This window comes from Gossypium hirsutum, chromosome D08 (genome assembly GCF_007990345.1).
Source record: "Gossypium hirsutum isolate 1008001.06 chromosome D08, Gossypium_hirsutum_v2.1, whole genome shotgun sequence".
In the NCBI taxonomy this organism is placed as follows: domain Eukaryota; kingdom Viridiplantae; phylum Streptophyta; class Magnoliopsida; order Malvales; family Malvaceae; genus Gossypium; species Gossypium hirsutum.
The window spans coordinates 4470035-4542123 of NC_053444.1; the positions used below are offsets into that span (position 1 = coordinate 4470035).

A 72089-nucleotide genomic window follows, 5' to 3' on the forward strand; every position below is an offset into this window, starting at 1 on the left:
CTAATACTAAAATTATTCAACATTAACAATACTTAAAAACTTAATAATTGCTAAAATTTTAACGAGTCGAGTAACCCTAAGTACCAGGATTTCAAAAATATAAAAAGTACAAGAAAATAAACTAAATTAACTTGAACTTTGAACCTAGAAGTCCCTAGGTTGCCATGGGTCTCTTTCCTTTCTTTTAATTTTGGTATGAATTTCTTTCTTCTTCTTCTTCTTTTTAGTATATTTTAATTTATTATATAATATATATACATTTACTTAATTATTAAGATTCTTAATATTGTAATATATTTTAATTTAACTATTATAATATAGGTATAATTACTACATTGACCCTTTAATTAATTTTTAATCTATAATTCAACTTTCACCCTATACGCAATTTAGTCATTATACCTAATTACTTTTAATTCAAGTAAATTCACTTAACCGAAACCTAATTAACTATACAACTAGCTTCGTAAATATTTTTAATAAATATTTACGGGAACGGAGTCTTGAGAATGCACTTTCCGACATCTTTGACTATCAGGTCGTTACACCCTTTCTTGTGAGCAACTCTTTCATCTTTATAAGTCACGGTTTCTGATGTGATGTACTAAGAGATAATTAGGTGTCATGTATGTGACACGTTCCCCCTTTAGACTCGACACGTACCCTCAGACGTGTCTCCTTGATAGAATGTATGGCTTGCCAGGTGTACAACTCCCATGTGGCTTGCGAGATGGGTTGGGCTCCAAGGTCACTGAAACAGGACGGATTCCAACTGTATGAAGTATTCTATAACAAAAGTAAATTAATTTTATATAAAAATTGGATTCAAAATTCATAGATAATATGGATGATATTGCCTTTATTGGAGGAAAATGAAACTCAAAATTTTTATTATTAGAATATGTCATTTCGTATTTAAAATAAATTATATTATTTAGAGTATTTAATTTTTATTTAAAAAATCATAAAAATATGGTATAGGATAGGATTTGAACGTATGACAATTGTAATTGCTAAAATTTAGACTCTACATTTTAATATTATTTATACATTTTTATTTTAATATGCACAATTTATTATCTTTATCAGTCGTATATATTGATAATGTTGTTGATTGAGTTAGTGTCACAAGTTAACTCGACACCAACTCAAGATTGATGACAACACCAAGATAAATAATGGTACTCATTCAGTATTTTTAATCTGATGTATTTATGTGTTTAAATCTCATTTTACTTATAATTTAATTTATTTTTTCCAGTTTAACATCGTACATATTTCATGTGCTATTATTAATTAGTTTCAAACCATATGATTCATTATTTATTGTATGTTATTTTCAAACACATCTCTATTTCTAAACATGTAGTATGCGTATGATAGGATTTCTAATGTTAAATAATAAAATTAAAATACATAAATACTCTTATATTATTAATTGATTTAAAAATATTTGCTTTTTTATTAATACTTTAATAAAATTCATCATGATAATATTGATCTTTATAATATATAGCCTTCTAAATAATTGCATCATTCATCTATCTCTTTAGTGAAAAGTTAAATGCTAAACTATTAAAAGAGCCCTTAAACTAGTTTTTTTTATCAATAAGCCCCTGCACTTTTGTTATTCTCAAATAAATCCATACACTTTGATCTATATTTAAAATTACTCTTATTTCAAATTCATTTATACTGAGAGTTTTTTATTTAGGTACAAGTTGAAATTTAATGGCTTATTTGGATGCAAACTAAATATTAAGTGCTTATTCGGGTACCAATTAAAGCTTAAGGGCTTACTTGCATGCAGATTTAAATTTAAGGGCTTATTAGGTGTTATATAAATATAAATATATATATATGAGAAAGGATTGTTTGAAAATAGTGACGCTACGTCATCTGTATCCTTTTTCAATAGTTTAATGCCACATCAACATTTTCATACTAAAAAAAATCAAATCCAAATAAAAATCCTGAAATTCAAGATGAAATTGCTGATATGGAATTAAACTATTAGACATGGATAGTATCTATATTTCGTAAAATACTTTCTCTATGTGTATATATATATATATATATAAAAGAAAGCGATTCACTGTTAGATTTATTCATGGGCCTAACAACGTGTGCAGCTTAGCAGGCCTTGTTTGGGCCTGCCACTGGACAAGGTGTGTTCTAATTTAGGTGAAGTTAGCTTGGCCTAAATTATTATTTTACTTTAATTACAAAATTATACAAATATTAATTACTAGTAATACAAATAGTAAAACAACGTACCATTCTAGCTTGGGACTAACCTGATTTGGGGTTGGGCAACAACTTCACCATTTTTCTAGTCGCACCTAGTCCATTAACAAAATTTAGGTTTTTATGTAAAAACAAAAGTACTTAAAGGAAATGCTAACAAAATAATTAAACCCCTATATTAAATTTGTATTCAATTAAGTCTTTGTTGTTAATTAAAATAATCAATTAAGTCCTTTTGTTAATAGTTTTCGTCATTTACCACATTGATCGTTAAAATAAATTGATAGATCAATCATATGATAACACGTGGCAACTTTTGGATTAATCTAATATTTATTTCCATAAAAATATTTAAAAAATCTAAAAAGTCAGGAAAATTATTAAAATTGATATAAATTTTTTATATATGTAATCATATATTGATTTTCAATTTTCTATATGTGATCATGTGTATTTATATCAGTGGTTGAAATTAGTTCTAAAAAAGTCAAAGCAATATGGGATAAGAGATTGACAGAAGTATTCTGCGATTTTTGTATTAAAGAGATATTAAAAGACAATAAACCTGATACTCATTTAACAAAAGAGTGATGACCGAAAATAATGGCCAACTTCGAGAATGAAACATTTAAGGTTTATTCACAAATACAATTTAAAAATAGGTGGGATGCATTGAAAAAATAATGAAAGGCTTGGAAAAAGCTTAAAGGCGAAGATACTGGCTTAGGGTGAAATTTAATAAAAAGGATTGTTGATGCATCCGATGATTTGTGGGAGAGTGGGCTAAAGGTACATTAATAATTCTTATTATTATTTTTTTTATTGTTTACGAGGTTATTGATGACTTCTTATTAAATTATCAATTTATATGTAGGTTGTGCCTGAAGCTTAAAAATTTAGTACTTCGAGCATTGATCCTGAATTCGAAAGGAAGTTGGACCAAATATTTATGGGGATAGTTGTCATTGGTGATAAAAGTACGGGCACCTTCTTTGGGTATACTCCCTAGTGAATTTTTTGAGGATATTGACAGTAACATGCTTGAAGAGAATGAGGAAGAAACTGTGATAAATGATGTTCACATTGATGGAAACAATCAAAAAAGAAAAACACCTGAGGCAGAAACTTCACATTTTAAAACTAGAATGAAGAAATCCTTAAAGCAAATTGGAGGGGCTATAAGATTGTCCAAACAAATTGAAAAATTATGCAATGCAACTAAAAATAAAGTATAAGTTCTTTAATTGATAATTTTAAAAAATAAACAACCCTTAAATTAATTGTTTATCATATTATGACATGGAAGGAATTATTATATTGTTGATTCTAGATATCCTCAAATAAAAGTTATCTTGGACTATATAGAGGATAGCGATATTATTTACCTGACATTTGTAAAGGTAAACTTATATCTGGTAAAGAAGAGATATTTTATCATTCTCGTTCATCATTATGTAGTGTGATTGAACAAACTTTTGGTGTTTTGAAAAAAAATTGGGTCATTTTAAGGGATATGTTAAGTTATAATTTTGAAAAGCAAACGATGATCGTTGTTGTTACAATGGCGATACACAATTTTATCCAAAAACATGTCAGTCGAAATGATGCAGATTTTATAGACTACGAAAATATTGACAAGGCATATGGAAATTGTAACAGCCCGTTTTTAGTGAAATCGGAACAGTGGTTTCGGGACCACAAATTCGAGGTCGGAATAAAATTAATTTTAATATTATTTTATGGTCTATAACATGATAAAAATACCATATGAAAAATTCATTAAGAAATTTTACTGTTTACATGTCTAATTCGTTCAAAAGGACCAAATTGTATAAAGTGAAAAAGTTGAATTCTAGTAGCTAGAGGTATCAATTAGCTATGGAATTCAAATTTGGAGGTCCTTATATGGCAAATAGACCATTTAATGGAGTTAGTAGATAAGAATGATTATTCATCATTGGAATTTAGTAAATTATTAAGGGTTAAATTGGAAAGATGATAAATGAATTAAATAATAAAAAATATCATCATTTTCACCATCTTTCCTAAAAATTAAAAACTTGGAAACCCTAGTTATGAGAACTTGAAGTAAGCAAGCTTATTTAGCTTAATTGGGTAAGTATCTTTGTCCCGTTTTTAATAATTTTTATGTTTCCAATATCGTAATAGCTTAATATAGCTATCTTGGGGATTAATTTGTAAAACTATCTAAGAATTAGGGTTTTTCCATGGATGAGTATAGTTGAATTATGAAGTTTTATGGTACAAAATGAAACGTTGTTGATAGATAAACAACTTTTGTAAAGAGAATTTTGATAAAATTGTGATTTAGGGACTAAATGAAAAAGATGGAAAATTCATGGAAAAATTCTAAATTTTATGAAATACATGGGCTGCTATTGTTATATATGAAAATCGACAAGGCTTGGAAAAAGGATTAAATTGTGTGAATTTCATTTTCTGAGCTTAGAGACAAAATCGTAATTAATTAAAAGTATAGAGGCAAAATAGTAATTTTGCCAAAGATGTGTATTGGACTGAATTGAATATGAATTGTTTTAAATTGAGTTAAATTCATTCGTATAGATCCAGATAGACACAATATGGAGTTAGATCGAGGAAAAGAGAAAGTATCGGATTAGTAGCTTTTGTGTACACGAACACTTATCGAGGTAAGTTCGTGTACCCAAATTGTGTATTTAAATGTTTTAAATTGAACATTGTTGTGTGTGAAATGTACAAAATTGCCATGAATAATTATGATCACATATTCGAAAATATCTGAAAAGTATCAAGTCCCGTTTGAACCTAAGAAATTCGATAGATACAAATGACATTGTCATTAAGTGTTCCCGATTGGATGTGGTCTTGCATGTGTTACGGACACACCACAACTTTTATGAACGTCAGAATAATAGGCTCTCACGAGCTTCCCATTATTTATCTCTTATGAGCTTCCCGATACTTTGCTTTTATGAGCTTCCTGATTAATGGCTCGTAGGAGCTTCCCGATATTTGGCTCGTAAGAGCTTCCTATTACATGGCTCACATGAGCTTCCCATTATATGGCTCGAAAGAGCTTTTCGATTACATACTCACATGGGCATACCTGTATATGAGTTGACAGATTACAGATTGTACACTTTGTATTTACTACCCGTGTATCCAATGATATTTAAATGGTTCAATAGGCAATGTTCTGTTATAAGAAAATGTGAATCCGATACGAACTGTTATGAGTGTATACATAAAATTACATGGAAATGATATTACATGAAATGTTGAAATATGATAAGGATGATACATGTATGGAACTTGCTTGGTGACTATTTTCAACCATGTTTATGGGTTATTATATGTGTATACATGGCTAACATAATGAGGATATGTGTTTAGGCTTTTTAGCCAAGTTGATTTGGATATTTCTTGTATACTTGTAAGTTAATTTTTCCATCTTTATATGAACTTACTAAGTATTAAATGCTTACTCTATTTTATTTCCCCTGTTTTATAGTAACTCGGAAGCTCATTAGGGTTGAAAGCTGGTCGAAGCTACATCACACTATCCATCGACCCATTTTGGTACATATAGAAAACTAATTTTGGTTATAATAGCATGTATAGGGTAATTTGGCCAATGTTGGCATAAAAGTATTTTGTTGTAAATAGCCATTCAAATGGCTTGAATTTGACATATTTTGATGTGTATATATGTGTGGCCTTATCATGTTTGTTATGCGTTTGATATGGTTGAGTGATGGATAATTTATAGGTATGTTGATAATTGGGTTGAGCTAGTATGTATGATATAAATAAGCATACATGTGATTTTGATCAATTTGGTAAGTTGGATAATAAGGAATAAGTAGAGATATGTTATGAATAAAACTTGACTTTGGCTTGATTTGGAAGCCTTATTATGGTATATTGATGTTTAAAAATGTTTGATTAGTTGATGACAAATTTGGGGTGAGAAATATGGCTTGGAAATGACCTATTTTTGTCCACATGGGCAGGGACACAGGCGTGCGTCTCAGCTGTGTGTGACACGATCGTGTGTCCCCTGTATTTTTGAATTAGAGCAAAACAGAATGCTCACACGGCCTAGCACACGGGCGTGTAGCCTGGCCGTGTGACCCCTACACCTTATTTATGCAAGTCAGTATGGTCACACGGCCTAACACACGGGTGTGTGGCTTGGCCGTGTGACCTAAGTCAGAGAGCTCCCAAGTTTAGACATGAGCTGGGACACGACCGTGTATCCCTAATTCGAATGCCCACACGGCTTGAGACACGGATGTGTCTCTTGATCGTGTGAGCCATACGGCTTGACCACACGAGTGTGTGTCCTCTGCACTTTTGAAAATTTTTTATATTTTCTGAAAAGTTTTCTGAGCACCCGATTTAGTCCCGACTTGTTTCTAATGTGTATGGTCTCAAGGGCTCATATAAGGGACATTATGATTGATTTATGATATAAATGCTATATGATATGAATTATCTGTTTATTTGATCTGTAAATTTCGGTAATACTCCGTAACCTTGTTCCGACGACAGATAGATACGGGTTAGGGGTGTTACAGGAATATTATTGATCCAAAATATGTACATGATGGAGAAAGTGACGATGATAGGGAATCAAACAGTTCAAGTGATTATGAAATGAAATTAACTAGAGATGTCATAGCTTATAGTTTAATGAATTCACTTTAAATTGCAAATGCTAATATAAAATTTTTAATATTTATATTGGGTATACAATTATTACCCTTTTTTGAAACTTAATTCAAATACATAAAATGTTTTAATTTGTTAGGTTTATATTTTCTATGTTATGTTAATATCTAATATGGGTTATATATTCAAATTGCAATTTATTTATTTAAAAACACTTTTTCACATCAATGCTGAACACTCAATTTTTAAACCAAACTTTTCAAAATCACTTTTGATAAACATTTTTGCACAACACCTTTTGAAAGCACTTATTAACAACAATGCTAAACTAAGGTGGGGTTTGGATGGGTGGTTGGATGCGATGTAGTGCAGTGCGATGCATTTAGTTTGTTTTTTGTCTCATGCTACATTATCTCTATAGTATCTAATCTCACTGCTACCGCTATTTTTATACTAATTGCAACTAAACGCACCGCCCATCCAAACTAAGCCTAAGCCTAAGCCTAAAAGTTCAATACTGTAATAATAAACCCTATTGCCTTACATTTTTTTTGAAAGGTAAATTCATTAATTTATTCAATGAATGGAACCATACAATCTAGGGAAAAAAAATAACAAACACTCATCGTATATGGTAAATGACAAACTCCATCAACATAATAAAGGCTTTAGCCTCAGCATCAATAGAACTTTATAACACGTTGACAATTGGCTTTGTCAAAACTCTAGCATGACATATCTAGAGTGATTGCAAGCATTTATCATGATAAGGAAATCAGCCTCAAATGGTCTAAAGAGGCAAGCAAAAATAGGCAAAAAAATCAAGCATTCACCAAACTATAAAGGACGACAACAAAACCATCCCTAAAATCACTTGTAAAATTAAATTTACATGCATAAAGAAGACTAAAAACCGTACTACAAGAGCAGACAAAAACTTCTAAAATTGAAGACTTATTAAACAATGGAAAAAACATATAAAACTTAAGAGAACATGAGTTTAAATTGATTCCTGAAATCACTACTGATGGCCAATGGAGTTTTAGTGAACGACAAACATTGTTATCTGTCAATCACAACTTGTGAAGATAACAAAGATATCTACAAAATAGATATGCAAACTCAAAAAGAGAGAAGACACGTGGAGTGAATGAGAAGAAAAAAAAAGAAAGAAAGAGTTAGAGGGAGAGAGAAAAAAGTGGAGATAGCCAACCCGAAGGCTGGCACCGCCGCTGGGCAAAACAAAAGATAAGATGCAAATGGTTTAGAGAATTTTTTTTTTAAGGTTCTGAACCATGAACCAACTAATTTATACATGAGCACAGACCAGAAAAAATAAATTTATTTTTTTATTTTTAATAATTTATTGGGAAAAATATTGCCTTGCCTTTTTTTTTTTACTTAACTCATATTTGGGATTAAATTATAAACTATATATATTTTTACATAAAACAAAGTGTAATTTGGTAAAAGATAAAAGAAATATTTGCGACGAATAGTCCGTAGTAATGATTTATCGTCCGTCGCAATAATTTGGGGAACCCTAAAAACACAGCATTTTTCTCTTTTCATTTTATATTTTTATTCCCTCATTTTCTCTCTCCGTCGTCGCTTACCCCTCGACCTCGGTGTTGCAATCCTAAAATTATACTCTCTCGCCGTCATCAGGCAGCACCTCTATCCTTTCTTCCGCCGTTTCTGCTATTCCTACTTTCCACCTTTGTGGTCTTCCTTCTTTCTTCCGTCATTTCCTTTTCCTTTATTTGTACCCTAAATGAAAACTTGAAAAGCTGCTCATAAGGGATGACCCACTGCTGTCAGCCCTAGAATCAGCCGTCTCACTTCATTTGCTTCACCCTTCTTTCTCCATTCAAATCCCGAAATTCAAAGGTTAGTTTTTTTTTTTGGTTTAGAAAATTTAAAATTGCGAATATCATTTTGCTTTGATTTGCAGGAAATTGTATTGAATTCATATCTTACTAGGGTAGCTTTTGACTTCACTAGGAAATTGTATTGAATTCATATCTTACTAGGGTAGCTTTTGACTTCACTGTGTTCTAGTTTTTATGTTTTATATAATTTTCATTTATTGGCATGATTAATTTTGGCTCTTCTTCAAGGAATTAGTGAGAAGGGAAATGAAGTAATGAATCAAAGGAATTTCTGGCATCGTCGTGTGGTCTCCCACCGTTGGCTTTTGATGCTTGGTTAAGCATTTTAGAATCAGAAAAATGGAGCTGCAGATGAAGGTGGCGCAGGCAGTCCATGTGCTGAATCACGACACTGAATCTTCTAACCGCGTTGCAGCCAATCAGTGGTTGGTTCAATTCCAGCAGACTGAGGCAGCCTGGGAGGTCGCCACCTCCATTCTTACCTCCGATCATCAACCTTTTCCCTCTGATTTTGAAGTGGAATTTTTTGCGGCTCAGATTCTCAAACGGAAGGTATCCTCACTTTTTGGAGAATTTTTATATCTTTGAAGGAGTTCGTTAATAGCACCAGGCTTGTTTTCTCTCTATACATACTTATTTTTTCTCAAAGTGTTCAAGTTGTTTTTACTAGTATTGAGATTTTGGGATTAGATAAAAATACTCTTTTATTTCCCAAATATTTTGTTGCAGATCCAGAATGAAGGGTATTATTTGCAGTTAGGAGTTAAAGATGCTTTGCTTAATGCCCTTCTTGTGGCTGCTAAAAGGTTAAGTTCGGGACCTCCACAGGTGCTGCTTTTTTATTTTTTGTCTGAAGACTTTCTCTGTTTAAACCATATTATTTTATTTTATTTTTCTGTAGAAAGAAAAAGATCCTGTCCTTGCTAAGCTTATTTTCTTCTCTTGATAACAGCTTTTAACCCAAATCTGCCTTGCACTATCTGCTCTTATACTTCGTTCTGTTGAGCATGGGAAACCTATTGAGCAGCTGTTTTATAGTCTACAAAATCTGCGGACCCAGAATGATGGGATTGTTGCTGTACTTGAGATGCTCACTGTTCTACCGGAAGAAATTGTTGACACCCAAAATACTGAAATAAGTGCATCCCACAGAAACCAGTATGGCCAAGAGGTCTACTATTTTCCATTTTGTGCTTGCCACCCTCTCTAGTTTTGTGTTTAATTTTACTCTCCTTGGCTGCTGGGTTTTTATTGAACACTTATCATCATTGCTATTTTCTATGTAAAGCAGCTTCTTTCTCATACTCCCATGGTTGTAGAATTCCTACTCCAACAATCTGAAAATAAGTTTCAAGGTGGCCTGCAACCAAATGAAAGGAACAGAAAAGTTCTCCGATGCTTACTCAGTTGGGTAAGATGGTTAATCAAAATTATGGCAGTCCTAACACAATAGCATTTTTTATTGCTACATCTGCCTGAGTTCACATGTTTTTATTTACAACACATACTCACAAAACAAGAAAGAAGAACCTGTTACACAACTGATTATATGGCTCTTATTATCCAATTACTCTTATTTATTTAGGTTCGAGCTGGGTGCTTCTCTGAGACTCCTGAAGGTTCATTTCCAACACATCCACTGCTTAATTTTGTATTCAATTCACTGCAGGTAAACTTTCACTATCAATATAATGACTTTTGAGCTCAAGTAGTTATAATATACTTATATTTGCTCTGGTGGTTGTAGGTATCCTCTTCATTTGACTTGGCCATCGAAGTTCTTGTTGAACTAGTGAGTCGTCATGAGGTATTGTTCTGCCAAATTTTTTGAAGTCTAAGGATGCAGTTTGATGTGACTAACTATTTATTTAACTCATTTTTTCCTGTGCAATAGTCTGCTTTCGGGCCTTTGTTCTTTGCTTTACTTGTTTGTAAATTTGTTTGTTACATGTGTTTATCTAGTTTCTGTTATGCTTGCTTTCATAGGGGCTTCCTCAAGTTTTGCTATGTAGAGTACCTTTTCTTAAAGAAATGCTTCTTTTACCTGCGCTTACTGGGGGAGATGTGAAGGTGATTGCTGGCCTTGCATGTTTGATGTCTGAAATTGGGCAGGCTGTAAGTATTTTGTTTGGTCTCATGGGCGTTAATAATAATATTTTTATTAGGCCACTCTTTAGATTTATTATCAGACACATATTTAATTTTGTCATATACATACATATCTGTTGCGTATTGCTTCACTCAGGTGAGTGCCATTTGTTTTGCACCGCGTGCCTTGGGCAATATATGGGTTTTGGTGCCTTGCTTGCACCTTGCTTTCTTGTAAACACTGGTTTCACATATACACGGACAATTTTATGTAGGGCATCTCATTGCTTATTAACCTTTCCCATTTTTTCTATCTATAGGCACCATCGTTGATTGTAGAGGCAAGTGCTGAGGCACGTGCACTGACAGATGCTCTGTTGAGGTGATGTTTTGATCTATACACTTTCAATTCACCATCACAACTGCATTCTGATATTGCTGTGAAGGCTGTTGAACATGTTTTTCCCATATTCATCCTTTGCCTTGCTCTGTCAAAATCCAATTGTGGTAAAATGAACAGATAACCATTTGCTTTGAGAGGTTTATGGTAACTAAATTGAGAATCTGTGTGTCAAAGATCTATTAAACATGTAATAGATCCAGCATAAGTATGATATGAATCATAATATGCAAAAGGGATGACAATTTGAGAAGGGCCCATGATGGGATGCATTCTCCTCAATAATTTGCTGTATTTTTGTATTAGTTTTGTTATCATGGGCTTTTTGTTCATAAACCTTTTCCTTGCATTCTTTTAACCACAAATTTAGTATATAACCTGTAATTTCTGCTTTCAGCTGTGTGGCTTTTCCCTGTGAAGACTGGGATATTGCAGACTCAACTTTGCAATTTTGGTAATTCCCAAAACATTTGTGGAAAGAAATCTTGTTTTGCAGTATAATTTTTTCCTATTTTATTGAATTTAGTTATTTGGAGGATCTCAATCTTCTTTCATTTCCAGGTCTAGTCTTGCAAGCTATATACTTGGCCCTGATGTTGATGGTACCAATAAAAAAAATGTCGAAGGCATGTTTTTTTCTGTATTCTCAGCTTTACTTGATGCTCTTTTGCTACGTGCTCAGGTTATTTCCTAATCCTTTACTTGCCCTCTGCTATCTTTTCTATTCTCTCTATGAAAAAGGAAAATTTTCATAGGTGTAACCAAGATTTGTAATTATCATGTTTGCTCTGGCACTCAATTTAGTCATTTGCGGAAATTAGATTTTTTGTCCTGCGAACGAAAAAAAAAAGAAAAAGAAAACCGAAAAAGCTAAAAGTAATAGCTGCAAGTAAGTGGTGATATTGCAACCAATGGGAGCCAACTTATGGATGTCTCAACTAGTTTGGCTAAATTCTATTTTCAGTTTTTCCGGTTAATTGTACTAGCATCTTGATCAAAACAGCAGATTTTTTGGTTGAAGCAAAAGGACAGAGGAAACTGAATTATTTGAACATAAATGATAGGTCGTGTCATTTTGGGGTCTAAGCTTAAATCTGAGCTGCATAGTGCATTCTTTTATTTATTGTCTTGAGTTGCTGCATTCTGTTGTAATGCTGAACCATCCTTTAATTTGCAGTGGAGGTCCAATTGTACACCTTTTGCGCTTGTGTTTGGATGAATGCGTTTGGAAACCTCAATAGAACTCTGCAACTCTTGTAGCCTAGTGATGTAATTGGTCTTTATTTGAATGCTTCTTGGACATGAAAGCCTTTTTAGAACTATACTATCTGAACACATTTTCAGTGGATATCAGATCTGTTCTTCATTTTCATGCTTTTTATTATTAATACATGCTGATAGGTGAGAAAAGGGGTCTAAATGATTAATCGCTAGTCCTACTGCTCACCCTTAGGGGATTAATTGGGCTGATGGCCCCAAATTTGCTCATCTATGATATACTTTTAGTAACTTAGCAATTGGCATGAATGCTTACTTTAATGGTTGTCTCAAAGGCTGAATCATTGCTGCAACTTAATGTAACTATCTGTTCAATATCACTTAGCATTTTTGTGTCATGTGTGACGTGTGCGTGTGCTGGTGGATGTTTGGTTATACCATTAATATTTTAAAATAAGGACTAATATGTTGAAATTGTCTTTTGTAGCTGGATGAATCTACATTTAGCGATGAGAGTAGAACTTTCGACTTGCCTGATGGTCTTGTCCAATTTAGGATGAATCTCATTGAACTTTTGGTGGATATATGTCAGCTACTACAACCTGCTACATTTGTACAGAAGGTGCTGATACTGTATAATAATCCAAGTTTATATGGTTTTCCTGGTTTAATATTTGTTCTGGTTGATGATATCTCTTGCGTAAAGATGAAGATCATATTTGTTGGTTTAATTCTTTTTGATGCCTCTTCAAGTGTTTGTTTTCCATATTGGCCAAGTTTAGTATACCATCATGATCACTGAAGTTTAGGAACCAACATGGCTTCACCTTCATTTCACTATTACATATTTGGAGAACCCTAACTCAGTTAATTTTGCTTGCTTACCTATTTGCGAGGAATGTTAATCGGCATATATAATACACCAATAATTCTAGCATGTTTTTATTTGTATTTTTTATGGATTTTTCCCCATAGTTGCTTCCATTGTAAAATATGGTGTTCTTTCAATCTTGTATAATTTTATTCCTGTTTCAATTTGCAGCTTTTCTTCAGTGGTTGGTTTTCCACAAACGTGGCAATACCTTGGCAAGAGGTTGAAATCAAATTGTTTGCCCTCAATGTGGTAAGGACAATGTACACCTTTGTACTGGTTTTTGTTTCTTCTGAATTCTTGGTGAATTTATTCATTTTCCATATTCCTAAGCTTACTAAAAGTCTTGCACAGTATGAGTTATTTGCTGACTGATCCTGACAATTGGTGTTCGATGGGATGCCACTTTGTGTACCTTTTAATTTTTATGATGAACTCCTACCAACTCCAATTTACTGTTTTTACCTCTTGAGCTAATGGTCAATGAGGTTGTATGCATTAAATCTATACATGTGCAAATGTAACATACGTATGTCCATATTTTGCATTTAATTGGCAAGTCCTTTTGTCTTATACCTCTCTTGAAGGTTTTTGTGTTCCATCTATTTTATGTTTAAGTCACACTTGTCACAGTTCACTGTTTTGATGTTCGAAAAGCTCTAGCTTTTCCAAGCAGCTGTTAATGTGGCATCAACCTAATGGTATATCCTTGTGCAACTCCTCAATAGGTTTTGTAATATGTTTCATAAGAGATATGACTGGAGGAATCCTTCTTGACTCTTGACAAGTGTATAATTTCTCATATTTTCTTGTAACATTAATAATGCGGGAATCCTGCAATTACAGGTTTCTGATGTAGTTCTGCAAGGAGGCCAAACTTTTGATTTCTCAGTGGTTATGCAGTTGGTTACAGTGCTGTCTTCCTGGCCTTCTGATGACCTCAAGGGATTCATGTGCATTGTATGTCAGTTTGTTATTGGTTAATTTGCAATGAATATTATTTCTTAATGTATGTTTGTTAAAAAATGATTTTGCTCAGGAGGAATTTTCTCTTAACTAGGTTTACAGATCAGTGGCAGATGTTATTGGTTCCTATTCCAAGTTGATATCTACCCTGGAAACTAATGCTAGACCTTTACTGTAAGGATGCCCATTTCCTATTGTTTAGCAATGATGTGCTCCCTTTCTACTAGATTTATGTTTTTGATTCTTTACAGAAATAATTGTCTGTTATGATAGGGAAGTGTTTTATGGAAGGAGAGAAAAAAAGATTTGTTGTGCAACATCTATCATTAATTTTTCTGTGAAGCACCGTTTCATTGTTTCACTAATTTGCTACTTCCAGATTATTTCTTGCTGCAGGGATTTCAGAACCTCTCTCCTCAAATGCTTGTGCCTCTGCCCTCCGTAAACTTTGTGAAGATGCTTCTTCTGTGATGTATGAGCCATCAAATTTGGATATCTTTATGTGGATAGGAGAGGTAACTATTCTTCGTGTTCTTTTTATACGTTTAAAGTGGAAATACTTAATACTTCATCTAATTGTGGTTAAGCTTTCTGGATTTATTTGAGATACATGTATACTCTCCAAGCCTTGTCATTTTTCATGCTTACTGTTTGCATAAGCATAACTTCAGAATAACTCATTAGATATAACTGATCATCAAACAGGTTATCGACATTTGGTTGCCAACATGTTCCTGATTATCATTTTTTTTTGGTTTTATTTAATTTGTTTTCTTGTTATCGTGTTCTTTTTCCTCTCTACCTCTTCTACTGCTGTAGTATATCTCATTGAAATAGGTAGTTGCTAATTATATTGTTCATTATCCTGTTTTCTGATTTCTTTATCATTTCTTCCTACAGGCTTTGGAGAAGAAGTGTCTTCCTTTGGAAGATGAAGAAGAAGTTGTTACTGCAATCAGCCAAGTCCTTGGTTATGTTTCCAACAAAGAGCTGCAGAACAACTTGTTGTCTAAATTGCTATCATCTAGCTATGATGCTATTGGGAAACTTGTCAGTTTCTTTTTACAGTACTTGGTCTATTATTATGGTTCTGTTCTTATTTTCCCTTTTGGTGTTGTTGCTAGTAGCTGTATTAACTGGGTTGTACAAAATTCTTCCATGATTCACCAAAGCAAGTTGTTAGCTTTAAAAAGTCTAAATCAAGAAATTGGTTGTAAAGGAGCTAACAAAAAAAGTTGTGATTTCTTTTAATGGATGTTGCTCTTTCTGCCTGCTATTGTGACAATTACCATGAGGTATTGCAATTTGAGATAGTAACTTTGCATGATGATGCTGGAGTGAAGAGCGATTGGAACTGTTTTGCTGTAGAGTAAAACTGGTCTGATATGATAACTACAACTGTTGAGATATGTATAACATAGCAGATACTTCTACTCAGGTATAGCTTAGACATAAACCAGTAGTTAGATGGGTACTAAGGCAAAATATAAGGTTTTTAGATTCTTTCAGATTTGTACTTTGTAATGAAATTGGATCAACTATGTAGGATATCTTTATTTTGCTTTCAGTCTAATCTTACGACTTCGTACCAGATAATGTTCTGCTATGTATTACTTTCTTGACATCAAGTCACATGGTATCTTCAATTTTCTATTGTGTTAAAATGTTTCATCAGCATGCCATTTGTTATGCTAGTCTTTTTTCACCAGACTACTTTTGTTTTAAGCATTTTAACTGTGCAACTCTTATTTGTTGAAATATATGGGAATTAGAAAACATAATGAGAGTATTATGAATAAAAATGAGACAAACTTGCAGTCATTGGATATATAAGAATGTATACCTTTATATTCTCCTTAGCACACTTGCTGCTATTTTGTATGTGAGATTTTAGTGTTCTTTGAGGAGTAAAACTTTTGTCTACAATATGAGCATTCCTTTTGACATGCTTCAGTGTAATATAGTAATGGTTCAGTGTGAAGATTGCTTACTGTCTGAAAAAACTGGGCGAGCTTAGAGAATCAACAGTAATTGTCCTTTGAATAAAAAGACTAGGTGGTTTCTTCATGTAGGTTTTTGAATGTTTTCTACTCCAGCCATTACTCCATAATCTTAAATTCTGTCTGTCCTCTTAGATTGGTATAGGGTGTGGTGTTGTTCTATGGTGGTTGATAATAAGTTCACAAGGACAGTTTAGTCATATTATAAGCTGAATGATACTGAGAGGGGTGCTGTGGTGTTAGATACACATCTGATTAGAAAGAGAGATTTGTAGTAGACATTGGAGGGAGCAGTTGTCTGATGAGAATGAATAAATATTTCTAGATTTTATTTGCTTAGTTCTTGATGTCACTGTCAATTCACCACTCAGCTCTTTTTGAGTTTTATCGTGGAAGCATCTTCTTTGTATTCCTTTTGATGTTAACTTTGGCAGACTTTGTTATTTTACATTCTTAAGTTTTGGATTTAAACTAACTGCCTATTTTTCTTTCAGATTGAGGATGATAATAACCATTCTTTAAGACAGAATCCAGCTGCTTATACACAAATTTTGGGCCTTGCAACGAGAGGGCTGCACAGGTATTCTATTCAGAGTAATGAATTGGATATCACTCTTTACTTGATGCAGTTTTTGCAGTTGTACTCTATCCTTGGTGGAGCTTCAGATGGGATATGTGGCTATTTGAGTTGAGGTGTAATCTTTGGTTGTCTGGTTTTTCAGGATGGGAGTTGTCTTCAGTCATCTAGAATTGCCTCTGCTGTCCGAGGCTTCTGCTGATAATCCCATCATTGCTGTAATTAGGGTTTTTTGGCCTATGCTGGAGAAGCTTTTTAGATCAGAACATATGGAGAACAGTAGTTTATCTACTGCAGCTTGTCGTGCTCTTTCGCTGGCAATTCAATCGTCAGGTGCTGGACAATGTTTCACCTTTTTTCTTTCCTTTTCTAGGATCAACTATTGGGGTTTTACTTGGGGGCATGGAGTCTTTTGATTGCATGATGCTACAATGCTGGATGTTGCTTAATTATGCAGGGGAGCACTTTGAAATGCTTCTGCCCAAGATATTAGATTGCTTGTCTACAAACTTTTTGTCATTTCAAGGTCACGAATGCTACATCAGAACTGGTAAGTACACAGGCTCTAGTTCTGAAGCAATTGGTGCAATTAGGTATCATGGTATTTTTTTCCAGTAATCCTGTAATAAATACAAAGTCTACTTTGTATTTGACGTAATAGTGCTCAATAGCCCTTCTGAATTATCATTATTATCTTTCCTCATGATTGAAGAATTATCTAAAGTACAGTTGGGGTTGCTTAAGATGGTTTGTATAGTGCATTTTTCTTATATAGCCAATTTTTATCCTCTAGTTCTGAACCAAAATATGGAGTAATAATCTTCTTGTTTATCACTGATGTTTTTGGCCGGTGTTTTCTGATGTGGTAGTATAATGTGGATGCTATTTTTTTCTTTTCCCAAGAAGTAAATATGGCACATGGCATGCTGTAGTCACATCTCAAATGCTCACATGCATATACTTATTTAATTTATATTGTAGTAGATAGCAGCATTCAACGAGCTTTCTTTTACAAGATATTTACTCCTTCTCAGCTTCTCTTGTTATCGAAGAGTTTGGTCTCAAAGAGGGGTATGGTCCTTTGTTCATTAGCACATTTGAACGATTTACTCGAGCATCTTCAGTAAGGGCCCTAAATTCTTCGTATGTATGTGACCAAGAGCCTGACCTAGTAGAGGCGTACACAAATTTTGCATCGACATTTGTTCGTAGTTCTCGTAAGGTGTAGTATACATCTTATTTCACTGTTTATCCTTTTCTTTGTATTGTTTTTTTTTGTCTTTCAGTGGAAATATAATCCTGGAAGTGTACTTTATACACATTTTATTAAGACTAGCCTTCTAGAAGGAAATAATTCGAATGTTCTTTTTTGCTGTTCAATAAAAATCTCAGGAAGTGTTGGCTGCATCTGGTGCTCTTCTAGAAATTTCTTTTCAAAAGGCAGCTATATGCTGCACTGCTATGCATCGCGGGGCAGCACTTGCAGCTATGTCATACTTATCTTGTAAGCACTTTATGTTAACTGCTACTTGCTTCCCTGTACTTGTGAGATCGAAGATAAGAGACACTAGTTGTTATACTCTAATGGGATCTGTCATCCTAACAATCACAATTAGAATGGCGTTATTTAAGGAAGCAATCAATTGATGTCTACAGTTTCAATTTTGTCTTTGGAAATTACCCTATGTATCAATTTAAACCAACCAACTCCTTGTCCTTTTCTCTAATATGGATACACATATATATTCCTTGACTTGTAGTATTTGAGCTTCACTTGGCGTGGATGTTAGTAGGAAGTAATGTTCACTCTGGTATCATGTATGATCACTCTGTTTTATCCCTGCAATAGCATTTGGCAACACACAACATTGCTTCAGCAGTTCCAGTTTATTTATGATATATCTATTTCTGTTATTAGATTTCTTTAAGGTTCTTTGGCATTGGCAAATACAGAATATCAGATGAAGCCACGACATAGGCACACATATATATGGAGTCTGTTCATAACATATTACACGATTGGATTACTGAATTGTGACCCGTGTTAGTGATTATAATTGCTTGTATTTGTTCTTTAGGTGTGCTTCAATGATCTTGATGAATTTTGTTTTATCCTTTTTGGGGGTTTACATTCTGTTCTAGTTATCGTCTGGTAAAGGATATTTTAGTGACTTGTCTGAGCCTTCTAGGTTTCTTGGAAGTTGGTCTGGCGTCTTTGTTGGAATCAATGACCTTTTCTCCTGAAGGATCATTTGGGGCCACATCAATTCAGGTTATTTCCCATAGTGGGGAGGGACTTGTATCAAATATAGTATATGCTTTACTTGGTGTCTCAGCAATGTCACGGGTAAATTCAGTATTCTTGAATCTTAAATAGATTATTGACTGCATTTCATTTGAAAATTCATTCCTTGTTTTGGTATAAATTCTTGATGTCATATGATGTATTTGTTATTACATTTAAAATTTAATTACAGGGCATTAACTGATATTTCATTGTGAACTTGGAAATTTTAAATGTTTAGGTCTTACTTAACATCTGTTGAAGTATTGAGATGATAATGAGAGAATATTTGGTGCAGAATTGAAGTTTAAATCTTGCATTTTTTTACAAATACTATAATTGTTGAGGTTGGGTTCAAGAATACATCAACTTGGTAGGTGATGATTTGACAATTAGTTTTACTTACTGACAGAAGTTATGGAATAAGGTATGATAAAGGAAAATGAGGAGTTTATAGAGGGCCTCAAGATAGCGGGCTACAATTTCCATGTCACTCTGATTATGTAATAAAATTTCTACTCTAGGTGATCATGTACTGAAGTAGCTGCATAAATTGGAGCAAATGGAAAATCAGTAAAAAAGAAAAAACTGTTTTATGGTTGATTAGTTGTGCATCTATGAACATTTTGTTGTGCCAGTGGCATTGACATTAGAAAATATTCTATTAACTAGAAGATATGGAAACAATATTTTGTAGTATAATGGTAATGGTCTCATAAATAAGCCTGCTAAAATGCATATTTTATGAAAATTAATGCTGCTAGCTTCAGATCTTGGTTTGTTATAACTTTATGTATATGTTTAATCCAGTGTAAAGGCAATGAAGCCACTCACCTTCCATGATATATCAAAGCATGTCATGCATAAATGAATGCACATGCACATGCACATGTATATATGTACTCAACAGAGCTCAGAAATCATTCTTCTTCTTTTCCTTTTAACTTAATAGGTCCACAAGTGTGCGACAATATTGCAGCAATTGGCTGCATTTTGCTGTTTGAGTGAGAGAACAACCTGGAAGACCGTTCTTTCTTGGGAATTCTTGCATTCATGGTTACAAGCAGCGGTCTGTTCTCGCTTTCCTTCTCCTTTAAGATGCATATGAATATCTTTGCTAACTGTGTGCGTTCAAATCTTAGTGCTTTACCAATGTGAATAAAGCAAATATATGCAGCTGATTTGATTTTCCTTTTGACTTATATCCTGTTATGTCAATTTCTATTTTGGCTTCTCCTATATGCATGTCATGGAGATGCCAAAATGAATGTAGGGTTGACAAGACCACTCATTGGATATGCTGTGTTTAAGTAGGACATTATTTTTGTGAGTTCAACGCACGACGGCCATGTCACCATTGAACAATCTTACCATTGTGCCAATGCTGAATTGACTTTGCTAGGCTTTTCTTCTTAAATAGATATGCCAAATGTCAGCTTTCGTGGCTAGTAGTCTAAGACAATGGCAGTCACTCAAAAATAGGCCTAGCTATCTGAGGCAGTTGTATATGTTGAGGGAATAGTAAATACCAGTAGATCAGGCATCCTACTGTTCCGTGTATGCTATATATAAATGGTATTATCTTTCTGTGGGGGAGAGAGGCCATCTAATTTGAGCTGCTGTGTTGGTTCAATCTGTCGTATTTGTTAAATTTCTTCTGTTTCACCAGGTGCAGGCTCTTCCTGCCGATTATCTGAAGCAGGGAGAAGCTGAAACGCTAGTGCCGGTTTGGTTGAAGGCCCTTGCCGGTGCTGCCTCAGATTATCTCGAGAGCAAGAGCTCCAATGGAAGGACAAGCGATTACGGTTACATGCAAGGGAAAGGAGGGAGAATGCTGAAACGAGTGATCCGAGAGTTTGCAGATAGTCACCGCAATATCCCGAATTTCACTTGACTGCAACCCATAGATAAAAAGCATGTGTTGCCTGCAGCTTTCGACATTATTTGCTCGAAGCATTTGTTACTGCCATAAAAAGGGAATGTAATTATCTGGTTATTGAAGCTCAGTCAATTCTGGGACTGGGAGTTACCATTGAAAAGTAAAGGCTACTTCTTGTACAGCTTATTGGCCCCTGCCCCCAATTTTGTTAGACCAATTATAAAGTGAGATTAGGACATTGGGCGAGAGCATTTGAAAATGGGAATTATTACTGCCCTACTTTTCTCTCTTTTATTTGCGCCAGAGAAATACATTGTACTTAAAAAGGGATGTAACGTAACCATTGATTTCAATTTTCTTGACTCGAAAACATTGTCAGATTAATAATACAAATTATAATTATTCATTTACACTACCATTAGTTTATATATTTTTTAATATTTTCAATTAAAATTTTCTTACTGCCAAATTCGGACCAATCATCCTCTGTAGAATATACTGCAAGTGAATGTCCTGTGCATCAGTGATAATGGTGTTCCTTGCAGCAAGGTTATCCACTGCCTACTTCAAGGCTTCCTGCAAAGCCGTTATCTCTGCTATTGTAGGCGAACAGAAGCCCGTAGAAAACATAGATGTCGCACGAACGCTCTCCATTGTATTGTCGTGTTATAATAACTGAACCTCATTTGCATTCTCTTTATCCTGCACGATACTCCTCAACCACTGCCACACCATGACTGCCATCAGTTACAAGCTGAACAAGAGGCCGAAACCCAGGACAAAACCATTGAGCAAGGTACATCCGATCCATTCCGCCAGCAAATCATACAAAACTCTTCCATGGCCTCTTGCGGAGATTGTCGAACAAGACCTTGAAACAATCAGTACAGGTACCCATCCGACCCCAAAGATTCTAACAGTACAACGCTTTTTAAGACAGAAAATCAAGACATGTGAGATGTCCTTATCACCGATTACAACTCTTGCAACTCAAATTCATATTGTCACATTTCCCTCGTAACTGTATTTTGAAAGGAAAAATATTTTCTAATGAGTATCACATGCATTCCTTTACCTTACGATTTCACTTTGTATCATTCTTTTTTATTTTATTTTATCAAAATGCCAAGTCAATCTATCCCTTACCCCATACAAACTATCGAAATTTGAGCAATAGTCGAACTCCAAATGTCTCTATTCGAAAACAAAACTTGCAACTTCTCATACTTGCCTATTCGTCTCCATATTAAAACACGAACTCTAAAAATTCAACCAATTTGGTTCCCACTATCATCAACATAAAAGCCATGGTCCCTCGGCAACCAAGGATCTTCACGGACCATAATGTTATCCCCTGAACCAACATGCTACCATAAACCCAACCTTAGCAACTTTTAGCATTAAGTAGAGCTCGGGTTAGAGCTCTAAGAAAATATTTATCTCTCAGAACTTTCAACAACAAAGTACTTGGGTTAGATAATAATCGTCTCCCTTGTTTTGCTAATATTGCCCGGTTAAAACCTAATTTATATAAGAATTTAGTTACTTATTTAGTGATTCTAATGAATGATTCTTATTAAAACTATTGATACAATACTTATGTCAATTTCAGTAAGAAATTTAGAAATTTATATAATTTTTCGTGGTTGATTGGTCATTTTAAGTTTTTTTCTAACTTTTCAGAGTGGAATGGTTAAAAAGAATACCAATAGTTGGAGGACTTTCGAAAGTAACATGACTTTAAAAAGGTTAAAATCTGTTATTTGTCTTCGTACTTTGATAAAATTTGAAATTTAATCCCTGTACTTAAAAATTAAAATATAAGGTATCTTTGTTTTTTATTTAAAAATCTCAACCAATCAATTAACATTGTTAGTCTTTTTAAGATGTTGATTACACTGCCTTCATATAACATTATACATGATTGATAAAAAATAAACATGTTAAGAGGACCAATTTTGACAGATAATGATTAGATTATAATTTTTAAATTAAAAAAAAATAGATGTAAAAGTATAGGAACTAAATCTCAATTTCTAGATAAGTACAGGGACTAACAGCACATTTTAACCCCTTAAAGAAAAGTTTAAATACTCAGTTGTCTGGCTAGGCAAAAAACCCACCTTAAAACTGAATTCTGCGGAAAGGGTTACATATTGCCAAATCGTGAGAAGGGCGATCAAGCGAAGGTGTTTGATTGGTTTTCTCATTGAATTCGGTTTGATTCAATCATACCGCAGGTTAGGCAGGTAAACGAGTCGGATGCAGATTGTGGAGTTTGACCTATGTTCATAAGGGGAAACGTCGATTATATTAGGTTAGCTTAAATTAAATTTCCCTGATTTAGTTCAATCAATCAACCAATCCAATATGGAAGATGGAAAGAGGGTTTCGAAGGCCAAGTCCAAAGTCGTGGCAATTGTGTTTCATGCTTCTTCGTAATGGCATAACCGTCTCTGTTTCTTTTTGTTGTTGTTGTGGATTACATTACAGGGAATTGAAAAAAAAAGGGTTTTTAGACAATTTCTTCTACGCCCCCAACCGAAACACTTTTGTAGGGAGAAAATGGATCATGCTCCTGCTCGCTACCCTCTTCAGCGAGGATCGGATAATAACAGCGTAATTGCGGTTTCCTCCTTTATAAAATGGGATCATTATCTCATCCCTTATACCAATATGAAACAAAGCCCTGCGGCGTTCTGGATATGGACTCTCCATTTGCCTAATTCATATTTCTTCCTCGCACTGACATAGCTTCTCTCTTGAATCCACAGGCTCTTGAGGGATTTTCTGCTGTTCCTGTACCCAATTACCGGTGAGTGCTTCCCACTGCTTATTATGGTCTCCATTCATTTACTCCCAATGGCTGTAACGCTTGATGGTTAGAAATTCTGTACCAGTCTTTTTTGTCCTTCGCAAAATTATGTGATGGCAAGGCGTAATTTTGTGTTTTTCTTTTGCTTTCTTGTTGCCATGCCAATTTTGATTTCATTCACTGTTGAAATACTTGTTTACACAAACATTTGGATTCCTTGTATCCCATTTTTATCTTCACTCCCACTCTTTAATACTGTGGCAGGGTCCGTGGTTCTTATGATGAGAGGAGATTTCTAGATGAAAGATACTCCAGTGCTAGTTTTTATCCAAGAAGTGCCTACCACCATTATTTTCCAGAGAAGGATAATCATTCCCCTCCTGCTGCTGCTGGTGTCTGGTCTCAATCAAGGGGGAGAAGTTATGAGGAAGAATATCCCCGTGATGAGGATTCTAGGCATCATCAGAAGCTTTATGTGTATTCATATAGGGACATGGATACATATTGTGATCATGAGATCGCTTTTCAAGATTTTGATAAGTTTCGGGATGGCTATCGTTGTGTTGACAACATCTGTGATCATGAATTTGGCAGGCCCTCTAGGTATGGGGGGCAAGATTGGGAAGACTACTCATATGATTATTATGATTATAGGCCTCACATTTCCCATCAGAGCAGGGACAACAGCCGTGAGAGGAATTATGAATATAGTCGAAATAGTTATGATTCTTATCATAAAAGAGGCAGTTGCAGAGATGGTAGTTGGAGGAAGCGTGAATCACGTGATCGAGATTCTTTCAGTAGAGAAAGAGATCAGAGTCCACATAAAAGGCATGAGAGGTCTTGGTCACGTTCCCGTGGATGTGATGATCGTCCAAGATCAAGGTCACCTCGAGTTTGGAGCCATGGGCGAAGCCATAGAGAGGACAGATATGATGATTATCAAAATGAGAAAACTCAGAAGCAAAGGGACCGAGAAGAGAAATATCAGCTGGAGCAATATTCTGTGGTGTGCTTCATTTTTCCATGTTCTTACCGTTGCATTTGTTTTAAACTTTGAATTTGGGTGAAGATTATGTTTTCTTGCAGGCACCATCTGCAACTATTGTTGTAAAGGGTCTATCGCACAAAACGACAGAGGAAGATCTTTGCCAGATTCTTGTAATATTTTTTTGTTGTATTTTTGGGGGTTGTATATTATTATTCTGTCACTTGTTATACATAAATAACAGTTTTTATATGACCATAAGGCTGAATGGGGCCCACTTCGTCATGTTCGTGTGATCAAGGAGCGAACCTCTGGCATTTCTCGTGGATTTGCTTTTATTGATTTTCCTTCAGTGGTACCTATCACATCTTACTAGTCAATGCTTTGTGTTTGATGTTATTGAATGTTATATGAGGGAAACTGCTTCTGAAACAGGGGGCAGCACGCTCAATGATGGACAAGATTGGTGATGATGGTCTTGTTGTGGATGGTAGGAAGCTTTTCTTTGATTACAGGTAAATTCTCCCTACAATCATGATTGCAGTTTTTACATGGCACAGTTCTTATGTTGCTCTGTGATGCTAGGTTTTACAGAATACTTTTATCAATTGGTTCGATTCCTTTGCAGGTTTGATAGTAGAAAATGAGTTTATAAGGTTTTAACAAAATAAAATCTGATTAATTTCAACTTGAGAGTATAATTGGCTGGAAATTAAAGAGAATAATGCCATATCTACGCAAAGAAGAAAACAGGGAACACAAGAACCTTGTATATTTGCCAAAGAGTGCTTATTTAATTGCCGAAATGATTCTGTTTAGCTGTAAATCTTAAAATGACAACTGAAGTACAGAACTGCTTTAAACATAAAATCATACTCTCCCTTTGTGTTCTTAAGTTATGAGGTGCCATGCAATGGAAATCTTACAATTACCTCTTCATCAACCTTAAATGTCTGAGGTATATTATATGCACATTGTTCAAACCTGGATCATTGGGTTACTCCATGCTTGTTGATTGATTTTAATATTATCTAAAGCTTCTGTACATTGAGGAATGAATATGGTTGAAATCAGTACCACATTTTAAAGTTGATGAAAAAACTCACTTATTTCCCCTTTCTTTTAAATGATAAAAAGAAAAAAGAATGTTCTCATTTAATGTTTTTCCTACAATGTGTTTGCGTACAAAACTATTTCCATGTTGAAATCTATTCTGTTACAGTAGTAAGCCAACTGGGGGCACTGGTGGACCTTCTGCTCATAATAATGCTGTGAAATTGGGTCACTCAAATCATAAGAGCACCACATTACCGTCTGATTGGATGTGCACAATTTGTGGATGTGTCAATTTTGCACGTCGAACTGCATGTTTTCAGGTCAGCTTTTATTTCCCATTCTATCTCTTTTTTTTTTGGGGCTAAAATCTTAACTTATTGAAGCCTTCTTTCAGTGATATATCTTTAGATCACCTTCCTGTTATCACTAGCCAGAATTAGGTAACTACAGTTGGCTAGCTTCATGTGCCATTTTATTAAGGCACACCATAAAGTGATGCTAGGAGCTAGGCTAGAGATGACATGGATTGAGATGTCAAAAATTGCAATGCATTTACATTTGCTGTTGAAAATTTGATATATTGTGTACCCAAGTGTGACAACTGAATCCTATTATGTTGATTTATTTCTTTTATTGATGGTGCATTAAGTTTAGTGCTAGCCTGCAGTTTTCCTAATGACTGTTTAAGATTTTTCCAGCTGAGTTAGTGCAAAATTGATGTGTCCTTTCTCTCAACTTTCTATGCAGTGTAATGAGCCACGTACTAATGATGCTCCAGCAGCTGACATATCTTTATCAGGAAAGAGAGGATCTGAGTCAGGTTGGTTCAGATCTTATTTTGAGCAGGCTTTTATCATCTTTGTGTAATTGCCACATCATATTAATTTGATCTGTAGTAGGTCCTACCCATGTATTGGTTGTTCGTGGATTGGATGAAAATGCTGATGAGGAAATGCTTCGTTATGAGTTTTCTAAATATGCCCCAATTAAGGTCTGTGTGTTTATCATGATACTCTTTTGAAGGAAAACCCTTTTCTAGCACCTGCAAAATCTTATGGATTTAATCTGCAGGATCTTCGCCTTGTTAGAGACAAGTTCACTCATGTTTCAAGGGGATTTGCTTTTGTACATTACCATTCGGTATGACTTGCTTCTTTATGGCAATTTGACTGTGCTTTATATTTAAAACTAAAGGTCAGTTCTTCATTGCTTAAAAAAAGCACTTTTGACTCCAAAAACACTTTTGACTCCAAAAGCACTTTTGAAAGAAAAGCTGTGAAGAACAAGCTGCTTTTGGCTGAAATTTTTAGCTTTTTAAAAGTGCTTTTCAAAAGCACTTCTGAAAAGGAGCTGAAAAGGAGAAGCTAAAAATTTTAGCTTTTTCTCTCCCAAAAGCACTTTTGGTGCTTAATTACTTTTTCACCCCTCCAATAACATAGTATTTTTCTTTTTTTTCTTGGTGCTTAATTACAATTGTGTTAAAATCATTAATTAAAAATAAAAAAGAATTTTAAAATACTAATTACAAATATTTAATGGTTATATTTAAATATTTAAAATATAGTTTATATATTCTAATTAAATTTTATAAATAATTAATATTTATTGCTTAAAAATATTTACAATTTATATTTCATATATTAAAATATTAACAATAAGTTATAATAATTTTTTTATATTATTACTAAAATATAATAATATTAACTAATTTAAATATTATTTAAATACATATTTGTTACTTGATAATAACATGTCTAATATGGACATTTTATTTCTCAAAAGCACTTTTTGACAGCAATGCTAAACACTCAAATTTTAAACCAAACTTTTCAAAAGCACTCCTCAAAAGCACTTTTTAAAAACACTTTTCAAAAGCAATAAAGAACTGGCCCTAAGTACAATACTTGCAAATAAGAATGGGTTATAAATGGTTTTCTTTATTATTAATATGATTACGTGCCATTAATCTGATAATAGTCGTGTCTTGCTAATAAGTCACATTGGCAGCTGTCTAGAAGCAATCCTGAGAATGTGTATTCCCAAATTTTTTAGCGTGTTTCACTTCTCTTGAGCAAATAAAGAAAAAAATTGATGCTAAAAATTTGAAATTTATCATCTCTGTTGTGCATTTTGGTTCAAACATTAGTATATTTATTGGCAAAGCCTTTTTCTTTACAACCAATGACATTTTGGAGTTTTGTACATTTATTTTTAGTTCATTATAAATATTATACATAATAGCAGAGGCTATTCAAAAGTAAAAGGATAGTGCTGTTTTCCAAATGTTATTTTACTAATCCTGCAATGTAATATATGAAGAATACCACAAATTCTGTTCTCTTGTTCAAATGAAGAGCATCATGTCTGTAGGTGATGAAGAGAAAATATCTGCATCCATAAATTTCATCAACTGATTTATTCTCCATTAATACACTTTCAACACGGTAGGATAACTTAATGCATATTACTATCCTATGTCCTGGGGTCGCTCTCAATATACGATGCTCTAGAATTCCGTGCTCCCTTATAGGCTGAAAGCTGTTGTACTTATACTTTTCTGCTTTTGTTATTTTGTCTAAGAATTTTTGGTTGGCAAAATTATTTATGAAATGAGCTATATACCTGTGAATGTTTGATGTCATGTAGGTTGGTGATGCCACAAAAGCCCTTGAAGCCACAAATGGGACAACCCTTGAGAAGAATGGGCAAATCTTAAGAGTAGCATATGCAAGGAGCATTATTGGGCCAAGATCAGGGACATTGGGATCTTTACAGTCAAGTAGCCTTGCAGCTGCTGCGATTGAGGCAGCAGCTTTTTCTCAACAGGTATGTGAATGTATCTTTAGTTTTAATGATGATGTCTGCAAAGATGTTTGTACTTTTGAATGGATGATAGTTTCTACTATAAATATACTTTTTCCTGCTTGTACTGGCAAGCATAGGCTGGACAATCTTGTCAGCTGAGGTAAGATTAAAACCCGGTCAAAAGTGTTTAAAACCAGATTGTGGATAAATCTGGGTTTAGTTTGCCTGATTAACTGGAAAAAAGAAGTACAAGGCCCAAGAATAAAATCATTATCACCAGCTCTGGCCTGCACACTACTTCCATATCACCTCTACCACCTGCTAAAGTCTCTTAAGACTCAAAAATGACAACACACTTAAGACTCAGAAACGGGAATTACCACTGTCAATGTAATTGTAGATATTGCTCTTCGATGTGATGTGAAGGGGAGATAACATGTAGGAAGAAAACAAAATATTAGGAGGCAATGGTCATGATGTTTGCATTACAATTAAGTAGTTTGGTGCTTCGAACTGACTGAAAGAAGATTTTGAATCAGTTACTACTTACACGAAAGTTGATAAGAACCCAAAAGAAAAACATGGGAAGACTGAAAGAAGCTCTAAATGTGTACGTGGAACTGAAGGAGAGAAAGAAGACTCCATATCTGGTAAACTCCAATGACAGAAGTGATAAGTATAAAGTAATAATGAGAAAAACGAAGCCATAGTTAGTTGTAAAAATTGTAGACAATCATGTCACTATAAGGTGTCCCTGCAAAGTCAATTGTTATCCAATGTCTTCTGAACTCGGACCCTTTTTTGAAGAAAGAACTAATATTGTGAGGTTTACTCTTGGATTTTGGCTTCCTTGGTCAACTCCTTGCTCTGGCATATTTCTAGGATGTGTTGTGGTTTAGAAGCTTAAAAGAATCAATCATAATGGAGTTCCATGGACTAAGAACCCTTACTCTATTGAGAATATAAATACCTATGTAGAATCATCTCTATTACTAATACGATGAACTGATCAGAGTGTTTCAGCTCTTTTCATTATTTTGTTGTCAGTGTCCATGGTCTAGTGGTACAGTAAGGTAATAAAAGAGATTTAGGAATCATGAGCATTTAGGAGTGAAAATGCCTATTTTTTATTGTTTTAAATGCAAAGAAGGAAAATGTTGTAAGGTCTCTGAGACATGACTGTTTAATGCGTTATGTATATAGACTACAACTTCTTTGCTTTCGGTATAGTCAATTTATTCTGATGCAATTTATGGCATTTACAATTTCATGACTGCAAAATTCGGCATGTAAATTCACGGGTTTCTAGCTGAATACTTTTGGGATATAATCTGATAGCCATGGGTTTTGTTCTATTGCTGCCATGATTATTCTGTTTCATGGTTATTAGTGTTTGATGTTCATATGGTCATTATCAGAGATGGTGCTTTTATTTATTTATTTATTGTTATCTAGTACCCTATAAATCTGGCTAGAGTATACCCTACAATAAACCCTTAAAACCCGAAGGCAAACTACCTTGGATTTTACTAATTAGTTCAGTCATCTGCTGCATACATGCATATATATATAATGGCCCTGCTGATGATTCCATGCTGCTCCTCTGGTATATTGCTTTTCTTAAGCTTTTGCATTTTTCTGTAATTTTATGGGATGCAACATGCAAGGTGTTGCTTATTTTGTTCATCCTAGTTGCCATCTTAGTTCTAAATGTTTCTTGGACTTACGGTATTGCTATATTTCCTTTCAGTATGATGCTGTTGGATGGACACGAAAGGAATATAACCCAGATGACAAACAGTCTACTACCTGGCAGGAGCAGGCTGGTGGTTCATTTGCAGTTCAACAGGATTATTCAGCTTTGCATTCTGGATTTGTGTGGGATGAAGCCTCTGGTTATTACTTTGATGCTGCTTCTGGGTTTTACTATGACGGGAATACAGGTTTGCATGCATTTTCTTGAAGTTTTCTATGCCATTGCTTTTTTCCTTTTGCACATTAGAAGTCAAAATATTAGGATACTGATTTTTCTTTTTTAAATTTATTCTCAGAGAACTTAAAAATTTTCTAACAGTAGAATGAAATTTGTTATTTTATTAGATATTGATTTATTGGGGGTGCGTCCCTTGCTTTCAAATGCTTTTTTGGTTCAAAATCATTTTATATTGCATGGTGTCCGAAGTTCAAGCTGTTATTGGTGGGGTTGGGTTATTGCTTCAGTCGTTACCAAGAATATAGTGATGTGAAAGCTGAATAAAACTTGGGGATTGTTTCCCTTTCTAATATAGCTTTTATTTTCGTCAATTCTAATGACAAAAGCTCAGAGCTCTTTGTTTTTATACAGATTTATTCTAGGTTTAAATTGTTCTTTTTATAGATTTTATATAAAAATATAAAAAAACAAAAATACCCTCATAATAATATTTGTTACCTTTTAAATGGAAGGGTTTTTTAGTTATTTCTTATTGAGTTGGTGTTTGGTTAACTCATGTATTTCAAAATTTCAAAAATTCCTTATTCAAACGCACCTAAAGAGTTGCAATTTTAGGCCCAATTTGTTTTCGGTTGCTTCAACATGCAGGCCTTTATTATGATGGTAACAGTGGGTCTTGGTTTTCGTACGACCACCAATCCCAGCAGTACATCCCTTGCAGTGATCAGAATGACAACATAATACCTGGTAAAGAATCTGAGCTTTCTAGAGAAGCTGATGGTTCCAATAATTCAAAAGTAATAACATCTGCACCAGCTGCTACGGTCACATCAGTTGAGAAGGCAGCCTCACTACCAGATGCAGTTGAAGCTGCAGCAGCGGCAGCACTGGCTGCAGAGAAGAAAGAGAAGGAGAAATCAAGAGAGATAAAACTTGCTTCAAAGAGTAGTATACTGGCTAATAAGAAGAAGATGAATAATGTGTTAACAATGTGGAAACAGAGGAGTCATGAAGGGAAGGCATCCCGATCAGGTCTTAATGACAATCACCTGTCCGCTTCATCAGAAGATAGGCCTCTTTCAGCCGAACAACATGCAAAAAGCAAGGATAAATTTGATATGATGGACCTGAAGGAGGGTGATACAAGAAGTTCAGGAGTCAATACAACTGCCCAAGCTACATCGACATGGGGTTTGAGGTCTCCAGCCAAGCCAAGGCCTATAAATAACAGGTCAGGGGGGACTTTAATGGGAGTAATAAGAGGTTCTGCAAGGGGCCTGGTGAAATCTGATATTCCATTTCCCAGATCATCTGCTGGAGTTTCAACCTCTTCTGCTGGTGGAGTTGCTGAGGGTTCATTGTCATCAACTTCGGATCCTGCATCTATGACTCCCTTTAGGACTGATGCATCTGCATCGGGTTCTATTGCACCTTCAACTATAACTGGGAGTGGTAAAAGAAGGTTTTCTGAAGCACCAGTGCCTCCCACTACCAACAAGGTGCAGTCTCAAACCACTTATAGGGACCGTGCAGCTGAGAGGAGGAACTTGTATGGTTCATCATCTTCCACCGCTGATGATATACCTGACGGTGAGTTCTGGAATTCAAGTAAGCTTGTTTAAGATTATTGAATCTTCTTTGTTCATGTTATGCCAATCATTGTTTCATACCATCGAAATTATCTCCAAAATCCCTTGGATTTATTTCCAATGTTGGTGGTTTAAAGGCCTTGGTTGTGTAACTTGATTGGTTCATTTATTTATCTTTAAAATTTTCTGTTAACTTGTGAGAAATTTGTGCGTTTGTGTATTCTGAAGATTGAGATTTAGCATTCAAAAAATTCTCCTCAGATCCAATGCCTTTCCCACCTGGAGTTGGTGGTGGACGGTGGGCTGTATCAGATGATGTGCAAAGTTTCGAGGTTATCACAGCAAAGAAAGCAATTGATAAGAACAATGTGGGCAACCGAATGCTCCGCAGTATGGGTTGGCATGAAGGATTGGTATTGTTTCTCTCTTGCACCTTTTAGCTGTTGATTACATATTTAAGTGCTATTGAGCTCCTACATGTCTCCCCTTGAAATTTCTGTCCCCATTATGTCTGACTTGATTCCTAACTTCTCCTAATTGCTCATTTCGAACACATATTATCTGGATATGAATGGCTTTTTGAGCTTACAAATATGTAGAAAATTTTGGGAAATAACTGAACATCCTTGTCTGATGCATCCCCCTATCCAGCAGCTGCTCCCTAGTTTTGGACCTTTGCATTCTATTATTAGGTAATAGTTGATATGCATACAGAGAAAATAACACTAGGCTCATCTTCTTTAGCTGACATTTTGTTAACAACTGTAACTTTGAAGCCGAAAGTTGTATCCAATTTTAGATTTGGGGGGATTGGGTTTTGATGTTTGTGTGCATTTGATGTGATAAAATAGGGAATGGGGAAGGATGGAAGTGGAATAACAGAAGCAGTTGAAGCACAGGGAATGGATACAAGAGCGGGACTTGGAATTCAGGTGAAGAAGTTGGACCCTAGCCTTGAGGTGCAAGCTGGCGATAGTTACAAAACTGTGATTCATAAGAAAGCACTTGCTAGGTTCCACCAAATGTCATAGGTTGGATCACACAGATGTGGACAGTCTTTGTTTATAAACATATTTTGAAATCCTTAGGTTTGAGATTATATTTCATTTGTCTGGTATGAATGGAGTTGGTCTCTCTAGGCCCTTAGATCATCTTGGTAAGGTATATGTACAAAGACACACATGATTCCCCATGTTTGGATTTGGATAAGGGGAGCGAAAGTAAGGAAAGTTCGGGTAAACTGTAGAATATCTACCCAAATTTGGGAAAAGTTTAGGAAAGTGAAAACGCTTTTTAAAGATGTGATTTTCTTTTCTTATATGAAAAGATTGTAAAAATTCTTTTATTTTGTTGTTTTTACATAAATTTTAACCCGTATATATATATTTTTAATTTTTTATCTTTATGTTTATCCGGAACATATAGGGTTAAAACTTAAAAGAGCGATTCAGTTTATTATGCCAATTTTTATTATTGTTGGTAAGATGCATGATTTCCTTTTGGTTTCATGTTTTGTTGAGTACTCAAATAGCTATAATGAAAAAGAAAATACTACTTCAGTCGCTGAGGGGTTGGTGTTCCTTTTAATCATGGTTTTATTAGGTTTTGTTTGGAAGATACGATCGTGTAATTACAAAGAATTGTAATTTCCTAGATATATTTTATTGACATAGTGTAATTGCATTATTATTCATATGTCATGTTTGGTATTACGAATTATAATTATACAGTTACATAATTTATTTTTAAAAATATTAATTATTATAAAAAAGTATTAGTATGATAAAATAATTTCTAAATAAGCAACATATATATTATGTTAGTCTAAAAAAATTGTTGATAATACGATTACTAATAAGAATAACACGAAAAATATTTGTTGAGATATTCCCTTTTTAATATTTAACATATGTTCTCTATCAACTATTGGTTCTTGATCGAGTCTATCATCATCTGAATTTAAATTTGCATAATTAAGATTGCCAAAATCTCTAATTTCACCTATGATTGAAGTTATGAAATATGCAACATGCTAGTACGACCGAACCTTGTTTTTTTATGCTATACTAGGGTGATGTTAAAATGAGAAATTTTTTTTAGAACAACAAATGTCAAAAGAGTCCACGAGTTGTCAATAGTGTTTGAGTTTGTTACTGTCCACTCAAATAGTATCATACCCTCATGAGTATGGTGTACAAAAAACATTTTGTATTTGTATAATTAGTATTGACCTTATAATAGCCAGATTCACAATCCACACAGTCTATAACTTCAATTGTAAAAACTTTTATAAACTTAATTTGGAGAAAGACTCATACTAAGTTTTATAATTTTTTATAATACATAAATTAAGTAAAAATAATATAATTTATAATATATAACATTTATAAAAAAAAGTTTTATAAATTGTCTAATAACTTTCATAATACTTTTTATAAATAATATAATTTTTTGTCAGAAAGTTATTTTTTTTCATTTATAAACAAGTTATGATAAAAAAAATCATAGCAAGTTTTTATGATTAAATATATTATTTTTATAATATATAACATGAATACATAAATAAGTTATGTCCATATTTCTTGATCATAAATTTTATAAATAAATATATTATAACACCTTCATAACACATAATTTAATTTTTTTAATAGACTTTTTTACCATAACTTTAGAAAAATTTTAGGATTTAAATAATATAATTTTTTGTTATAACTTAATAAAATACATATCATTTTTATAATAGATTTTTTTAAGATTTATAATATAAGAAACTTTTTGTAATATTCATGCGAAACACTCATACGTGTTCATGCTTATGATATAATTTTTTAAAATTGGAATTACATGCGTAATTACTCTAATTCTTACTCTCCCTCTAAGAATTGAAGAGTGTAATTAGGGTGTTCCAATTACACCCAATTCGATGGGTCCACTAATTACAATGATTAGCCAAACATGTCATCCATGTGTAATTAAAGTTAAAAATAATCTTTTAAGACAAAATTCACCTTTTATTTAGTTTTTTTGTCTTCACAAAATCATAAAAATTGTTTAGTCTTGAACCTTTTTTTTAAGTACTATCATATATATGCTTATTTAACAGTATATGATTTTTTATTGAAAATAAATATGTAAATAATATTTAAAAATAAATCTATTAAATTACTTGGTTGTTAATAAAAGAAACTATGTTTTGTTAATAAAAAAATCATGAAAAATGTTAAAATTAATTAAATGTATACTTTATTTGATATGAACGTTTTCAAAATTTATCATCACATCTCTAGTAAGGTGCTCGATAAATAAAACATATGTGTTATATAATAATAATTACAACTTATCAGAGATTTGACCCAACATCCAAATTACTCGACCTATATCATAAAATTCTAGGGCATGGAAAAGGGACTCCTCCTTTTACTTCCATCTTTCTCAAAAAACAGGGATACCCTTTTCTATCATTTTGGGACCTCCATATTTACTTCTGTTGATGCTTTGTATCAACAATGATTCAGTGATTTGTATCAATTTTTTCGATATTTCATTGACATGAGAAAAGACGAAACGCTAATAAGAGTCGAATAAAAATGGACATATCTCATTCCTATTCATCCATACCTCTCATACTTCAATTGTTGGTCAAAAGTCATCCATCAATTTAGCTAGACTTCTGATAAAATACTGTCCTTCATTCGTAAGGGTTGGGAGTTAGAAGCATTTATGTTGTGTAATGGTTTACTTCGGTCAATGAACTATCAATTCGTAATTTATTATCCAAAATTTGGTACGATTTAAGTAAAAAAATTAAGTTTTAAAAATAAGTTTGAACAAAAAAAAAATAGGTTTATTTAAAATATAGGTCAGATTCGAGCTTGAATATTCAACGTCTAAGTCTGGTCCGACCAGTTTTTAAGTTTATAATATTTTATATTATATTATTTTTATATATTATGTAATTTATAACACATTAAAAAAAATAAACTTCTACTAAATATATAACACTACTCTAATGTAAACATTGAAATAATATTAATAGGAGTATATAAAATTTTTCAATAAATAAAAAATATTAAATTAAAATAGTATAAATATTTTTAAAAAAATTAAAAATAATATGAGTGGGCCTAAAATGGGTTTGAGTTAGTCTTTTACAAATATGTGTGAGCTTGAAAAAATTTTAGGTCCATATTTCGAGCCGGGTCAGTCTTAAGCAAGTATAAAGTACGTTAATATAATGCTTAAGCCCAACCTAAATCTAGTCTGGCTCATAAACACCATTCTACACTAACAACAATGTCGATGGCAATTAAATTAAGACTCAATCGACAATTAATGAGACTCTTTAATTTAGTATATTCATGTGTCCTAGTTAAATGGTTACTAGATTTTCTAAACTCATCTATATTTTACCGGTCACTTTGATTCAATACAAATTAATTGTCATCGCATTATTCAATAATAACAAATAAGTGATACCATATCCCTTGGAGCGAAATTAGTCCAGTTGATATAAAATTAAAAAAAATTTGACAATGTAGGACGTGGGTACGAGTGTACTGAAGTGTATTATCCTCTTATTTAAAAGTTAAAAAGGGATTATGGGTAGTTTGAGGCACTGTATAAAAAAGAACATAAATAATAAGAACATATAATGAGATTAATGTTCAAAAAAATATAAAAGAGATTTTGGGGCACTAAAACTTGATATGAGCAAAACTTATAAGAGAATAAGCTGAAATCTTCTGGAGGCAACCCTACAAGCTAAATTGGATTTGGAGAATACAAGTCAAAATTAATCATGAAATCATGGGTGAAGCTAAGAATTTTTTTGGAGCGGAATGTAGTTGTATATTTTAACGAGAGCTAAATACAATTTCATTATTTTAATAATTTATATTTTATAATCTTTTAAATGACTAAATAAAAAAAAGTTATTTTTTGAAAGAACAGTACACTTTTATCATATACTAATTTTAAATTTCGACTTTCCAAATTATACTTGGTTTCCCTATTTGTCACCTAAACTTTTTTTCACTCTATTTATTTAACATCAGTAAAAAATGGATTGACATGCGACAACTATCTGAATGTGTCATATGACATATCCAATTAACTAAAACGTGGCAATAGATCACGGATTTCATTAGCCTGAGAGAGGATAGCCACATATTAACATCGGAGTGGGGACAATGGTCAGCTCGAAAGAGCATCTACCTTAATAACATGCCAAATAATGCGGTAGCTTTGACTGACTCAGGGGACATAACCTATATATTTGGAAATGTAAAAATTAATCCACATGGAATATTAATTTAAATAGTTTATTATTAATTTAGTTCTTGAATTATAGTTTAAATATCATTTTAATTTTTTTAAAAATTTAATGATAATTCTAAAAACTTAAAAATAAAAATAAATTATTAAAATTATTTAGAATATTAAAAATCATGTTAAAAATTTAACAAATTTAGTATTCAATATTTATAAATTTATCAATTTAATCTTAATTCTAAAATTTAAAAAATATATATTAAAAAAACTACTTTTAATCCTTTATAATCCATCGACTAACATACAAAACTAAGAAAAATAGTATACTCTTTCAAGTCACTTGAACTCTAAAAAGCTGGTATAAAACACACAAAAAAGGGTAAACTCCACCAATTGTCCTTAAACTTTGTTTAAATTTATATTTCAGTCACCCAACTTTTAAAAGTTACATAATAGTCACTAACATTATCAAATTACTACAATTTGGTCACTTTTCCATTAACTACCATTAAGAGGGTGATATGGCATGTTAATTTAAATAGTTAATTACTAATTTAACCCTTGAATTATAGCTAAAATTTTATTTTCACACTTTTATAAAACAATTAACCATAATTCTAAAAAAAATTAAAAATCTTAAACATTATAATAAAAATATATATATATATAAATCCGCCATCGATTTTTGTAATATTTTTTTTCCTTAAGAAATCAAATTCAGATTTAAATATATTAAAAGTAGAGGGTACCAACTTAATATTCGTTCAAAGAAGAGGTACGATTATCCCCTTTATTTATAAGCTAAAATGAATGGATTATATATAGCATGGATTGAGGATGACCTATATTTCATTGCCCCCACAGAAATGCAGAGCTGACATCAGAGGACTTAGCCACCTCCTCCTTTGATGGATGAATTGACCAATCCATTGAAGATATTTATGTTAAGCTCCAATAGAATAAAAATTAAATTTTTCGAGACCACAAACCATTAAATTAGCTTGAAATTGTGTGTGAAAATAAGAATATTCTTTGCTTTAAGAGGGTTAGAGATTAATCATAAATTATTACGGGGTCAATGTATAATTTTATTATTATACTAAAATATAATTTTACAAAAATTTAAGAGACTAACTAACAAATCTATTATTTGGGTTATTGCTTACCCCTTATCTTTGTCTTTGATAGTAATTTATCACACCGTCACTGTTACTTTTAATCTCACCAAAATTGACCGCACCATCTGCCTAAAGTGAACTTTAATCATAATCAATTTGGGTTTTATGATTATTATGATTTCTTTTAATTGAATGGTTTTTATTTTCGATTCTTTGAATGTTTTTCACATTATGAGGTAATACGATTTGGAATCATGTTAAAAAGAGGAAAAAGGGTTTAAAAGTCAAACTCACTGGTTAAGTTGGATTCATCTTTAATATCTTTAGTAATCATCATATGATGGGCATACAAGTTTTTGTTTTACTTTTAGGAAATAGACTAAATAACAACTCAAAATTATGAAAGATTATATGAAATTGTAATTTCATATCATCTTTATCCATTTTTAATAGGAAAATGACAAATCAGATCTTTGACCATAAAAAAAAGTTAGCAACAAAATTGTTTATTTATAACATTAATTAAGCAGTAGTGTTTCTTCACAAGCCATCTGCAAGAGGGTACACAAGCAAATAAAAAATATCAAGGAACGGCCCCTATACAAGTACTCGCATGTATAGTCTATTCCAATTCAACTAATTAACTAATCTCTTTTTGACTTTCAAAGGCGTGACATAGCAAGAAACGGTTCATGACCCTCCACGTGATATTGAGGAATTTCTTTATTGACTTGCGTAGACTTCTTCTCTGTAACTTGGAATGTTTTGGCCATAGCTCTTAGCTGGAATTTCTGTATTTTCCCCGTTGAAGTTTTGGGCAGCTGTGATAGAAACTTCACCTTCTTTGGGATCATGAAGTGTGGGAGGTTTTTACGGCAATATGATATGATATCGGCTTCTTTCACGTCGCCTTTTTGGCCGGTTTCGTTCTCTCTTAATGATATAAAAGCACAAGGGCTTTCCCCCCACCGTGGGTGCGGCATTGCAACCACGGCTGCTTCTAGAACTCTGGGATGTTTGTAAAGAACCGATTCAAGCTCGACGCTACTGATGTTTTCGCCTCCGGATATGATTACGTCCTTTGATCGGTCTTTTATTTCGAGGTACCCATCGGGGTGTATAACTCCCACATCGCCGGTGAAGAACCATCCGTTTTTAAAGGCTTTGGAGGTGGCTACTTCGTCTTTGAGATACCCTTTCATGATACTACTTCCACGCAAAACGATTTCCCCTATGGTTTTCCCATCGTGCGGGACACTTTCCATGGTTTCCATGTTCTTCACGTCTACATCTGCTAACGTCAGTACGCTAATTCCTTGTCGGGACTTGATTTTCGCCTTATGTTCTTCGGGTAGATGGTTCCACTTGGCTTGCCATTCGCACACTAAAGCGGGACCGGTGGCTTCTGTTAGACCGTAAGCATGTGTTACGTGGAAACCGAGGTGTTCCATCTTCTCGAGCAATGGGGCTGGAGGGGGTGCACCGCCGGTGAGTATTTGGACGGGAGAGGAAATTTCTCGGCGCTCGTTTAGTTTGGCTTCGAGGAGGATGTTGAACACAATGGGCGCGCAACACATGTGGGTCACTTTGTGGGTCGCTATGCTTCGGTACATGTCGAACGCGGTGGTATTGCGTATACATACATTGGTTCCACCTCGTGCTGCGATTCCCCAAGTGAAGGTCCAACCGTTGCAATGGAACATAGGGAGAGACCAAAGATAAACAGGCTCATTCCCCATTTCCCACCCTAAAACCAAGGCTAAAGTGCTTAAATAAGCCCCTCTGTGACTGTAAACAACCCCTTTGGGTTCGGATGTGGTTCCGGATGTATAGTTGAGTGAAATAGGATCCCACTCATCTTGTACCTCAATGGGGACAAATCTCGGATTACCCATTTGGATTAGCTGCTCATATTCCAACTCCCCAAGTCGAACACCCGTGGGGGAGTCTACATCATCTATGACAATCACCAATGGCATCGATGACTGCCCTTGTTGTGAATCCGCCATCAAAATCCGAAGAGCCTCGCTAGCCAACTGCACATACTGATAATCAACAAACAAGGCCTTGGCCTCAGAGTGACGAAGAATGGTGGCAACATTCTTAGCATCCAGCCTGCTATTAATGGTGTTGAGAACAGCACCAGCCATGGGAACAGCAAAATGCATCTCATACATAGCCGGAACATTAGGAGCCAGCACAGATACCTACGAAAAAGACATGTTTTCTAAACATCAATGAAAAGAACAGAAAAACACTAACATACATACATGTAACACAAATGGCGATTGAAAGAAACTTACAACATGGTTGTTAAGTATGTTGAGAGAACGTAAAGATGAAGCGAGACGACAACACCGCTCGTAGGTTTGACGCCAAGTGAAACGAATGTTCTCGTAGATGATGGACGTACGATTAGCATACACACTGCCAGCCCTTTTGAGGAACGTCAAGGGTGTAAGTGGCACATAATTTGCTTCGCATTTCGAGAGTTGGTCCATTCTAAATTTTTTTGAAAGATTGGTTTCTTTTATGAACTCTGTTAATTGTTTGATTGAGAGAAGAAAGAAAAAAAAGATGGAATTGTGAAGGAATTAGGATGGAAGGAGTAATATATATAGGCTGGGCAAAGAGATTTTTATTAAAAAAAAATGAGTAAATTTTTATTAAGGAAACTGATAGGGAAATTGCTGAGATATTGCAAGGCAATTTAATTTTATTTCAAATTACTTTAATGAAGATTGATTAACTTAGCTTTGGAAATAAGGATTGTTGAGTTGACCCAAACTAACCAATGCACGTTCACACACACTGGCCCCATAGTGTCTCAAGTCACTATCCCACTTACTATTTTCTCCTTCGGCTTTGAAATTGGATTATGGGTTTCACCATATTGTGGGGCTGCTTGAATTTCCAACCGATGCTAATGGTTTTCGTTTTGTTTCCATCTTATCCTTTCCTCCCTCTCAAATTAGTTGCTTTTTTATTTCCTCGAGGTTGAAATCTCGTTATGTTTCGATTGAATCTAACTCGATTGACATGGGTATTATTATACTCCTATTTATGGATTATGGGTAATTCCAGATATCATATAAAAAAGAACAGATATGATCAAAACTTATAATGAGATTGTTCAAAAACAAAATCTCCTCCCATGAATTTCTCCTAAATTTTTTCTTCTTTAAATATAAAAAACTTTCAAACGCTTTTTGTTCTTTATTGATCAATTTAAGTTATGTAAATTAAAAACATTATTAATGATGATTAACATAAGTGGTGCTTAGTATTTATTGAAGATGTTAATGCTTCATTTGAAAAAAATTATGAATGTGGTATGTTTTATTTTTAATGAAAAAACGTACATACGCATACCTTTATATATAGAAGCTATGAAGAGGTCCCTATATTCAGCTCACTACACCAAAACAGGTCTTTAGCGGCGTTTTTTTAGGCCTTTAGCGGCGCTTCCACAAGCGCCGCAAAAAAGGCCGCTAACGAAAACGTCGCAAACGTTTGCAGTGTTTACAAACAAAAACGTCGCTAAAGACCATGTTTTTTAGCGGCGTTTTTTTCTAAGCGCCGCTAAAGAATATTATCTTTAGCAGCGTTTTTTTAAGCGCCGCTAAAGAACATGTTCGTTAGTGGTGCTTTTATACAAAAACGCCACAATTTTTTGGATTTTTTTATATTAAAATTTTCATTTTTCAGCCCTCCTGTAGCAACAAATCAAAAGCAACAAGATCTAAACCAGCCAAAAGCAATAAATTTATATAATATTTCGAATTAAACGAATAAAATAATATTAATATCAATAAATAAAAGTGAATTCATATTATTTTTGCCAAAATGTTAAATGTTAAAATGATAAAAATATTTATGCCATACACTATGACGGCGGAAATTGCGACTGAAACATCTTCATCATAATCTGAAGCTGCTGCTGGAGTTAGTCGTACTTTTTGCTCTGCTCTGCTTCTCTCGCTGCAGCCTCCTCTTCCCTCGCTGCAGCCGCTGCTTCCCTCGCTGCCGCTTCTGCTTTAAGTTGTAGCTGGAGTTCTTCATATTTCCTTTGAACCTCAACTGTGGTCGCTTGCATCTGAGCCATCTGGTCTTTTAACCTCTGAATTTCAGCTTGAGCCTGACTCCCCGAAGCCATGTATTGCTGCGAGCTAGATCCAAAATATTGGGTTGGGCTAACAAAAGATCCTTGAAATCGAACCCGACCATACCTTTCAGGACCCAAAACTTCAGTAATAATCCGGTTATCAATGTCTTCAAGATGAACAGAACTATCACTAGAAGCAATCGCTTCGTACTCCGCCTTTTTATCTTTTAGTTTTTCCTAATAAATAAATCACATAGTTAGGAACGCAATATTATATATTAAAAAACATCTGCAATATAACAATAGTCGCACTACAAGCAATGAATTAAACCATTAGAAAATAAACACTATAAATAACTAAAACAAGTCAAATCGTATTAAGTAAACATACCATTATTTCACCAGCTTCAGGAGTCATGCGAGATCCATCTTTCTTCCTATGTGTAATTTCAAAAAGTTGAAGGCGTCCAACTTTTTGATCGGACGACAGTTCCTACAATATAGTAGTAAAAATATTATTTAATAGAAAGTTATACATATTTGACAATATTAAAAAATTCAAAATACCTCCGCCTCAGTTACACATGCAAAACTTCTGGACCTGGCTGTGTGGGTGAATTTTTGTTTCTGCCTGCTGCTTTTTCCAACTTGTTCACGATCCTACTTTATGAAACTTTTAGTACGTAAATAGAAAATACTATAAACCAAAATAATTACAATAGTTTGGAAGTACGTCATACCTCGCCTTTCTTTGAATGCCAAAATCTAACCGCATCTTCCCATTGGTACCTCAACATACCCGGCGGGACATTTTGCAATTTCTCATCGAGGGTTGTTTTTGTCTTATAATAATTTTTCTTCAAAGTACTTTTATTGTCTCTCCATCTTTTTCCCAATGCCTTCTTTACATAAGCATCCGAGACCTCTAAAGCAAACCTCACCTACAAAAAACAAAAAACACAAGTTAATAAAGTAAATATAAATGAAACTATTTCCCAAGCATTACAGATGACATTAACATTTTGTTACCTTAATATTATCGAGGGCTTGGTTTTTGTTGCTATCGGGTATTTGATGCCATGACTCGTAGTTAATAGGCAACATATTCGGATTTCGTGCTAAAATACCCATGTATCCTGCTAAAAGTCGAGCTTCTGATCCAACAGACTGACCAAAACTATTTCGTCCAACTTTGACACGCTCGACTGGATCTAACTCGTATAACTCTCTAAGTAGTGTACGTCCTCGATCTCTGCGCGTCCCACCATTTTCAGCTACAAATGGTATATTATAATATAAGAATTTGAAAAATAAATCAACTATAAGTCAACACGCATGTAAATTAAATGTAAAATTACTTTGAACTTCTGTAGGATCCTCAGCTGTAATCGGAACATTCGAAGATCCAATTGCTGTCTGTTGTTCAGTACTATTTGTTTCTGTCGAGTTTGAGTCATTTTGAACAATGCTTCCCCTTAGAATTTTTCTTCTAGGCATTTTATCTGCAATACACATAAAATAGTTGACAACTTAATAACTAATTACAATAATAACAACACATATAAAACAATTGAAATATATAATAAGACCAAGATTTAAATTATTATATTACATATAATTAAACAATCGTAAAATCTTACTACATCATTATTCGTAAATTTCTTCATCGGTATCCTGACGAACCCATTGAAATTGTGCACTAGTACTATGGATATTATCGTTTAAGTTTTGTTCTGGAAAGGGCAAAGTTTCTGATCTGTCGTCGATATTATCTCTACTTCCACTGCCCATATCAAACAAGTCTCTAGGGATGTTACGGAGTACAACGTACCAACCCTCATCAGTTGGATCTTTTGAGTAAAAAACTTGTTTGACTTGAGATGAGAATACATACGGCTCATCTATCAGTTGTTGTCCTGTGTGAATCAATCGGTCAAAGTTCATCATTGTAAAACCAAATTGATCTTGCTTAATTCCACGAGCTGTATTAACATCGGCCCAATCACCTCGAAATAAGACAACTTTCCATTTGCCGTAGTAATCCAACTCAATTATGTCAGTAAGGTGTCCGAAATATTCCATATTTCCCTCGACAAGATTATTGTCCCTAGCACTAGCATAACTTGTAATTGCAGAATTGACAACTATTCCACAATTTTGCGTTTTCCTCAACCTCTCGCGATATTTTGTATGAAATCTGAATCCGTTGATAAGGAACGCACTATGTCTTTTAACCACTCAATTTGTACCTTGGGAGAGCCATTTAACTTCGTCATTTACGTTCTTCCCACTCCAAACCTATTGAATGGAAAGTAAACTGAGTAATTAAAAATGTTATGAGAAAACATTATTATTTGTAAGCGGAAGCTCCAACTGCATACCGTTTGGCTTAACCATTCATAAAAAGATTCTGTAAACAACTTATTGATATCTCGATGTTGTGTTCTTCGGGAGCGCGAACGAGATCTCAATATTTGTTTGTACTCACTATGTTAAAAAATGTTCACTTTGTTAGAAGATAAACAGTTATTAGTTTGATAAATATTTATCAAATTTGTAGAACTTACTTCCGTAAAGGTTCCAATGATTCGTGGTGAAACAGAATATATCGATGTGCTTGTACCCACGATAAATGATCTAATTCTGCAATTTCAACTTTGCCGATTGGTTCTCCAAAACTTTGGAACAAATAAGTATCGGCTAAGTTATGGTCCGTGAGTCCAGCATTCCTATTTGGTCTATTTAACCTTGTTTCAACATCTTCCAAATATCTTGAGCAGAAGGTCATACATTCCTCTGCCAAGTAGCCTTCAGCAATCGATCCTTCTGAATATCGCTTGTTGCGGCAGTAAGACTTTAATTTGGATAGGAACCTAAACACAATATACAACATTTCTTAATTATTGAAACTAAAGGCATAGAAGTGAATGAAGGAAAATTTTTGAAAATTTTAATTAACACCTTTCTATGGGATACATCCATCGATAGAAAACGGGTCCGCCAAGAATTGCTTCGTGCGGGAGATGGATAATCAAGTAAACCATAATGGTGAATAAGGAAGGCGAGAATATTTTCTCCATGTTGCATAAAGTCAAAGCGGCTCAATCCTGTACCTTCTGAAGTTCTTGAACATCCAAAACTTTGCCACAAATGGCTTTCATTATGTTGGATAGTTCAATTATACAAGACGTCACCTTCTTGGACATACAACATCGTAGAGCCACTGGCAGTAAATCTTGCATCAAGATGTGATAGTCATGTGATTTTAGCGAATATAATCTTCGATCTTTAACACTAACACATCGAGATATATTTGATGCATACGCATCTGGAACCTTTATATCCTTCAACACCGTGCAGAACACTTCTTTTTCCGTCTTCGACATTGAAAAAATAGAAGGCGGCAATCGATATTTCCCATTCGAAAGTGGATTGGGATGAAGATCAGGTCGGATTCCCATTTGGACTAAATCAAGTTGACTCTGAAGATTGTCTTTCGATTTTCCGTCGACATTCAAAATTGTACCCACAATGTTCTCGCAGACATTTTTCTCAATGTGCATAACATCAAGATTGTGTTGTAAAAGGTGATGCTCCCAATAAGGCAACTCAAAAAAATACTTCTTTTTTTCCACAAGTCCGCCTCATTAGGATCGTCCTCTTCATCAGAGTCATCATCAGCTTCATCATTTGATCTTCTATTTCTTTGCGTGTTTGGCGGTTGGTGTCATTTGATCTTTTATTTCTTCATCAGCTTCGTTCATGTCATTAAGTAGCGCGTAGAACTTCGCCGCTTCTCCATTCGGCTCTTCATGACGTACACTACTTCCCTGTTCGGTAAAAGCATTTCCACCAATATTACAATCATCAGAGGTCACAAAGTCCGCTGGGAACGACTGGACACCATGATTGTGCATATTAAATGCATCCCGCAACATACCTTCCATGTCATCCCCTCTATCAGACTGATGGTAAGCAGTATCAGGATAAGTTACATCCATCCTTGAAGAGGAAGTACTAGGCGGGCATTCTCCATGAAATAACCATTGTTTATAACCCCGAACAAACCCATCAACAATTAGATGCTCATATACAACCTCACGAAAATGCCAATTTATGTTGACACAATTCTTACAGAGGCAAAGAATCATGTTCTCTTGGCTTGCGTATTGAAATGAAAAATTTAGAAACGTCTGTACTCCATTTCGATAGCCGTTGCTTACCCTTGACAAATTCATCCAAGACCGATCCATTTCTTAATTATTGAAGTCTGAAGTTGACAATTATTTGCATGGGTAAGTTAAAACGCCAGATATAACTATAAATGAGTTATGTAAGTTATGATATGATATATTTTTATGTATTATGTAAGTTATGTAAGTTGTGTATTATGTGAGTTATGTAAGTTATGGAAGTTATTTAATTTATGTAAGTTATGTAAGTTATGTAGGCTATGTATTATCTAAATAATGTAAGTTAGGAATCTTATGTATTATGTAAGTTATGCAAGTGATGCAAGTTATTTAATTTATGTAAGTTATGTAATTAGAAATTTTATCATAATATTATATAAGTTATGTAATTCGAAATTTGATCTTAATATTATAAAAGTAATCTTAATATTATATAAGTTATGTAATTCGAAATTTTATCTTAGTATTGTATAAGTTATGTAATTCGATATTTTATCTTAATATTGTATAAGTTATGTAATTCGATATTTTATCTTAACATTATATAAGTTATGTAATATTATATAAGTTATGTAATTCGATATTTTATCTTAATATTGTATAAGTTATGTAATTCGATATTTTATCTTAACATTATATAAGTTATGTAATACTATATAAGTTAATTCGATATTTTATCTTAACATTATATAAGTTATGTAATATTATATAAGTTATGTAATTCGATATTTTATCTTAATATTGTATAAGTTATGTAATTCGATATTTTATCTTAACATTATATAAGTTATGTAATATTTTATAAGTTATGTAATTAGAAATTTTATCTTAATATTATATAAGTTAAGAAATTTTAACTTTAATTTATGTATGTTATGTGAATTTTAACTTCAAAACAAATAAAAAATAACTTTGAATTAAGTTATGTTAGTTTTAACTAAATTTTTGTAAGTTATCTAAAATTAAACTTAAAAATAAATTAAAAGTTTGAAATTTAAAAGTTATCTTAATATTGCTTTATAACTAAAATTAATTATTGCAAACATTCTTACATTTTCATATTTTACCATCTACAAATTTAAAAAAATTATTACAAAAACATATCTAAATTTGTATTATAATATTTAGGTAGATGATAAATTGAAGTTGGGCATAATGGTTATTGGATTAGATATTGATATTTATTAATAAAATTTAATATTTAAATAAACTTGTTATTAAATTAATTAGTTCCAAAATTAAAATTATATATTAAAAAATGGAATTTAATTGTTTAGATTATTATTGTTATTATTTGAAATACATTATATAGTACTATAAAAGAATGTTTAAAAACTATTTTGCAAAGTTAAATTAAAAATATAAAAATATATTAAAAAATTATTTTGCATTTTAACATGCCAGATGTTAACGACTATACCTATTTGCAATCACCATTTTCATGTCTACTGTATAAACAATGGATTGGCTTCAACTCAACCAAACAAGTATTAAAACAAAAATTGAAGAATACCCATTAGGTACCTTTGGATGAAAATTTAAGAAAAACGAAATATAGATAGAAATCACTGACAGTCACCGGACCAAATAAGTTTTCAAAACAGTAGCACATCCGGGATTTATTTAACAGTTTCCCTTAACAAGCTCATAAATGAATATTGCTTTCAGGTCATATTATTTGTGGAATTATATTTCCATCAATTTGTTCCAAATCCAAAGGAGCAAAGCAGTGTTTAGCATAAAAGAAACACATGGTATGGTACCCACTATCAAACTAATCAAAAGCATTGACTAATTTACTCTCTTTTTCCCAAAATTTGAGCATGAACGAGTCGAATAAAAGTACCCCATATCAGAACCAAGGACACAAAGCTTGAAATAAAATGATGAAATTAATACCGAGAGCTTTATATCTTGGAAAGGGTATCGGCCAAAACTGAAGATGGAGTCCGAAAAGTGTAATTTTAGCGCCTTCTCCTCGGTTTCAGCCTTGGAGCTTCTGGGAAAGTTGGAAGGTTGAAAGCGTCGGTAGCTGAAAGATAGGAGTCGCTTTAGCCTTCACTGGAAGCGAGACGAGAGGAAAGGCAAAAAAAAAAGTTAGTTGCTTAAAAGGACGAACTTACCGATGGTTGCGGCACCGGAGACGGACGGAGAATGTGATGCAGCACAGGAGACGGCAGAGTAACAGGTGGTCAGGTTTGGGGAGCTATTAGGGATTAGGGGAAATTTTAGGGATTTGGGGGGAGAATGAATTTTGGGGGATAACTGATGGAGGTTTTGGGGGACAACTGATGGAGAAAAATGTCGGGTTCCAATTTTGGTCAGAAGGATGGAAAAAAACGACGCCACTAACTATAAGTCGAAACGTAGTCGTTTCATCAACAAATAGCACACACCTGTGGCGTTTTGAATAAACGCCACTAATAATACAGCAAAACGGCCTCGTATCGATAAATGTTAAAACATTTTTGTGGCGTTTTAATTAAAGCGCCACTAACTATAAATCAAAACGCAGTCGCTTCATCAACACTTACCTCAAACCCGTGGCGTTTTCGAAAAATCGCCACTAATAACATTTAAAAAATGGCAGCGTTTCTATAAATGTTAGAACAATTTTGCGGCGTTTTAAGTAAAGCGCCACTAAATATAAGATCAAACGAAGTCGTTTCCCCAACAATTAACTCAATCTTGTGGCGTTTCCAAAAAAACGCCACTAATACCATAGACAAAACGACAACATTTCGATAAACATAACTACAATTTTGTGGCGTTTCATGTAAAGCACCACTAATAGCAACGTAAAACGGCGCAGTTTTATTAACTCCCAATAAAACTTTGCGGCGTTTTTCAAAAGCGCCACTACTAGAGAAGAACAGAACGGCGTCGTTCCCCTTTCCAGTTACAGGATAACTTCCCACTTACAGGATATTTTGCAAAAAATATAGTTCACCAAAAGTATAGTCCTTTTGAGGCGTTTTGCAAAAAACGCCACTAAAATTTTGCATCAAAATGTAACGTTTTGTAGTATCAGGCACAAATTTTGCGGTGCGTTTTAAAAAACGCCACGAATTTCTAACCTTTTGCGGCGTACGGTTGAAAACGCCACTGAGAACACAGATCAAAATGCAACGTTTTGCCATTTCTGAAACAAATTTGTGGCGTTTTTCTATAAACGCCACCAGGAAAACGAAGTAAAACGTCATCGTTTTTCATACTAATCCATATTTGTGGCATTTTTTTACTAAAACGCCACTAATGCATAAACACTAAAATAAATTTAATTCCTGTCCTTTTTTATTAACCTTAAACCCTTAGAACCATAAACAGTAAGACACTAACTATAAAAAACTAAACCCTAAACCGTAAACCCAAAATCCAAATAATAAACATTAACCACTAACCTAAAACACTAAACATTAAACCCTAAACTCTAATATGATATACCCTATAACACCCTAAACTTAATTTAAACCATAAATATATATTATAAGTTACAATTAAAAGTAATTAAAAAGAATCGTATATTGCTTGTTTAAACCCTAAAAAATAACTTTTCTTTATATTTTTTTATCAAAATCCCTAACCCTTAAACCCTAATACCAACCTAACCCTTAAAACCATAATTAAACACTAAGACTCTGACTATAAAAACTAAACTCCAAACAATAAACTTTAAAACACTAAATATCTCAAACCCAATATAACAAACCCTAAACTTTAACCTACAATATAGTACTAAACATTAAACCTTAAACTATAAAACCCCTTAAACTATAGCCCTTAAACCTCTTAAACCCTAAACCCTAAAATTTTTTCATCAATATTAAGTACTGCTTCGACAATTCTTTATAAGCATATATGACCTTTTACATTAATATATATCTATATGTGTATATACATGTACATCAATATCGAAATGAAATTTTTAGGGGTTTAGGGTTTTAAGGATTATGTTTTTAAGGTTTAAGGGTTTTGAGAAAGCGATATGGCCGGCATCGATTTTAACAGCTTAATGGTAGCTTAAATGAAAACTTCTAATTATAATTAATATAAATAAATCAATTAAATAACAAATAGAAAAATATTTATTTTGCGGCGCTTGTTAATAAACGCCGCTAAATCCCCCAATGCTAAGTAAAACGACCTCGTTGGGCTTAGGTTTTTGGCGGCGCTTTCCAAAAAACACCGCTAAAGCCCTGAGCATTAGCAGTGCTTCTCCATAAACGCCGCTAAATCCCCGAATACTCAGAGAACGGCGTCGTTCGGCTTATGTTTCTTTGCGGCGCTTCCACAGAAACGCCGCTAAAGTACTGAACATTGGCGGTGCTACCTCAAAAACGCCGCTAAGTCACCGAATGCTCAGAAAACGACGTCGTTGGTCTTAGGTTTCTTTGCGGCGAATTCTCAAAAATGCCGTTAAATCCCTGAGCTTTAGCGGCGCTTCATAAAAAACGCCACTAAATCCCCGAATACACGGAAAACGACGTCGTTCGGCCGAGATTTTTGCGGCACTTTATAGAAATCGCCGCTAATGCTTATTCTTCAGCGGCGTTTTCCGTAAAGCGCCGCTAATGATTGATCTGGAGCGGCATTTGTTATCAAAACGCCGCTAGAAACGCCGCTAAAAGCCTGTTTTGGTGTAGTGGCAATTCGTAAAAATATGCACCAATTAAGTGAATTGTTAGGAGCATAGAAAAATTGATATATATAATTAATGGTTGGAGGCTAAATTTCTATTCGACTTTTAGTTAATTTTGTTTTGTTTTAATATTTATCAGCATGTTTATATTTTACATAAAATATTTAAAGATATCTAATATTGTTTATAGATTTTGTAACATTTCTTTCCTAGAAAGAAAAAGGGTAAATTACACTAGTAGTAACTTAATTATTAAGACATCTTTTTTGGTCATCCAACTATAAAAAATTACAAAATGTTACTCAACTATTACTAAATTTCTTTTTTGGTCACTCAATTATGAAAAGTTACAAAATAGTCACCCAACTATTCAATTTTATCTTTTTTAGTCACCATTGGGATAACGATGGCAATTTTTAAAATTGACATAATAGCAATTTTAACCCTCAACATTTATATATTGTGTCAATTTAGTCTTCATTCTAGGAAATCTGACCCTCAACATTTATACATTGTGTAATTTTTTTTTCGCAGCTTTGTTTTTCTTTGTGACCATTTCACCTAAAAAGCTAAAAAAAGAAGAAGCTAAATTTGATTAAAATGTACAAAAAATAGAAACACTCAAAAATCCAAGACAATAATTTTCATCTTTTCTCATTCTTTTAAAGTTAACCCTTAATGTCACAAAAAAAAGAGCAAAACTGCAAAAAAAAAAGACTGAATTACACCATATATAAATGTTGAGGATAATTTTTTTAGAATCAAGGCTAAATTGACATAATTTATAAATGTTGAGGGTTAAATTTATTATTATGCACATTTTAAAAGCTGCCATTGTCAGCTAGTTGGTGACCAAAAAAGACAAAATTGATAGTTGAGTAACCATTTTGTAACTTTTTCATAGTTAGGTGACAAAAAAATACTAATAGTTAAGTGACCATTTTATAACTTTTAATAATTGATCGATAAAAAAAAAATACTAATAATTAAGTGACTACTTGTATAACTTACCCAAAAATTTGACTTTCACTCCTTTTCAAATATATTTATTTGTTATTGTATCTGTACTTATAATTTTTTTCGACCAAAAAAATTGTACCTATTATTGTAACAAAACAATTTATTTATTACATCCACTAAATTTTGATATCACGTGTCAAATACATTTAACTTTGACATCTTTCCAAAATGTTATATTGAAATAATATTTTTTAAATAATAAACATTTTTTTAAAAATAAAAATGTTAATAGTTAAAAAAAATGTGCATCATAATTTTTTTATTTCTTTAAAAAAAGTATGCGCATACAAAATTCATTTATTACGTTGTATATATAAGAAAAACATCAATTTAAATATGGTTATCAATTGTTGATTGACATGGGTATTGTTGTCAATACAGGAGGATATGGTTCGAGTACAGTACATTATCCTTCTATTTATGGGTTGGGGAGAGGCTATTGGTAGTTCTAAACCTCATGTCAAATAGAACAGATATGATCAGAACCTATAATGAGATTGTTCGAAAAAAATGATCAATTTTAGCTTCTTTTTTTTTATAAAAAAACAGAATTACTTGAACAAATAAAAAGAATCATTTTTTAATTCTTATTTTTGGCTAATAACTAATATATTAATTAATAAAAATATAATTTTATTAATAAATATTGAGTGCAATGGTAAATTACGTTGCATTCTCAAGGAGAAAATGTTAATTCGAATCTTGAAAACAATATTGCTGAAATGGATAACCACGAATCCCGAATATAAACCGTAAAGCGAACATAGAACATACCAAAAAAATATAAATAAAATTTTACAACTGAAAAAGAAGCTCGTAGTCAAGGGCGGAGCCAAGGGGGGCTGGCAGGGGCCTCAACCCCCTCTAAGATGAAAATTTTCACCTTTAGTCCTTTTATAATTTTAAAAAATTTAAATTAGTATATAGTAAAATTACACTTTGGCCCCCCTAAGAATGAGAAAAAATTGATTTAATCCTTTAAAAATTATAAAGATACAGGATATTAAAATGGTGAAATTTCACTTTTGCTATCATAAAAATGTACAACTTTATTCTGGCCCCCCTCAAAAAAATTTCCGACTCCATCCCTACTTGTCGTCAATGTCAAATGATTAGTATATATAAACAAGAAAGGCATAGTAACAAGTTTAGCTTTCAATACTTACATATTTTGTTATCTATGTCCTAATTCTTTCTTTTTTTAGCAATTTGACCACCAACTTTTCATTTTGAGTTAACTTTTTTAGAAATACTTACTAAATTATTATTATTTTTTAACAACATTTATATGACAGCTCATGTGGTAATTTATGAGTACTTTATTTCAATGCGAGCACCATCTCAACCCTTTTTTTGCCACTCTATGTCAACAATGGCGGCCATGATAGCGCTGTTAAAAATTTAATGGTCTAATCAATATTTTTGTAAAAAAAAAATTGTTAGGGCAAAAGTGATAAAAGTTATAAGTATTGAGGGTCAAAATTTGTATTGTACCATAAAAAAAAGTTTCAAAGTTTGTCATATCCTTCTATTTGTGTATGCCTACTTGCATTTGATTATTAAGGGACTCAATTATAATGAATGTTTAATTGAATGAATTAAAATAATAAATGGAAAATTTCTTCACCGATGCTAATTCATGCATTTTTTTTTCTTTATTTGTTTTCATTGAAAGACTTGCTTAAATTAACTGCCACCAATCCATCTGTATATAATTTTTTATTGATTTTTAAATGTATTTAAATCTGACTTTTTTTTTAAATTTTTAAGTGAATAAACAATTTAAAATACACAATTTTTAAAATAATAAATGAATCCGTGTAATTTTAATAAATTTAATTTTAATAACATAAATAAATAATCGAAAATTTTAGAATTTTAATTTTTTTGAAAATAGATTTGAGAGAAATTAAATGAAATCATTGTTTTAAAATTTTAAAATTTTTAATAAATTATCTGAAACCTTAATTGATTTGTTTGAATTGAGTGATTTTATGTACAAACTAAATTTTTTAGGTAAAGTTTGATGCAGGGATTGTTTCTGTCAAGGGGGTTTTACGTGATCAGAGAGGGGCTTGGATCCTTGATTATAATTGTCATTTAGTGTCATGGGGCTAGATCTTTTGTCTCGCGATCCGTGCAGCCTTAGGTGATCCGTTCGTCTAAACTCGCCTAAGTTAGCCTTTACTCAAGTGATGGTTTCTTAAAAAACTCCTCCAAGGCACTAAGAGTGGGTTTAGATGGGTGATTGAGTGCGGTGCAGTGCGTTTAGTTTACTTTTTGTCTCACGTTACAGTATCGCTACAGTATCTAATCTCACCGCCACCGCTGTTTTTACACTAACCTCAGGTAAACGCACCGCCCATCCAAACTCACCCTAAGTTGAAGAGCGGAAGCGATTTATGCCAAAAGAAGCTACAAAGAACAACAGAAAGAGCGCACACAAAGTGTTTGAGTAAATGCTCTCAATATTATCTTATTCACAAAGAATAATAAAACAATGAATGAAGTCAGTACAAATGAGGGGAGACTCTCTATTTATAGTTGAGCTCCCTCAAAACCGACGGTCAAGATATGTTTACATCAACGAACGAGATTAACCATATCCCTTGATTTTAGGGATTTACAAGATATGTCATATCAAATCTAATCTAATCTTTACAAGACATGATTCCCTCAATCTTCTAAGATTAGTTACCAAAATAGATTCGCTTATATTATACAGGATATTTTCTTTATCAATAATTTATAAAATTATACACCATCAATATATTAAATACATATGAATTTTTTTTTTCTTAATACATGTGAAAGTCAAAAAAAAAATTAATGACTACTTTTGTCCCTTTTATGTTTCCCAATCAAGGTTTCAAATTCACACTTGACTACACCAACCCTCTAGGGCCAAAAGTGGAGTAATAGATTTGTGCTAATAATAATTTCTCTCTTTTTCACACTTAAATCTTAATTTGCTCATTACCCCACTTAAATTATAGCATCTATACTGAAATCGATATCAATTTAATTGTGAAATTATTAAAATATTCTTATTTTAAAAATTAATTAATATTCTTAATTTTTAATATTTTTATAAAATATTCCAATTAAAATAATTCAAAAATATTATTTAGAAATTCAACAAAAAATCAACAAATTTTAATAAGAATCTCTTATCATTTTATTAATAATTATTTATTAAAATAATTTTATAAATATATTTTTCACCGATATCGCGAGCAGGTGGGGTAAAATTTAATCTAATTTTGATTATTTTTTTAAATCAGTATAACTGTTAATTAGGATTCACATGCACTATACTACTACTATGTTCTTTTTTTTTTCTTTCTGTTCATGGCTGCTACTATTATGTTAATTACTGGTTGTTAATTATCTACAATCATGTATATTGAGTTATTGATCAATAAATGTTTGGACATGTTATCATCAATTTAAATAATTTTTTAAGCCAATATGGCTGCATGGCAACATGGACTAATAATTAAAATAATTTATTTTTTTTACTTTTTCTCCCCCCTCTCTCCCTCCCTCAATTCTATATTAGTTATATGTAACCTATCTAATGATGGCAATAGAGTGGGTGAGTCGAATTTTTGCTTACCCTGATCTTGATTAGTTATATTCTATCATCTTTATGCCTCGATTTCGACTTGATTCCAAATTTAAAAAAAATTATCTGTCTCGAATACGAACTCGAAAATTAATTGTATATCTAATCTCGATCCGACCTGACTGACTCAAGTTCAAACTTTTTTATTTGAAATTGTGATTAATTAAATTAAAAAAATATTTTTTTAAAAATATGCTTGGAATGAATAAGTAAAAAAAGAAGAAGAAATATTACATCAAAGAAGAAAAAAAAATAAGAAATGGGAATGAGAAGGAGACTTGGAAAAATAAATTAAAATGAGAGGAGAAAATAAATCAGTTGAAATGGGAATAAAGGTGATACAATGATGTTGGTAGTAATAAAGTTTAAAGATTTTAAACCTAATTTAATATTAAAAATACATAAGGGTAATTTCGTAAATATCTTGAGGCGAGGCGGGGCTATTTCACGCTAAATTCGACCTGACCCAACCCGACTATTCTATAAAGCTAACTTGACCTTACTCATCCCGAAACTCAATTTCAAGAAAAAAAAGCTCAACGCAATCAGGTCAAATCAGTTCGGAACCTGACGGTTACGAAATTTTTTTTTGCCATCCCTAAACTTATCAAGGTAAATAAATGAATTTTGTTTGTGTAACAATTATTGTTAGAGATATTAATAATTGGGTTAATATACAATTTGGTATCTATATTTAGCTTCAATGTTTAATTTAGTATCTACATTTTTTTTTGTTCCAATTTGATACTTAAGTTTGGCTCAACATTCAATTCAGTACCCAAACTAAATAACATCATGTGGTCTAATAAATATTTGATGTGCATGCTCTAGTGTTTTGGGTTAAGTCGAGCTCGAACCTTAAATCTAGAAGATCAAGCCTGATGCATATTTTAAACAGGACCAGGTTTTTATCCAATCATATTTTTTGAGATTAATATATTTTTTTCCAAACCATCTTAAATTTCAACAAAAAAAAATTCTAATTTCGATAATTAACACAGTGACAATATCTTATTTATTTAATTCAAAGGATACTTGTCATTATTTGGTGAAATTTTAAAATTTTTACGACCAAATAATTATCCATAATTATATAGGTTATTCCATTTATTTATTTTTCAGTATAAAATATTACATTAAACAATTTATTAAATAATTCAAGAGCTAAAAAGTAATTAACCCTTTTCAAACCAGCTAGTGTTTTGGGTTTCCATCTAAACACGTTTACCAACCACAAATCTTTGTCTAATATCTTTTACTTAATCTGACGTACTTTCGGGGTTTGAATAATGATTAACGTTTTCCGTATGCGAAAAAATAATATTAATTATGATTTGAAAGAAATAATATTTTTATAATTTTATAACTAATTTCGTCACTCAATTAAAAGTGATATATTGAAATCGATTTAATAAAATGCTTAAATGTAAGTATTATACTTAATATTTATACTTCGTATTGCATATTTATGGCTGAGGAAACAATTTTTTTAAATAATAATGTTTACTAAAAATAATTATATTAATTTATTCAACAATTAAATCATAAATAGAATGATAAGTATTTATAAATAAATACACATCATTCTCGGGTTTAATATCTAAACATTTAAGCATTTTATATAAAAATAGTAAAAGAAAAAAACATTATGTTAACATACATTACTTTATTAAAAATATTTTGTAGCTAATTTCACTGTCACAGTCATATTATATATGTATACTATTAACAAAACCTCTTATTAAATTGGTATTCCGAGCTAATCGAGTACCAACTCAGTTAAAAAATGACTCATATACCCTTTTATTAAAAGGCTACTATTATTGTTTTGATGGACTTTTTTGTCTTTCATATTTTTATATAGTTTTTAAATAAAAAAAACTAAAAATAACATGCTTAGGGATTGAACCCAAGTTAGAAGGATCATAGATAAATGGTGAGTTTAGATGGGCGGTTCGTTTACCTGCGGTTAGTGTAAAAACAGCGGTGGCGGTGAGATTAGATACTGTAGCGATACTGTAGTGTGAGACAAAAAGTAAACTAAACGCACTGCACCACACTCAATCGCCCATCCAAACCCACTCAAAATCTTTACCACTGCACCAATTTTAATATACCTCACCAAATTTGTATATATAGATAACATTATTAATTACGTTGGTGTCACAAGTAAACTCGATATTTAATTTTTAAAAATATATTTCTAGTATTGAATTTTCTTTTCACTAATTTGATAAGTACCACGATAAATATTCTTAATATGATGTATTTATTTATTTCTTTTACTTACAATCAGTTAAACGATTTTTCATTTTAATTTCATACATATCTCATACGCGTTAATATTATTAGTTTCAAACCTTACGTTTCACTGTTTATCGTATATTATTTTTAAACACACATCAGTGTTCTATATTTAAGGATTCCACACGCACACGTTCTAATTAGAGATAAAATATTTATATTTAGATATTTAAAGCTATATTTTAGAAGTTTCTCAATAAACCAAAACTTCAAAAGTGCTTTGGTTCGTTTTGCATTATAATGATGGGTGCGATGGCTAAGACCACTTACCTCTTAAATTTAAGTGGGAAGAACCTTTTTTTCCTTTTTTAGATTTGGACTGGAGTGGAAAATTAATATGAATATCCGCAGTTAAATTATTTGCATTTTATTTATTTATTTATTTATTAAAAAAGTTAATTTCACAAATAATAAAATTAATATTTAATATATTAGTAGTAAAGTTAATTTCACAAATAAAATATTTTATTTTTACTCCTCTGCTTAATAAATTTTCTAATAAAAAAAAAAGGAAAAGGTTTTCTCATAATTCCAACTTTCCTTTTGTTGACGAAAGAAATATCATTGAAAGTGGCAAAGCCACCTTGGCACTATAAGCTTGCCATGAGACATTGTTTATCGTTTCCTTTTCGAAGCTTGAATTCTTCGTCAAAGACAAATTAGATTCTTGAATTTTCTTTTTCCATTATTATTTAAATTGACATACGCATGGTTCGGGTCAGACCGAGCTTTGTCAAAATTTTAGACCTGTTTGCTAGGTTCGGTTCGATCCGCCTGGATTAATTTTTTTATATAAAAAATACTAAAACATTAAAATAAATATTTCTCAACAAATTAAAAATAAATTAAAAAATATTTATACTTAAATGACACTAAAATAGGTGTAACTTAACAAACAAATGTCTCTAAAATAGTAACAAAATTAACAATAAAACAAAAGTTATACAATATCGAAACAATAACAAATAGTAATAACATAATAGCGAAATTGTAGCAGAACAATGAGAAAACAACAAGAAAATAGCAGCGAAACAGTAAGAAAATAATAGACCTTTTTTTTTATCTTTTTGCTAATTCGGGTCGGACCCGGGCCAAAAAAGTCTTACCCGAGGCCCGACCCATTTTTTAACGCATCTTATTTTTTTACCCAAACTCATTTTTCAAACCTATATATTTATCCAAATCTTCCTAATTTTTGGAGAGACCTTTGAAAACAGATCTATATTTGAGAGTAAATAATTGAATAAAATTATATTTTTAAAAAGTAATATAATAATATTTATAGATTCTATAGAAAAAAAACAACTCCCACCCAAAATAATTTTATCTGAAAGTAACTTTATTTCTTTTTCTTCTTAGAGAAATTCAAAAGTATTCCTTGGAGTATAAGAAAGGAAGAACCTTCGTTAAAGAAAAGCAAATCTCATCCATAATCAAATTATTCTTCTACTTTTGCTTGACCGATTTAGGAATATTTTTATCATTTAGCCCGTTATAATGATAAATTTATACTTTTATTTTTTTCGAAAAAATTATAATTCAATTTTGATCCCTAAAATATTTTTTTTATTTAGTCCTGTGTTAGAGTTGTGTGACCCAAATTCCTGTTAAATAAATAATACAGTGGTAAAAATAAGTAGAATCCGTATAGAACTACACTTCCTCTATTTGACTTTGATTAGAATAATGTTTTTTCAACCTTTAAATAGATATGCGGTCGAAACTCTTCGTGTATCATTCAATTTTCAACATTAGTGAATTTCTCTTCTTCTGCCCGTGATTTTTTCCCCCGAAAGGGTTTCCACGTAAGATCTGTGTGTTTTATTATTCTTTTCTTTCTGCTTTGCGATCGTTCTATATTGTCATTGTTGACGTTAGGTTTAACACCCTGCAATATTCGACTTGTATTAAATTGAACCGAAATAGGATTTTATAATACATAAATATAAATACTAAAAGTAAATTGATATCTGTAAATTTACTAAATATGATTCAGTGAAAGTATATAAATAAAAAACTATCAATCTTCCAACAAATTTCTTTTAAGGAAAGAAATAGTATTGAAAGAGGCAAAGCCACCTTGACACTGTAAACTTCCAATGAAAGCTTGAATTCTTTGGTTAAAGACAAAGTAGAAGCTGGACTTTTCCACTAGTAATTTACCAGCAGTTTACAAATTCTTGGTCACCCACTATAGCTTTGGCATCTTAGACTATAACCCAAGAATCTTTCAATCCAATAAGCTTATACTTTCAATAAAAGTGTTCAAAGGTATGACTAATTTAGTATTGCTTTTAGAAAGTTCAAGTATTGAAAAATTCTTTGGAAAATAATTCAAAAATTAATCAAGTCATTGTTGAAAAGTACAACCATTTGATCCTTCAATCCAAAGTTAGCAATCAGTTGAACTCTTCGAACATGGTTTTCTATCGAAGCCTCTGGTAAACCGTTAAGTACTGACGTGGCAGATGACATGGCATCTAGTATGGAATGACGTGACGATTAACATGACATCTATTGTGAAAAAATATTGACGTTAAGGGCTTATTTGATTTTTAATTATTTTACAAGGACTTAATTATTATTATTTAATTATTTTAGGACGGACTAAATTATTTTTAGGGAATATATAAAAATTCTCAAAAAATTTATAAAAGTAGTAATTTTAAAATTTTGGATAAAACTACACTCATGGTTACTCTAAAATAAGGTTTGTCCTATTTTGGTCACTCCAAATTTTTGTCCTCAATTTAGTCATTCTAAATAAGATTATTGTGCAAATTAGTCACTACCGTTAAAATTTTCATCTTCTTTTAACGGATTGCTAATGTGGCACATTAGCCATTTAATGACTACATGTGACCTTTTTTTTGTTGACTTTTGGCTAAAGTTTTGGGACTTCTCTATAAAGTTTATGGGGGATTTTGGACTAATTATAGGGAGGTCCCTAAACTTTAGTCAAAAGTCAACAAAAACGCCATGTGTCAATCACTCGATGTGCTAGTGTGCCACATCAACAATCTGTTGAAAGAAAACATAAACTTTAGCGATAGTGACTAATTTACACAATTATCTTATTTAGAATGACTAAATTGAGAAAAAAATTTAGAGTGAATTTGGGGTTTTACTCGAAGCCTTTGGGGTTTTTTTTTGTCTAGGTTGATTAGAGATTATAGGTTGGCTTAGACTTGTAAATTTTTTTTTTAAAAAAATCTGATACTGGAGAAAACTATCGATGATGGTGGTCGTCGATGGTACCATCACCGAGTTTCGAAAAATAATTACCAATTTTCTTTTAGGTTAAAAGAAATTAATTAAATAATAATTTTTATTCATGAAAATTCAAATAAATTAAAAATTATATGACACAACGATTGATACTTTTTAACCTACATGTCAATTTTATATAACTAAAAAACAAAATGTGTTCAAGGACTAATTCGATCGAAGAGTTGAATTTATTGAATTATTTAAAATTATGACCAAATAGATAGAATTTATAAGTGTTGAAGACTAAATGTGTTATTGTCTAAATAAAAAAGGTAACGTCCTTGACAATATAATGGAGGGTGTCAAAAATAGAATCAATCCAAAACATTAATGATGAAATTGAAATTTTTTATAATTTAGTGAATAAAACAAAAACTCACTACTAATTAGAAGACTAATAGTATAATTTACCCAAGGCAATATTTTAATTGATTGTGTACCTCAGATTGTGTTGTCATGTTAAAAAGTTTTGACATGGATGTTGACGTCTTCTTTCTCATAAAATTATGAGTTTTTGCGTAGCTATTAATTTTTTATTTGAAAAAATCAATGAATGATAACGTGCTTATAATTCGCTAAATAAGAAATATACGTCGATTTTTTTTAATATTTAAGAAAATAGGTCGATTTTAAAGAGAGTCTGTGAAAATGTGTCCAGTTAAACGAGTTTCCTACACATTAGCAGGAAAGCTTGTCTAACCGAACGCGCTTTCACTTTCCCTCTAAAATCTGTCTATTTCCTTAAATCTTGAAAAAACACCGTGGCATATTTAGCCTATTTAGCCTTTATAACTATCGTAATATCATATAATAGAGGTGTTCACGATTCGAGTTGATCTTTATTTGATTTCAAAATAATTTTTAAATTCAAGTTTTCGATCATTTTGTCGACTCGTTTAATTGTTTCAAAATTAATAAAATATTTAAAATATATTTTTATGTTAATATTTGAATTTCAATATGTTTATTATTTAAATTGAATTAAAGTTGAGTTGGATCAAATCTGATAAAATGCATTAAAATTCTTATTCAAGTTCGAATCAAGTCCAGTCGAGCCTATTAAGAAAGATGAGCCATTTTATTGTTGTCAGTTAATTGCATTAAACATCCTCATCTCATGATCTCGACTTCAAATTAGTTTTTAAATTTTACAATATTCTAATTGAATCTTCAAAGTACATCAGTAACATATTAATCAGGTCCTTTTGTCGTTTTAACAATTAATTTAGATGTTAAATGTCATCACAAATATGATCTGAACATATTAAATACACGTGGATCAAATTGTAAATATATTTATACTTATGGTGTAGAAAGTGCACATTTATCTTTAATATGTACCTTGTGGAGGTTTCTATTATTAAACAACCATGGGGTTGTTTTTTTCCTACCAGCCAAGACGAGGGGTTTAATAGTTTTTAGGTTATGGAATCTGACAATTTGATCCTAAATTAAATTGAAGTAGAATTGAAATATTTGGGGGAAAAAGTCAAACCAGTCATACAATGAATAATTTAAGAGTGTTTTTTTATGTGAAATTGTTAATTTTTTAAAGTTTTTTATTATTTTATTATTAATTTTATTATATGTTCTGATTATATCTGTTCTTTTTGATACAATGTCTAGAACTATCCATAACTCCTTCCCAATTCATAAATAGGAGAATAATGCGCTTCTACATAGTCAAACCCATATATTTCTATATTAACAACAATACGCATATTTAAAGGGTCTATTCAACAACCATGATGTTGTTTTTTTCCTACCAGCCATGAGAAAGGGTCTGACAATCTAATCCAAAATTAAAATGAAGTAGAATTGAAATATTTGGGGGAAAAAAATCAAAGCCAGTCATACAATGAATATGGGTACATTGGCTCCTACTTATAAATTTGTGGTACAACTTTACCTAACACAATCGTTTTTTAAAAAGAATCGATGATCGAATTAGTTAAATCTTTAGTACTTAATTTGATTGTAGATCTAGTTTTAATTAAATAAATTATTTAAAATAAAAATATTAAAGAATATATATAAATCGGTTCAGTCAGTTAAATCTTTGATTTAACCAATTTTTTTTCTTGATTCATACCGGTTTTCTCTCTTAGTCTGGACTAATGTGTCGACGAATTCTCAATTTGACTAATCCAGTTTAATTTCAACAACGTGGTTAACAGTTAAAGGTGCGAATCATGTGTTATCAATTACATTTTTAATACAATGCGTAAAACTATCCATAACCCCTCCCTAACCCTTAAATAGGAGGATAATATGATTCAACGTATTCGAACCCACGTATTCCTATACTGGCAAAAATATTAATGCCAATCGAACTGTAAAATTATTTTTCCTCATAATATCATCTCTTCCTGATTAGATTAAAAAATTATTTCAACTAATTTTCGATTTAATCGATTTAATACCCTTCCTTTAAACTCGAAAGGAAATATGAAAAGAAGAGGAAATTTCATGATGGTGCAAAGGAATAGAGATAAAAAATGTTGCAGCGTGAAACTCGAGGAAGAAGAGGAGGTGGGATTGTAGGTGTAGAAATGAGTTACACACAGGCACAGCATCTGTGTGCGTGAATCGTGATGGCGACTTTTAATCAACAAATTGGGGATGAGTTGACCCAATCTTTTCGCCTTTTTACATGCCCCCAAATATGAATATAATTAGAATTATAGTGGAAACATAACTTAACAACCAATCTACACCTGAAACCCAAGAAACATTAATCAAAACCTACAACACTGATTGAATGTCAGATGGTGGCTTTTTTTGGACTTTCCTCATCATGGTCAAACCAAATAAAAGCCGCCGAGTATTTTGGTTCATGAGACAGGAATGTGCCGGCTATGGGTATTTGATGGACTTGAAAAGGCATCAATTTTTTTATTGTTTTTCTTATATCATGTTCAGGGTTGATTTGTCCATCGATAGTCTCCCAAAAAGGTTTTGGCAAACCATATTTGTTTAAGAATGTAAGGTTTTTTTTACTCAAATTTAGCTTCGCTCAAATATAAAAGTAAAAGATTTATTGTTTTTTCTTACTATTTTCTTGTTATGTTTTTCATTATTTTACTACAATTTCGTAATTATGTTATTACTATTTTATTGTTATTATTTGAATATTGTATAACTCTTGTTTTATTGTTTATTTTATTATTATTTTTCATATTTGCTTGTTAAGTTATATTTATTTTTTGTTATTTCAGTATACATATTTTTTAAAAATTTATTTTCAATTTATTAGGAAATATTTATTTTAATATTTTTAGTATTTTTAATGTATTATATATATATTTTAAAACTATATAAAAAAATTAATATAGATGAGCTTGGTCGAACTTGTGCAAAATTTTAAATCTATTGGCAAATGAGCCTAAATTTTTTGTTGGGCTCAACCCAGCCCATGGACACCTCTAGCTCATGGTCTGTGGTTATCCCTCTCAATAAATTTTTCTCTAATATTTGAATCTAGGTTCTCCTTTTGGATGGGAAATATGCCTTATTATTATATCCAGCTATTGTTGGTTATTGATTTTTTATTTAATTGATTTAATTAATTCAATGATTTTATTTGATTATAATATGAAAAATTAAAATAATTTTAAAAAATAAAAAATACAATTTATTATAAATTTATAACAAAAGGGTATTTTATTTTTAAAAAGTAAAACATATTTTTAATAGGATAATTTTTTAATTAAAAAATGATAATTTTATACGGTGAATCTTTTTTTATAACAATCTCATTTGTTTACTGAAATTTTAGATGTTATAAAGAAGTCATTGTTATATACTTATAATAACATTTGAGATACGTGTAACAACATTTGAGATTCAAATAATATTTTAATTTTTTAAAAATTTCAAATTAAAAATTTTATGATATATTCATAATAATTAGTGTGATTTAGATAATATCTTTCATAAAATTTAAAAATTTAATTTAATTTATTAAAAAAATGAGATTAATATATTTTAATATAAAATTTAATCTTTTATTGAAATAATATATTAACTAATATTTATTATTTTTAATTTAAATTAAATAACTTGTTGGGGCCTGAATTTGGTAATTATGCCTTCATTAGGGCTTGAACATTTTTTTTTGTCCAAGTTAGATCCTGCACTTGAAAATTGTTCCGAATTTGGGGCTTGAACTTTTTTTCCAAGTTAGTCATTGATGATATTTCCTTGAAATCCCAACAGTTGAAACCCCATTACGAGAACAATTATCAAATTTAGAGACTAACTTAAACAAATAAATCTAAATCTCAATGTAAAAATAGTTACCTAGTTTAAGTCCCGATTTAATCCTTTTATTTCAATTAGGAATAGAAAGGGATGACTATAAAATAACTTTGAAAAAGAGCCTAACAAATTTGTAGCCCAAATACTCATTCAAATGCTTGGCCTCATTTAAAGTTTAATGAAAGGTTTTGGGCCTTCACTTAATTGACCAAGAGTGAAAAGTCTATACTAAACCCATCAACTCAATTTCATCCCCAAAATTTCAACAATCGAGATAACTCCGGCACTTACTAAACCAGTATCTCCTTCATCCGTTTCAGTTTCGATATCATTGGTACCACCATCAAAACTTTTCTAAACTTGATTCGATTAGAAAGGTTAATTTTTTTTTTAATTTTGAGTTAATTGAATTAAGTTATTCGAGTTATTTTATTTTTTCGAGTCAATTTAAATGAGTAATTCGAGTTTTGAGTTCGAGTCGAGTTAAATTTTACAAACGAAAAATTTGAATAACTCAAATAACATATTGTGTAAATATATTTGGTCCTATTCAATTTTGAAAATGAATAAATTGGTGTCTCTCTTAACAAAAATTTAAAAATTTTCAAAAAAAATTAAATTAAATTTTAAAAATCCAAATATTTATAAAAAAATTCAGACATTTATATATATATAAATACATATATATGAAATCTAAAAAAAAAATCTAAAGAATATATAAAAAAAATTCTAAAATAATAAATTTAGGGACCTAAATAAATAAATTAGTGATGCAAGTTTATTATACTAAAGTATCTTTTTTTTTTCTTATTTTGCTTTGAATTTTTTTTTCAAAAATATATATGGTTTCAAATTTATACGCTCTAAAATAAAATTAGTTATATGGTAAAAAAGTAATTTGACATGTTTAATTTTTTTTAATTTAAATTGAACAATTTTACTATATTAAACTCGATTCGAAAATATTTCAAATTGAGTTAGGATAATAAAACGAGACTCGTCAACTTAATTAACTTGAATTTTTCGACTCGATTTGATCGAACACTCACCTCTAATCGTTGATCCGAATTTTGATTAATAAAATTTAAGTATATTCTAATATAATTCTATTGATTGAAAATTAATTGACAAATAAATACACTAACGAAATAAATATTATTAATAGATAAAAAGTCTGATCATATTTGCTTTTGTTGACATAATGCCTAAAACTACCCCTAGTCCTCCCTAAACCATAAATAGGAAGATAATGCGTTTCAATACATTCGAACTCGCGTCTCTCTGCATTGATAACAATACTTATGACAATCAAATTAAGACTCAATCGACAATGAAAAAAAAGTTTTGAATAAAGTAAAAAAGGCGATATTTTAAATCACAAATTGCTATATATGTGTTAGAAATGATAATAAATTCCACCTTCTTTCATGCCCAAACTAGTGCTAGACATAGGATAAATCATGTATGATGGGTTAGAAAGAGTGAGGTTGAGGATTGGATATTGAGATATCTTTATTCCAAGTTCAGTGATCACATAGCATTTACAAAGTATTATTATGGTTAGATTCTGCTATTAGTTTTTGTATTTTAAAATTATTGTAGATTTATTTCTTATATTCTAATTTAATTATTTCAGTCTTTGTACTTATTAAAATTTAAAAGTTTAGTCCTCAGCAAATGATAATGGTTAAATTCATTAAGTTAAGTTTTCCTATTTCCGAAATTTGATGTGGAAAACATATTATCATATGCATAATGGCATATCAACTTGTTATTTCAACGTATTACTCACTAAAAATTCAATTAATAGACTATCGGTTGTCATTTGCAGCAAGACCAAAATTTCAAATTTTGAAAAGTATAAGGACTTAGAATGATCCAAGTGGAGAACATGGGCTTAATCTACGTACAATTGTACGCATAATACATAACTAGTAATTGAATCTAACCAAATGGATTTATCTGCATTTGTTTAGGCCAGGACTAAAATTTCGAAATTTAAAAAATACAGAAACTAAAAGTGACCAATTTAAAAAAGTATAGGGACTGAAATTAACTAAATTAAAGTACAGAAACTAAATCCGTAACTTTTGTAAAGTATAGATAATTCAACTTATTGGATATTATGTGCCTAGGGGTACTTAATGGTGAATGCAATAAGGAGGAGAGATGGTGAAATAAACTTAAGTGTGTCTAAAGATAAGACTTAGTAAAAAGAAACAACTTTTGTACTTCAAATGCACTTAAAATGAGTTGCGAAAACTCTTATGCGTTGCTGTAAAGAATAAGAGTTACAAAATTAGAATATTAAATAGACATAATGAAGAGAAATTTCAATTACAAATATATAAATACTTAACATATAACAATTTATCGATTGGGTCTTAATTCGATTGGCATGAATATTGTTGCCAAAGTAGGAGAATGTGGGTTCAAGTGCGTTGAAACACGTTATCCTCTTATTTATAGGTTGAGAATAAGCTAAAATAGCAGACATGATCAGAACTTATAATAAAATTATTTAAAAAAAGAAGTAGAGTAAATACCATAGGTAAAAGTTTTTAATTGTTTCTAATTTTAATTTATGAACATACAAAAATGAGCGTAATCTAAGAATCCTATTAATACCAAGGTCATTTCATCTTCTTCTATATTTTTTATGAAGATAATGTTTTACAACAACGGTTTTGAATGACATTCATTCTTAAATCAAAGCTGTTCTCAATAGAATTGTATTGAACTAGAAATGTTTTAAATTGCAGTGAATTGTTTTGGATTTAATTATCTTGAATGATCAATTGTCCTAAACATAAGTGTTCTTGACTGACAGTTAAGGAATTATAATTATATTCAAGCTTATCTCTTTTTGAACAAATAATTGTACTAAGCAAAAACTATTCCACCAAATAAATTTAAATGAAAACCCTTGATACAATATAATTTAAGGGTAACTGAATGAATTTTTTTAAAGAAGAAATTTAAAGATATTGCCATGAAAAGAAAACCCAATTCTTAGTTTGATTTAGAGAAAAAGAAAATACATAATTAACAATTTCATAAGCTAAAAATGGACTGCATTAATTTATTCATGAGTTCCTATGGTTGATTAGTATTAAAACATTACAATATGAAATTAAAGATAAACTGTGTGTTCAACCATGGAGAAGGCACCTTCCATTGCTTTTCCACCTTTCCTAATTGACAACTATAAAATTAAAATTACACCAAATGGGTCAGCATAACAATGTACACAAAACCAAAGAAATGGTGAAAAAAAACCCCAATTTTTTCCAAACCAACCCAAAGTCATTCCAACTGCTAGCTTTAGACTTGATCAACAAATAATCTGTCACTTCCTTCTCCTTATTACACTCCTTTGAACCACCATTCAATCCATCATCTTCTTCCCCAACATACAAGAGAAGCACAAGCATACAAAGGAAGCCACTTAAAGCTTCTTTGCATTGCTTTGTGAAGGTACTCATGGTTGTTGCCATGCACTTCCCTTTGTGTTTCTCCACTTGGAAATGGAAGCTGGTTGGTGTCATTGCATTTTGATGGACCTGGACTGTTTGAGAAGGCAGTGTCTGGTGGAAGAACGTGTTGGCAACTTGCCGAGTTGAAACGAACATTCCATGGTTGATTTTGATGTCTTCGACGAGTTCAAAGCTTGGTGAGGTGGTAAGATCGTCCATGTTGCCTTCGTCTAAAAATTGATGATCGTTGGGGTCATCGTCGATGAATCCATGTGTGAAATCTTCCATTTCTGGATTGTTGATACCGGTGTCATCGAATTCGAAACTATTATAATCATGTCCATTTCCTGCATGCAAAAAACAAAAGAAATATAGAATTTTTTTTAAGTCTGAGAGAAAAGAACTAAGAGGAGGTGACATGGGACTTTGAATCTTTGGTAACCTACCTTGGATGCCATTGTCTTCATTTCTTGTAAAACTTGAAATGTTTTCAATAGGAACAACCTTGTTTTCTTCCATGAAACAATACTGTCCATCGAATCAAATGAAAGGAGTAAATAAGAATTGTGCATCAAATTCTGGTTTTGGTCCTTCTACTATGCTTAGATTTTGGATTTAATCCCTCTCTCCCTATTTTTTTTTGTATATTTAGGTATCATTCATATTCAATTTACGGTCCATGAAGACACTTTTGGGGTTCATGGCTGATCCCTCTCAATAATGTCATATTCAGGGGCGGAGCTAGAAAATTTTTTTAGGGGGAGCCAGAATAAAGTTATATATTTTTATGATAGCAAAAGTGAAAATTCACCATTTTAATAGCCTATATCTTTATAATTTTAAAGGATTAAATCAATTTTTTCTCATTCTTGGAGGCCCAAAGTTTAATTTTATCATATACTAATGTAAATTTTTTAAAATTATAAAAAGAATAAAGGTAAAAATTTTCATTTTAGGGGAGCCAGTGCCCTGCCAACTCCTGGTCATATTCTGGGCTCATAGTTAAATTCTTTCCTTAAGAATACAATGTATTGTATTTTATTATTACACAAACATTAGTTGGTAGATCATATATTTTAATTCGGCATAATTTAGTCCACCACTTTATAAAACCATTAGTTAATCTAAAAAAAAATGCTATTCCCAACCCATCATGTTTGACATTAATTTTGTGCCGGAAACAGTCTTTTTTAAGAAAAATCTACTATAGTATTTTAAATGAAATAATTAATGTGGTTTAACGATTTAGGTTAACTAATGATAGTCTAAAAATAGAAGACTAATTATGCCAAATTAAAATATAATGACTAATTCTTAAATTTGAGCATAGTATAAGGACCAAAAACAAATTTGACCAATTATATATGTAAATGAATGTATTAAAAATGCATGCTACCTGCTCTAGATCTTTGCTTGACATTCCCACCCATCTCGAATTTTCAGCCATTCTCTCTCCCTGCAGCTCAGTTATATCTATGGGCCTTGTAATGGCTTCTTCCAAAGGTTTATTCATGTATTGTGCACAGCTCGTCTCGTTCACTTGGTTTTGGTACATGCTTTTGGCAGTCATGAAAGTGAAATCATCGGCATTATTATTGCTTGAACTAGCCCCCCAAGCATCTTCATGGCCGATTGGATTTACCGAGAGAATCTCCTGCAGTATATCGGTTTCACGCGTTGGTGGTGGTGGTGGTGTTGCCATCAGCTTATAGTTGGTGAATCCAAGTCGAGGGAAATCTTCCACCTCCAATGGTGGCAGTGCCAACCGGTGCTGTAGTCTTGCACATTCTAGTGCCACATCAACCTACAAAAATAGTGATTTAGTGCACCGATTAACTATTAAGTTACAATTAATTCTCTAGTCTCATTTATTTATAAAAAAATTAAATATTACAGAGAGAGAAATGAATGTTAGACATATAACATTTAATAATATGTCGTAATAGAGAAAAAATTCAGTAAATAGTTTACTTTATACTTTACGTTATTGTTGTTATTGATAAAAAATTGTTATACAATATAAAAATAAAACATAAAAAATCGGTTCTACAATAAAACTTATAAAAAAATGCTTATAAAGTTGTACTAATTTCTGATTCTAATTTTATTAAATTATTGAAAAACTATTTACCTTGGATGGATGGTAGGGTAACGTTTCGTAGTTTGTGAAGGATGCATTGTTTAAGCCAAACACATCATGGGACAAGGATTGCATCCATTTAACCTCGTTGGCATCGCAAATGTCGATAGGTGACCGATTGAGAACACTCGGCGAACGTGTATCGATCGGGATACCAAAATCGGAACTCTCTTCGAAGCTCGAAGAATGTTCGTAAGCAATCTGATTTGGAGTCGCGACGGCTTGGTAATGGTCCCCAGGAACCTTGGGGGGAATTGCAGTTTTCTTAAACACACGGCAAAGAGCATAAGCATCCTGCAATCATTAACCGATCAGTGAAGTTCATGCAATGGTACGAAGAAAATTTGTGTGGAAACGGTGAGGTAACCTAACCTGCAAGC

The 72089-nt window shown here is 32.1% G+C and overlaps 4 protein-coding genes across 10 annotated transcripts in view; 2 read left to right on the plus strand and 2 right to left on the minus strand.

Annotated features, from left to right (window-relative positions):
• The first annotated feature begins 8399 nt into the window (after positions 1-8399).
• Positions 8400-21509, plus strand: LOC107916909 (transportin MOS14). Of its 4 annotated transcripts, none has more exons than XM_016846283.2 (25): positions 8400-8814; positions 9045-9368; positions 9546-9644; positions 9769-9987; positions 10108-10227; positions 10402-10485; positions 10564-10623; positions 10803-10931; positions 11225-11286; positions 11702-11758; positions 11866-11986; positions 13010-13144; positions 13565-13645; positions 14240-14353; positions 14454-14533; positions 14739-14874; positions 15260-15409; positions 16854-16939; positions 17082-17269; positions 17394-17486; positions 17971-18158; positions 18329-18440; positions 19126-19283; positions 20173-20289; positions 20890-21509. In XM_016846283.2, exons 2-25 carry the CDS (start codon positions 9156-9158, stop codon positions 21112-21114), a joined length of 3027 nt encoding a protein of 1008 aa, XP_016701772.2. In that variant the 5' UTR covers positions 8400-8814; positions 9045-9155; the 3' UTR covers positions 21115-21509. The 4 variants fall into 4 exon arrangements, with proteins under 4 accessions (XP_016701772.2, XP_016701781.2, XP_016701788.2 ...); XM_016846292.2 differs by having other exon boundaries at positions 8432-8814; positions 9052-9368; XM_016846299.2 differs by lacking the exons at positions 8400-8814; positions 9045-9368 and having other exon boundaries at positions 9546-9622.
• A 1705-nt stretch (positions 21510-23214) lies between these two features.
• On the plus strand, positions 23215-33684 carry LOC107916936 (SUPPRESSOR OF ABI3-5). 4 transcript variants are annotated; one of them, XM_016846315.2, is made up of 15 exons: positions 23217-23718; positions 23874-23914; positions 24179-24923; positions 25004-25075; positions 25165-25257; positions 25338-25417; positions 26125-26278; positions 26706-26778; positions 26855-26949; positions 27030-27098; positions 28605-28784; positions 30514-30706; positions 31345-32286; positions 32547-32698; positions 33137-33684. In XM_016846315.2, exons 1-15 carry the CDS (start codon positions 23665-23667, stop codon positions 33314-33316), a joined length of 3123 nt encoding a protein of 1040 aa, XP_016701804.2. In that variant the 5' UTR covers positions 23217-23664; the 3' UTR covers positions 33317-33684. The 4 variants fall into 4 exon arrangements, with proteins under 4 accessions (XP_040955522.1, XP_040955523.1, XP_016701804.2 ...); XM_041099587.1 differs by having other exon boundaries at positions 26858-26949; XM_041099588.1 differs by lacking the exon at positions 33137-33684 and having other exon boundaries at positions 23215-23718; positions 31345-32304; positions 32514-32704.
• A 5480-nt stretch (positions 33685-39164) lies between these two features.
• LOC107916951 (trans-cinnamate:CoA ligase, peroxisomal) lies at positions 39165-41269 on the minus strand. The gene is made up of 2 exons (XM_016846330.2): positions 40978-41269; positions 39165-40881 (listed from the first exon to the last, which is right to left on the minus strand). Exons 1-2 carry the CDS (start codon positions 41173-41175, stop codon positions 39337-39339), a joined length of 1743 nt encoding a protein of 580 aa, XP_016701819.1. The 5' UTR covers positions 41176-41269; the 3' UTR covers positions 39165-39336.
• A 27883-nt stretch (positions 41270-69152) lies between these two features.
• LOC107916960 (NAC domain-containing protein 86) overlaps positions 69153-72089 on the minus strand; it is a 4264-nt gene continuing 1327 nt past the window's right edge. Inside the window, exons 2-6 of the mRNA XM_016846339.2 lie at positions 72082-72089; positions 71701-72003; positions 70966-71373; positions 70016-70097; positions 69153-69916 (exon numbers count right to left, since the gene is read on the minus strand). The exon at positions 72082-72089 is cut by the window's right edge and continues 273 nt beyond it. Of these exons, the coding sequence (XP_016701828.2) occupies positions 69327-69916; positions 70016-70097; positions 70966-71373; positions 71701-72003; positions 72082-72089 (1391 nt within the window). The 3' untranslated portion in view covers positions 69153-69326. The remainder of the gene's footprint in view (positions 69917-70015; positions 70098-70965; positions 71374-71700; positions 72004-72081) is intronic.

Excerpts from the sequence above, each read along its gene's own strand:
- LOC107916936 (XM_016846315.2), top strand. The coding sequence starts at position 23,665 with ATGGATCATGCTCCTGCTCGCTACCCTCTTCAGCGAGGATCGGATAAT. Across the intron at positions 26,950-27,029 it reads CTAAATATGCCCCAATTAAG|GATCTTCGCCTTGTTAGAGA; the intron begins GTCTGTGTGTTT and ends TTTAATCTGCAG. Across the intron at positions 30,707-31,344 it reads TTACTATGACGGGAATACAG|GCCTTTATTATGATGGTAAC; the intron begins GTTTGCATGCAT and ends TTCAACATGCAG.
- LOC107916909 (XM_016846283.2), top strand. The coding sequence starts at position 9,156 with ATGGAGCTGCAGATGAAGGTGGCGCAGGCAGTCCATGTGCTGAATCAC. Across the intron at positions 11,287-11,701 it reads CTGACAGATGCTCTGTTGAG|CTGTGTGGCTTTTCCCTGTG; the intron begins GTGATGTTTTGA and ends TTCTGCTTTCAG. Across the intron at positions 17,270-17,393 it reads GCTGGCAATTCAATCGTCAG|GGGAGCACTTTGAAATGCTT; the intron begins GTGCTGGACAAT and ends TTAATTATGCAG.
- LOC107916951 (XM_016846330.2), bottom strand. The coding sequence starts at position 41,175 with ATGGACCAACTCTCGAAATGCGAAGCAAATTATGTGCCACTTACACCC. Across the intron at positions 40,882-40,977 it reads ACATACTTAACAACCATGTT|GTATCTGTGCTGGCTCCTAA; the intron begins GTAAGTTTCTTT and ends TCTTTTTCGTAG.